This window comes from Salmo salar, chromosome 09 (genome assembly GCF_965601325.2).
Source record: "Salmo salar chromosome 09, fSalSal1, whole genome shotgun sequence".
Lineage (NCBI taxonomy): Eukaryota > Metazoa > Chordata > Actinopteri > Salmoniformes > Salmonidae > Salmo > Salmo salar.
In genome coordinates this window covers 131,803,848-131,875,609 of record NC_138299.1, presented here as the reverse complement: position 1 = coordinate 131,875,609, position 71,762 = coordinate 131,803,848, and the positions used below count along the sequence as shown (strand labels likewise).

At 44.0% G+C, this 71,762-nt stretch overlaps 3 protein-coding genes across 6 annotated transcripts in view; 2 read left to right on the top strand and 1 right to left on the bottom strand.

The window, feature by feature from the left end:
- The first annotated feature begins 30,157 nt into the window (after positions 1-30,157).
- rsf1a (remodeling and spacing factor 1a) lies at positions 30,158-48,249 on the top strand. 2 transcript variants are annotated; one of them, XM_014214485.3, is made up of 17 exons: positions 30,158-30,572; positions 31,711-31,802; positions 31,894-31,986; positions 36,580-36,785; positions 37,812-37,984; positions 38,139-39,666; positions 39,965-40,088; positions 42,386-42,598; positions 42,805-42,909; positions 42,984-43,063; positions 43,188-43,236; positions 43,335-43,438; positions 44,766-44,833; positions 45,383-45,557; positions 45,713-45,936; positions 46,080-46,253; positions 46,637-48,249. In XM_014214485.3, the coding sequence occupies exons 1-17, from the start codon at positions 30,419-30,421 to the stop codon at positions 47,143-47,145; spliced, it is 4,071 nt and encodes a 1,356-aa protein (XP_014069960.3). In that variant the 5' UTR covers positions 30,158-30,418; the 3' UTR covers positions 47,146-48,249. The 2 variants fall into 2 exon arrangements, with proteins under 2 accessions (XP_014069960.3, XP_014069959.3); XM_014214484.3 differs by having other exon boundaries at positions 30,159-30,572; positions 43,332-43,438.
- Positions 48,250-55,269: 7,020 nt separating this feature from the next.
- Positions 55,270-63,269, top strand: clns1a (chloride channel, nucleotide-sensitive, 1A). 3 transcript variants are annotated; one of them, XM_014214488.3, is made up of 7 exons: positions 55,270-55,938; positions 56,892-57,028; positions 57,134-57,244; positions 57,482-57,592; positions 57,821-57,994; positions 62,821-62,887; positions 63,051-63,269. In XM_014214488.3, coding segments are annotated over exons 1-7 (720 nt in total). In that variant the 5' UTR covers positions 55,270-55,819; the 3' UTR covers positions 63,052-63,269. The 3 variants fall into 3 exon arrangements, with proteins under 3 accessions (XP_014069963.2, XP_014069964.2, XP_014069965.2); XM_014214489.3 differs by lacking the exon at positions 63,051-63,269 and having other exon boundaries at positions 62,821-62,888; XM_014214490.3 differs by lacking the exons at positions 57,821-57,994; positions 63,051-63,269 and having other exon boundaries at positions 62,821-62,888.
- Positions 63,270-69,711: 6,442 nt separating this feature from the next.
- The window catches only part of LOC106612880 (aquaporin-11), a 2,908-nt gene continuing 857 nt past the window's right edge, over positions 69,712-71,762 (bottom strand). Inside the window, exons 2-4 of the mRNA XM_014214491.3 lie at positions 70,499-70,809; positions 70,290-70,406; positions 69,712-70,029 (exon numbers count right to left, since the gene is read on the bottom strand). Of these exons, the coding sequence (XP_014069966.1) occupies positions 69,941-70,029; positions 70,290-70,406; positions 70,499-70,809 (517 nt within the window). The 3' untranslated portion in view covers positions 69,712-69,940. The remainder of the gene's footprint in view (positions 70,030-70,289; positions 70,407-70,498; positions 70,810-71,762) is intronic.

Here is a 71,762-nt window from a genome sequence, read left to right as displayed (position 1 = left end):
ACATACACAATCCATGTCTGAATTGTCTCAAGGCTTAAAAATCCTACTTTAACCTGTCTCCTCCCCTTCATCTACACTGATTGAAGTGGATTTAACAAGTGACATCAATAAGGGATCATAGCTTTCAGCAGGATTTAGCTGGTCAATCAATTTCATTGTACATGTAAGGTGATATGCTTCCTGGTTGTGAAGTGTTTTAGGAGGGTTAGATTTGTCAGGTTTGAAGAGAGTCTGGGTTAGACTTCTCAGGTCTGAAGAGAGCCTGGGTTAGAATTGTCAGGTCTGAAGTGAGCCTGGGTTAGATTTGTCAGGTCTGAAGAGAGTCTGGGTTAGATTTGTCAGGTCTGAAGAGAGCCTGGGATAGATTTGTCAGGTCTGAAGAGAGCCTGGGTTAGATTTGTCAGCTCTGAAGATAGCCTGTGTTAGATTTGTTAGGACTGTTATGATTTCCAATCCATCTGTTTGCCTGATGATGTCTAAGATGTTCTGGACTCTCTGGCATGTTTCCCTGTACTCAACAGGAGCTTAAAAAGAACACACTACATTGGTTATGTGCTTAGGGTCGTTGTCCTGTTGGAAAGTGAACAGTCTGAGGTCCTGGGCACTCTGGAGCAGATTTTCATCAAGTATCTCTCTGTACTTTGCTCCGTTCCCTTTTCCCTCGATCCTGACTAGTCTCACAGTCCCTGCCACTGAAAAACATCCCAACAGCATGATGCTGCCACCACCATGCTTCACCGTAAGGAGGATTCCAGGTTTCCTCCAGACGTAACGCTTGGCATACAGGCCAAAGAGTTCAATCTTGGTTTCATCAGACCAGAGAATCTTGAGAGTCCTTTAGGTGCCTTTTGGCAAACTCCAAGTAGGCTGTCATGTGCCTTTTACTGAGGAGTGGCTTCCGTCTGGCCACTCTACCATAAAGGCCTGATTGGTAGTGCTGCAGAGATGGTTGTCCTTCTGGAAGGTTCTCCCATCTCCACAGAGGAACTCTGGAGCTCTGTCAGAGCGACCATCAGGTTCTTGGTCACCTCCCTGACCGATTGCTCAGTTTGTCTGGGCGGCCAGCTCTAGAAAGAGTCTCGCTGGTTACAAACTTCTTCCATTTAAGAATGTGTTCTTGGGGACCTTCAATGCTGCAGTAATGTTTTGGTACCCTTCCCCAGATCTGTGTGTCGACACAATCCTGTCTTTGAGCTCTACAGACAATTCCTTCGACCTCATGGCTTGGTTTTTGCTCTGAAGTGTTGTCAACTGTGGGACCTTATATAGACAGGTATGTGCCTTTCCAAATCAAAGGGTCTGAATACTTATGTAAATAAGGTATTTCTGTTCTTTTGCAAAAAAAGAATAAGGCTGTAACGTAACACAATGTGGAAAAAGGAAAGGGGTCTGAATACTTTCCTTATGCACTGTATAACTACCACTAAAATATGAGAATGAGATACCCAACCCTGTGTTCATGTTTCTAGCCTCCAGTCCAACCAATGTAACCTGATATTAGGATACCTTGGGGCCCTTGATAATGACACCTGCATGTTGGTGTGCTTTCAAACAATCTTTGTCTGCATCCTAAATGGTACCCTATTCCATATATAGTGAACTACTTTGAAACCGGACCCCTGTGGGTCAAAGGGGGCTGAATGTAGCGGACATGAGTCGGTCATGGTCATGTGATGAGGTTGCCCTGTCTGCATACTTCAAAACTAGTGTCTGCCCTCGGCCCATCTGCTCTTGGTCCAAAAGGGGATTTTCCTCATGGTCAAACATGTTTGTTGCTCCTGTGGGAGACCCGGGTACATATCCTGCGGGTTACACAACCACATGTGGCCCGTCTTCTCTGTTCTATTATAGTTCTGTGATGAATAGTCCAGCTACGACCATCACCCCGGGCAGGAACTAGAGCCGCCCTGTTTGATGAATAAGAACACTCACACAACATTGAGGTTGTCAATCCATGCTGCGACAGTGTTCTGTATCAACTTCCATCCTAAATGGCAACCCATTCCCTAAAGAGTGCAACACTTTTTACCAAGGCCCATATAGCTCTGGGCAAAAGTAGTGCTCTATGTAGGTAATAGGGTGCCATTTGGGGCAAAGTCTCAGTCACTAGCCTGCTTTATTGGGTGGAAATAGCTGCTACACAACATCACAGGAGGGATGTGATTAATAATGTAACAAAACAATCACCACTATTATCACAACACTGTTTAGATTTCCCAAGAGGAAACAGGGTTTATGATGTGGTTTTAGCCTCTGGTTAGGGTGGAGGAGGAGGAGGAGGAGCAGGAGGGGGAGGAAGAGGAGGAGGATGGGAAGGAGGAGGAGGAGGGCCAGATATCTGGCCACTGTGGCTTCCTACCATTTGTTTTGTGCATTTCCCACTCTGTCTGGCAGGAGCCCCATACACATGTGCTGCTCTCAGGCAGGTTCACACACACATACACACACACACACACACACACACACACACACACACACACACACACACACACACACACACACACACACACACACACACACACACACACACACACACACACACATACACACACACACACACACACACACACACACACACACACACACACACACACACACACACACATGCACAAACACACACGCACAGACACACACACACGCAGGCCAAATCTACACTGGAGTTGCTTACCAAGAAGACATTGAATGTTCCTGAGTGGCCAAGTTACAGTTTGACCTAAATCTGATTGAAAATCTATGGCAAGACATGGAAATTGCTGTCTAGCAATCACCCCAACACCTTGGCAGAGCTTGTAGAATTTTGAAAAGAATAATAGGCAAAAAAAAATCACAGAGGGCTGTTGACTCGCCTCCTCCGGAGCCCATGCAACTGGGCAGGGCTAGATTGTCTCCTGCTGAGCGCTTACGCGGACTAAACACCAAGAGCTGCCTGTATTGGGGAGCTACGGGACATTTCTTATCTAGCTGCCCATTAAAAGACCAGGTTCATCAGTAGGTACGAGTACACTGGTGAGCCGTACGGGGAGTTTCCAATCTCTCACTACTCGTAACCCCCTCTATGCTGCCCTGTTGTGGGGAGGCCAGTCCAAATCCACCCGGGTGCTCATTGAATCTGGGGCTGACGAGAGCTTTATGGACACTACCCTGGTGTCAGAGCTGGGTATCTCCACTCAACCCCTTTCCATTCCCGTGGAGTACCAGGACTTATGGGAGGTTTTCAACTCTGCCCGTGTCACATCTCTTCCTCCACATCGGCCCTAAGACTGTGCTATCAACCTTCTCCCGGGCACCGCATCGCCTTGGGGGCGACTTCATTCCCAGTCGGGTCAGGAGACCAATGCAATGGAAGGGTATATTGAGGACTCTCTCGCTGCTGGGATTATGTGTTCATCTTCCTCCCATGCCGGCGCAGGGTTCTTCTTTGTGGAGAAGAAGTGGGTCCGTGTATCGACTACCGGGGTCTTAATGACATTATGGTTAAAAAACGTTACCCGCTACCACTCATCTCCTCAGCTTTCGAGCTTCTCCAGGGGGCGGTTATCTTCTCCAAGTTTGACCTTCAGAACACCTACCATCTGGTTTGGATACGTGAAGGAGACGAGTGGAAGACAGCCTTTAACACGGCTAGCAGGCACTACGAGTACCTGGTGATGCCGTTCGGACTGACCAACGCTCCCGCAGTGTTCCAGGCCCTGGTCAATGATGTGCTCAGTGACATGTTGAACTGATTTGTGTTTGTCTACCTCGACAACATCCTCATTTATTCCCGGTCAGCTCAAGAGTACGTCCTTCATGTCCGACAGGTCCTCCAGCGTCTCCTGGAGAACCAGCATTTCGTGAAGGCGGAGAAATGTGTGTACCATCGCTCCACCATCTCCTTCCTAAGATACGTCATCGCTGCAGGGAGTTTTCAAATGGACCCTGACAAGGTGAGAACCCACATCCAGAGTGCAGCTGCAACGTTTCCTAGGGTTTGCTAATTTCTACCATTGTTTCATCCGGGGTTACAGCACCATTGCTTTCCCCCTCTCTGCACCCACATCTCCCATGGTTCCATTCATATGGTCTCCAGCAGCTGACCGGGCATTCTGAGACCTCGAGCAGCGATTCACTACAGCCCCCATCTTAATCCATCTGGACCCGTACCGTCAGTTCATGGTGGAGGTCAACGCCTCAGACGCCAGAGTGGGGGCTGTCCTGTCCCAGCATTCTGCCCAGGACCAGAAGCTGCATCCCCGCGCCATCCTTTCCCATCATCTTAAACCTGCTGAGAGGAACTATGACGTGGGAAATCAAGAATTACTCGCTGTTAAGATGGCGATGGAGGAGTGGAGGCACTGGTTAGAAGGGGCGGAACTTCCATTGTTGGTGTTGTCGGACCATAAGAACATGGAATATCTCCACTGCCAAGCATCTCAACTCCAGGCAGGCAAGATGGGCCCTGTTATTCACTTGTTTCCATTTCACTATCTCCTACCTCCTGGGGTCCAAGAATGTGAAGCCTGACGCACTCTCACGTCTGTACAGCCCCGCTACTACACCATCAGACCCCAAAACCATCCTCCCTACTTCCTGTCTAGTGGCTGCTATCATCTGGGGAATCGAGAGTCTGGTCTGCAAGGCTCAGTGTTCCTACCCCGGGGGAGGGGGGCCCGGCTAAGCGGATGTTTGTTCCGGACTCTGCCCGTGCTCTGATTCTGGAATGGGCACATTCCTCGAGACTCACCTGTCATCCTGGCTCCCGTCGGACCTTGGATTTAGTCCGACAATGTTTTTGGTGGCCCACCATGGTTCCTGACGTCTGCGTGTTTGTTGCCGCCTGCAATGTGTGTGCTCAGAACAAGACCTCCTTCAACCACTCGCTGTTCCTCACCGCCCTGGTCCCATATATCCTTAGACTTCATCACGGGTCTCCCTCCGTCAGATGGCACCACCATCCTTACGGTGGTGGATAGGTTTTCCAAAGCCGCCCATTTTTATCCCCCTTCCTAAGTTGCCCTCAGCTAAGGAGACGGCCCAGCTGGTGCAGCACGTCTTCCAGATCCATGGACTTCCAGTCGACATGGTCTCTGATCGCGGTCCTAAGTTCTCATCCCAGTTCTGGAAGGTGTTCTGCAACCTCATTGGGTCGTCAACCAGCCTGTCCTCTGGTTTTCATCCCCAGTCTAACAGCCAGTCAGAGTGAGCCAATCAGGACCTGGAGACGACAATTCGTTGCCTCGTCTCCACCAATCCCACCACCTGGTGCCAGCAACTCGTGTGGGTGGAATATGCCCGCAACACCCTTCCCTGGTCTGCTACGGGTCTCTCGCCTTTCAAGTGTTCCCTGGGTATCAGCCCCCACTCTTCCCGGAGCAAGAGGAAGAGGTCAGCATACCTTCATCTGTCGCTGTCGCCGTACCTGGAAGAGAGCCCAGGCCGCTCTTCTCAAGACCACCTCCAGGTATCGACGACAGGCAGACAGCCACCGGACCCTGCTCCCCGCTACAGTCTTGGGCAAAGAGTATGGCTTTCAACTCAGGATCTGCCCCTCTAGGTGGAGTCCCGCAAACTTTCCCCCCATTTTATCAGCCCTTTTCCCATCTCTATGGTCCTGAGTCCCTCTGCTGTTCGCCTTCTGTTGCCCCGCACTCTGCGGTATACATCTCACTTTCCATGTATCTAGAGTTAAACCCCTGTCTCACAGCCCTTTGTCTCCTGTTTTAGTTTTTCCTAGTCTTCCTAATTCTGACCTTTCTGCCTGTCCTGACCCTGATCCTGCCTGCCGTTCTGTACCTGCCTGACTCTGATTTGGATTACGACTTTTTGCCTGCCTTGACTTACCTTTTGCCTGCCCCTTGTACTGTAATAAACTCTGAGTCTCGTACTATCTGCCTCCTGTGTCTGCATCTGGGTCTTAGCCTGAGTCGTGATAAGTACAGTAGAGGCATGACTAATGTTAATTCCTCAGTGTCCAACTGCTTTTACCACAGACACAATTATCCTTATGAAGAGAGATTTAACAAACTCAGAGTTTGTTACTGCAGCGCTGGACCAATAACAGAGCATAACCTCTGATTTGACCACTGAAGTTTTTCCTATATAGGGCACTTCTTTTGACCAGGACCCTTGGACTCTGGTCAAACGTAGTGTAGTTTACAGGGAAAAGGGGGCCATGCCACCACGGGCTCTGGTCAAAAGTAGTGTACTTTAATAGGGAATAGGGTGCCATTTGGGACACAGATATTTTCTTCTCACTGATGATGATGTTGTACCTTATGCATTACATTCAAATCCATCAAGTGTTTTCTTTCTCCAGACAGTGAAGTTGTCTGACTCTGGCCATGACCTTTCTCCATTTCTCCATAAATGTATGTGTTTGATTTATGGGAAAAGTGTTGCAAAATTTCCAATAGTGTTGCAAAATTAATGACTGTTTTTTTATGGCCCACTGGTGCCCTCTGAAGGAGAAATACGTGTTTTTGAAGACTGGGGAGAAGAAGAGGAAGAATGGAGGACAGTGCCATATTCTTCACTCCAGATGTTCTTAACACAGAAATGTCAGAGAGATGGAGAGAGAAATGTCAGTTCACACAGAAACATCAGTTCAACATGTTGACATCCATCCCAAATGAAAAGGGTCAGGGCAGTGACAATAAAAAGGGAGGAACTTCACATGCACTGTTGGGTGTAACTGTGGTCAGTGGACTAACTTAAACTAGAATCCAATGATAGGGCTTATGCAGGAAAAACTCCCATAAGGACCAACTGATGGTTAACAGGTGTTGGAACACAACAAAACCCAGCAGATAAATATCTTCTCACGCTCAATCTCTTGCTCATCATGGTATAAATCCTGAGCTTTATTATAGACATCTCTCTCTGTTTTGAGTGTTAGACTATTTTGAAGTGTGTCCTGGGTATACTCTATCATTGGATTCCAGGCCCTATCGTTGAGCGCCCTGTTCCCCATTAGCTGTTCCCTAGTACATATTTACCACATACTTCTACCAAGCCTCAGTTGTTAATAAGAGAGCACCAGATCATGGGCTGCATCCCAAATGGCACCCTATTCCTTTACGTAGTGCAATACTTTCGACAGGGGCCTGGTTTCACCTCCGCTCTGCTGCTCTGTTCTGATCCTTTACACTGTGTCAGTTTCCTGGAGGCAGAATAGAAAACAACAGAACAGACTATTAATCATCTCTCACAGAGAGATAGCTTTACAAGACTGCTGCTGCTGCTGCTGCTCAGTTCTCACACACACACTTGCACGCACACACACACACACACACACACACACACACACACACACACACACACACACACACACACACACACACACACACACACACACACACACACACACACACACACACACACATACTGTACTCACACACATACAGGTAACTGCCAAAATAAAGGAAACACCAACATTGTGTCTTAATTGCGCGTTGGGCCACCATGAGCCAGAACAGCTTAAATTTCACCTTGGCATAGGTCTACTTGTTCTAAGAGTCTGGAACTCTATTGGAGGGAAGCAACACCATTCTTCCATGAGAAATTCCATTGTTGATGGTGGTGGAAAACACTATTTTTGGCGCCGATCCAGAATCTCCCATAAGTGTTCAATTGGGTTGAGATCTGGTGACTGAGACACACACAAACTCACACACACATACATACACACCCTATGCTCCTTTGAGACCCCTCTTTCCAAATCCCTGAGATCTCTTCTTCTAGCCATGGTAGCCGTTGTTCTGTCAGGAATTCATGGATTAATATGTGTAATGAACATATGGAAAAGTAGTACGGTCTAGATTAGTCTTCAAATGGCTTTGATTATGTCTTCCTCTCGAGACCTAAAGACATTAAAAGTAGTTAGAAATACAGGACTGAACACATAAATAGCCAAGCCTCTTGTTCCCTGGCTGATAGAATGCATAATATAATTATGACCACACATTTTTTACCTTTTTTTACCTTTATTTAACGAGGCAAGTCCCCGCCCAAACCCTCCACTAACCCGGATGACGCTGGGCCAATCGTGCGCAGCCCTATGGGACTCGCGATCACGGGCAGCCCGGGATCAAACTAAGGATCTGTAGTGACACCTCTAGCACTGCGAAGCAGTATTCAGACCCTATACTCAGTACTTTGTTGAAGCACCTTTGGCAGCGACTACAGCCTGGAGACTTCTTGGGTATGACGCTACAAGCTTGCCACACCTGTATTCTCTGTTGGAAGGTAAACCTACGCCCCAATCTGAGGTCCTGAGCACTCTGGAGCAGGTTTTCATCAAGGATCTCTCTGTCCTTTGCTCCATTCATCTTTTCCTCGATCCTGACTAGTCTCCCAGTCTCTGCCTCTGAAAAACATCCCCACAGCATGATGCTGCCACCAACATGCTTCACCGTAGCGATGCTGCCAGGTTTCCTCCAGAAGTGACGCTTGGCATACAGACCAAAGAGTTCAATCTTGGTTTCATCAGACCAGAGAATCTTGTTTCTCATGGTCTGAGAGTCTTTAGGTGCCTTTTGGCAAACTCCAAGCAGGCTGTCATGTGCCTTTTAATGAGGAGTGGATTCCGTCTGGCCACTCTACCATAAAGGCCTGATTGGTGGAGAGCTGCAGAGATGGTTGTAATTATGGGGTAATGTGTGTAGACTGCTGAGGATTTTAAGGCTGTAACGTATAAGGCTGTAACGTAACACAATTTTGAAAAAGTCAAGGGGTCTGAATACTTTCCGAAGGCACTGTAAATGTTAGAAGTGTGTTATTATAAACTGATTAACAACACATAGCATCAAGTATCTTGCCGGTCCCTGCTTAGGTCTACTTTGTGAACTCGCAACATGCTGTAAGTGTTAGAAGTAGATTGTTGTCTGTTGGTGAGAGCTATGTCATGGTTGAATGTGCCATGTCATGTCAGGACCACCTACTGCCCTTTGTTCAATAAATCAGGTGATAACTGAGGTGAAAAGGAGAATGGAATGCTACTTTAATGCTTTGAAAACATCACTTGACCCTTTTAGAATGACAGAGGTCAGAGGTCTATATACTACTTATACTACTACTACTACTAAGATAAGAGCTGAACCATCTCTGACATCTTTTGAACAGAGCAATTTCTCATAAAGTTTGATTGATGCTCAAGCCCATTACAGCCCAATGATATTGGTTTACAGTATCTTGCAGCCAGTATATTGAAACTGGGCTGCACATAGCTTCAATACTGCCATAACATCTGGGGGATGTTACAGGCAGCCAACCCTGCCACAGTTTAAAAGGTCAACCCCAATAAAGTTTATTTTGATGACTGTCATACTTAGACGTAAGTTGAAAAGCCATACGATCTGGACAATATTTGTATCACTTTGTACTGTAGCCTAAATGTGTGCATTTCAGATATATACTGAACAATATAAATGGAACATGTAAAGTGCTGGTCGCATGTTTCAAGAGCTGAAATAAAATATTCCAGAAATCTTCCATACGCACTAAAAGCTTATTTCTCTAACATTTTGTGCACAAATGTGTTTACATCCCTGTTAGTGAGCATTTCTCCTTTGCCAATATAATCCATCCTCCTGACAGGTGTGGCACATCAAGCAGCTGATTTAACAGCATGATCATTACACAGGTTCACCTTGTGCTTGGGACAGTGAAAGGCCACTCTAAAATGTGCAGTTTTGTCATGCAACACAATACCACAGATGTCTCAAATTTTGATGGCACATGCAATTGGCATGCTGACTGCCGGAATGTCCACCAGAGCAGTTGCCAGAGAATTTACTATTCATTTCTCTACCATAAGCCTCCTCCAATGTCGTTTTAGAGAATTTGGCAGTACGTTCAACCGGCCTCACAACCGCAGACCAAGTGTAACTCAGCCAGCCAAGAACCTCCACATCTGGCTTCTTCACCTATGGGATCGTCTGAGACCAGCCACATGAAACAGTGGGATTGCACAACCAAAGGATTTCTGCACAAACTGTCAGAAACCGTCTCAGCGAAGCTCATCTGTGTGCTCGTCGTCCTCACCAGGACTTGAGCTGACTGCAGTTTGGTGTCGTAACTGACTTCAGTGGGAAAATGCTCACCTTCGATGGCCACTGGCAAGCTGGAGAGTGTACGTTTCACTGATGAATCCCGGTTTCAACTGTTTCGGGCAGATGGCAGATGGCAGACAGCATGTATGACGTTGTGTGGGCGAGCGGTCTGCTGATGTCACCGTTGTGAACAGAGTGCCCCATGGTGATGGTGGGGTTATGGTATGGGCAGACATATGCTATGGACACAATTGCATTTTATTGATGGCAATTTCAATGTACAGAGATACCGTGACGAGATCCTGAGGCTCATTGTTGTACCATTCATCCGCCGCCATCACCTCATGTTTCAGCATGATAATGTATGGCCCCATTTCACAAGGATCTGTACCCAATTCCTGGAAGCTGAAAATGTCCCAGTTCTTCCTCGGCCTGCATACTCACCAGAAATGTCATCCATTGAGCATGTTTGGAGTGCTCACAATCGACATGTACGACCGCATTTTCCAGTTCCCACCAATATCCAGAAACTTCGCACAACAATTGAAGAGGAGTGGGACAACATCCCACAAGCCACAATCAACAGCTTGATCAACTCTCAACTCTAACACCCTGCATGAGGCAAATGGTGGTCACACCAGATACTGACTGGTTTCTGCTCCACGCCCCTACCTTTTATTTTTAAGGTATCTGTGAACAACAGATATCTGTATTCCCACTTATGTGAAATCCATAGATTAGGGCCTAATGAATTTATTTAAATTGACTAATTTCCTTATATGAACTGTAACTCAGTAAAATCTTTGAAACTGTTGCATGTTGCATTTATATTTTTGTTCAGTGTAAGTGTTTGAGAGTGTCTTCTTCAATAAAACAAACCCTTCAGTCATACACTACAGACAAGATCAATTTGAAAAGGTATAATCTTTTCACCAAGAGGCAACAGAGATTCCACAGTGAGGTGTGAGCCCTAGGTACCTGAGGACTCTCGCAGCTTCTGAAACGTTTTTTTCTCTACATAGGGAAAAGGCAGGGGAGAACGATTGCCCCCTCTCATTGAAGCCATGGAACAACTGCCTCCTCTTACTGAAGACACAGAACGACTGCCCCATCTCATTGGAGACACTTAAGTTCAAGCCCAACTGCCGTACTGTAGGCATTGTCTGAAGAAAACAGGATCCCAATTATAGTGAATGGAAAAATTGCAATCTTTGTGGTCTATCTTCGTGTAAATACTAAAAATATAATCCAAGACAATCATGGTACCAAAAATTGTTTCTAATACACCAATTGTACAGTACCAGTCAAAAGTTTGGACACACCTACTCATTCAAAGGTTTGTCTTTATTTTTACTATTTTCTACATTGTTGAATAATAATGAAGACATCAAAACTATGAAATAACACATATAGAATCATGTAATAACCAAAAAAGTGTTAAACAACTTGATGACAGCTTTGTATTCTCTCAACCAGCTTCATGAGGTAGTCACCTGGAACGCTTTTCCAACAGTCTTCAAATCAAATCTTAGTTTATTTGTCATGTGCGCTGAATACAACAGGTGTAGACCTTACAGTGAAATGCTTACTTACAGGCTCTAACCAATAGTGCAAAAAAGGTATTAGGTGAACAATAGGTAGGTAAAGAAATAAAACAACAGTAAAAATACAGGCTATATACAGTAGCGAGGCTATAAAAGTAGCGAGGCTACATACATACACCGGTTAGTCAGGCTGATTGAGGTAGTATGTACATGTAGATATGGTTAAAGTGACTATGCATATATATGATGAACAGAGAGTAGCAGTAGCGTAAAAGAGGGGTTGGCAGGTGGTGGGTGGGACACAATGCAGATAGCCCGGTTAGCCAATGTGCGGCAGCACTGGTTGGTCAGCCCAATTGAGGTAGTATGTACATGAATGTATAGTTAAAGTGACTATGCATATATGATAAACAGAGAGTAGCAGCAGAGTAAAAAGGGGGGGGGGCACACAATGCAAATAGTCCGGGTAGCCATTTGATTACCTGTTCAGGAGTCTTATGGCTTGGGGGTAAAAACTGTTGAGAAGCCTTTTTGTCCTAGACTTGGCACTCCGGTACCGCTTGCCATGCGGTAGTAGAGAGAACAGTCTATGACTGGGGTGGCTGGGGTCTTTGACCACTTTTATGGCTTTCCTCTGACACCGCCTGGTGTAGAGGTCCTGGATGGCAAGCAGCTTTGCCCCAGTGATGTACTGGGCCGTACGGACTACCCTCTGTAGTGCCTTGCGGTCAGAGGCCGAGCAATTGCCGTACCAGGCAGTGATGCAACCAGTCAGGATGCTCTCGATGTTGCAGCTGTAGAACCTTTTGAGGATCTCAGGACCCATGCCAAATCTTTTTAGTTTCCTGAGGGGGAATAGGCTTTGTCGTGCCCTCTTCACAACTGTCTTGGTGTGTTTGGACCATTCTAGTTTGTTGTTGATGTGGACACCAAGGAACTTGAAGCTCTCAACCTGCTCCACTGCAGCCCCGTCGATGAGAATGGGGGCATGCTCGGTCCTCCTTTTCCTGTAGTCCACAATAATCTCCTTAGTCTTAGTTACGTTGAGGGATAGGTTGTTATTCTGGCACCACCCAGCCAGGTCTCTGACTTCCTCCCTATAGGCTGTCTCGTTGTTGTCGGTGATCAGGCCTACCACTGTTGTGTCGTCTGCAAACTTAATGATGGTGTTGGAGTCATGCCTGGCCATGCAGTCGTGGGTGAACAGGGAGTACAGGAGGGGACTGAGCACGCAGTGTTGAGGATCAGCGTGGCAGATGTGTTGCTACCTACCCTCACCGCCAGGGGGCGGCCCGTCAGGAATCCAGGATCCAGTTGCAGAGGGAGGTGTTTAGTCCCAGGATCCTTAGCTTAGTGATGAGCTTTGAGGGTACTATGGTGTTGACCACTGAGCTGTAGTCAATGGATAGCATTCTCACATAAGTGTTCCTTTGTCCAGGTGGGAAAGGGCAGTGTGGATGTAACAGTATAGCTTCCGTCCCTCTCCTTGCCCCTACCTGTGCTCGAACCAGGGACCCTCTGCACACAGACAACAGTCACCCTCGAAGCATCGTTACCCATCGCACCAAAAACAACTACTTCAAGGTCTCAGTGCGAGTGACATCACCGATTGAAACGCTATTAGCGCGCACCACCGCTAACTAGCTAGCCATTTCACATCGGTTACATGGAATGCAATAGAGATTGCATCATCTGTGGATCTGTTTGGGCGGTATGCAAATTGGAGTGGGACTAGGGTTTCTGGGATAATGGTGTTGATGTGAGCCATTACCAACCTTTCAAAGCACGTCATGGCTACGGACGTGAGTGCTACGGGTCTGTAGTCATTTAGGCTGGTTGCCTTTGTGTTCTTGGGCACAGGGACTATGGTGGTCTGCTTGAAACATGTTGGTATTACAGACTTAAATCAGGGACATGTTGAAAATGTCAGTGAAGACACCTGCCAGTTCGTCAGCACATGCCCAGAGCACACGTCCTGGTAATCCATCTGGCCCCGCAGCCTTGTGTATGTTGACCTGTTTAAAGGTCTTACTCACGACGGCTACGGAGAGCGTGATCACACAGTCATGCAGAACAGCTGATGCTCTCATGCATGCCTCAGTGTTGCTTGCCTCGAAGCGAGCATAGAAGTGATTTAGCTCGTCTGGTAGGCTCGTGTCACTGTGCAGCTCGCGGCTGTGCTTCCCTTTGTAGTCTGTAATAGTTTGCAAGCCCTGCCACATAAGACGAGCGTCGGAGCCGGTGTAGTATGATTAAATCTTAGCCCTGTATTGACGCTTTGCCTGTTTGATGGTTCATCGCAGGGCATAGCAGGATTTCTTGTAAGCTTCCGGGTTAGAGTCCCGCACCTTGAAAGCAGCAGCTCTACCCTTTAGCTCAGTGCGAATGTTGCCTGTAATCCATGGCTTCTGGTTGGGATATGTACGTACAGTCACTGTGGGGACGACGTCCTCGATGTACTTATTGATAAAGCCAGTGACTGATGTGGTGTACTCCTCAATGCCATTGGAAGAATCCCGGAACATGTTCCAGTCTGTGATAGCAAAACAGTCCTGTAGTTTAGCATCTGCTTCATCTGACCACTTTTTTATAGCTCGAGTCACTGGTGCTTCCTGCTTTAATTTTTGCTTGTAAGCAGGAATCAGGAGGATACAGTTGTGGTCAGATTTACCAAATGGAGGGCGAGGGAGAGCTTTGTACGTGTCTCTGTGTGTGGAGTACAGGTGATCTAGAAATGTTTTGCCCCTCTGGTTGCACATTTAACATGTTGATGGAAATTTGGTAGAACTGATTTAAGTTTCCCTGCATTAAAGTCTCCGGCCACTAGGAGCGTCGCCTCTGGGTGAGTGGTTTCCTATTTGCTTATTTTCTTATACAGCTGACTGAGTGCGGTCTTAGAGCCAGCATCTGTCTGTGGTGGTAAATAAACAGTCACAAAAAGTATAGCTGTTAAACTCTCTAGGCAAGGAGTGTGGCCTGCAATTTATCACAATATACTCTACTTCAGGCGAGCAAAATCTAGAGACTTCCTTAGATTTCATGCACCAGCTGTTGTTTACAAATATGCACAGACCTCCCCCCTCGTCTTACCGGAGTGTGCTGTTCTATCTTGCCGGTGCAGCGTGTATCCCGCTAGCTGAATATCCATGTTGTCATTCAGCCACGATTCCGGGAAACATAGGATATTACAGTTTTTGATGTCCTGTTGGTAGGATATTCGTGATCGTACCTCGTGTAGTTTATTGTCCAATGATTGCACGTTGGCGAATAGTATTGACAGTAGTGGCAGCTTTCCCAGTCGCCTTCTCCGGGTCCTGACCAGGCATCCGGGTCTTTGTCCTCTGTACCTGCGTCGCTTCCTCTTGCAAATAACGGGGATGTCGGCCCTGCCGGGTGTTTTGAGAATGTCTTGTGCGTCTTGTTTGTTGAAGAAAAAATCTTTGTCTAATCCGAGGTGAGTGATTGCTGTCCTGATATCCAGAAACTATTTTTTGCCGTAAGATACGGTTGCAGAAACATTATGTACAAAATAAGTTACAAATAACACACAAAAAAACCACATAATAGCACAATTGGTTGGGCGCCCGTAAAACTGCTGCCATTTCTTCCGGCGCTATTTTGGAGGAGTTCCCACATATGCTGAGACTTGTTGGCTGCTTTTCCTTCACTCTGCAGTCCAACTCATCCCAAACCATCTCAATTGAGGTCGGATGATACTGGAGGCCAGGTCATAATGCAGCACTCCATCACTCTCCTTCTTGGTCAAATAGCCCTTACACAGTCTGAAGGTGTGTCATTGTCCTGTTGAAAAACTAATTATAGACCCACTAAGCGCAAACCAGATGTGATGGCGTATCACTGCAGAATGCTGTGGTAGCCATGCTGGTTAAGTGTGCCTTGAATTCTAAATAAATCACTGGCAGTGTCACTAGCAAAGCACTCCCACACCATCACACCTCCTCCTCAATGCTTCACAGTGGGAAATACACATGCGAAGATCATCCATTCACCTACTCTGCGTCTCACAAAGACACGTCGGTTGGAACAAAAAAAACTCACATTTTGACTTATCAGACCAAAGGACAGATTTTCACCGGTCTAATGTCCATTGCTCGTGTTTCTTGGCCCAAGCAAGTATTTTCTTCTTATTGTTGTCCTTTAGTAGTGGTTTCTTTGCAGTAGTTCGACCATGAAGGCCTGATTCACGCAGTCTCCTCTGAACTGTTGATGTTGAGATGTGTCTGTTACTTGAACCCTGTGAAGCATTTATTTGGTTCTGCAATTTATGAGGTTGGAAACTCTAAGGAACTTATCTTCTGCAGCAGAGGTAACTCTGGGTCTTCCTTTCCTGTGGCGGTCCTCATGAGAGCCAGTTTCATCATAGCGCTATATGGTTTTTGCGACTGAAATTTTCCGGATTGACTGACCTTCATGTCTTAAAGTAATGATGGACTGTCATTTCTCTTTGCTTATTTGAGCTGTTCTTGCCATAATATGGACTTGGTCTTTTACCAAATAGGGCTATCTCTGTATACCACCCCTACCTTGTCACAACACAACTGATTGGCTCAAACACATTAAGAAGGCAAGAAATTCCACAAATGAACTTTTAACAAGGCACACCTGTTAATTGAAATGCATTCCAAGTGACTACCTCATGAAGCTGTTTGAGAGAATGCCAAGAGTGTGTCACGCCCTGACCTGAGAGAGAGGGTTTGTTTCTCTATGTGGTTAGGTCAGGGTGTGGGGTGGGCATTCTATGTTTTGTATTTCTTTGTGTTGGGCCGAGTATGGTTCCTAACCAGAGGCAGCTGTCTATCGTTGTCTCTGATTAGGAACCATACTTAGGCAGTCTGTTTTTCCTTTGGGTTTTGTGGGTAGTTATTTTCTGTTTAGTTGTAAAGTACCTGACGGAACTGTCTGCTGTCATTTTTTGGTTTAATTTGTAAGTGTTCATTCTTCTTTCATTAAAACTACAAGATGAACATATTCCACACTGCACCTTGGTCTACTCATTATGACGCCTGTGACAAAGAGTGTGCAAAGCTGTCATCAAGGCAAAGGGTGGCTACTTTGAAGAATCTCAAATATAAAATACATTTTCATTTTGGTTACTACATGAGTCCATATTTCATAGTTTTGATGTCTTCACTATTATTTTACAATGTAGAAAATAGTCAAAATGAAGAAAAACCCTGAAATGAGTAGGTGTGTCCAAAATTTTGACTGGAACTGTATGTCCTTGGAACAAATTATTTTAAAAATATCACATTTTGCTGGTAATGGCAGCTTGCAGTACCCCGGTCGGGTACCATTCTGCCTGACCTCGAGCCTGCCTGCCGCTCTGTACCATTTGGACTCTGACATGGTGCTGAACTCTTGCCTGTCCTCGACCTGCCTCTTGCCTGCCCCTTGTTGCTCAATAAATATCAGAGACTGCCTCCTGTGTCTGCATGTGGGTCTCGCCCTGTGTCATTATAGTACGAACTGGCCATGACTGACCCAGCAGATGCAGACCGGCTCCATCACATTGTCTGCCTGCAGGGAGCCACCATTAAAAAAACATGAGGAGCTACTTCAGAACCTTATGGAAGGTTTCCGATCTCTGGCGGAACGCCATGACCAGGGGTTCAAGGCATTAATGGAGCAGTTCCTTGAATTGTCTCACAGGCAGCATGCCACTTCTGAGACCTCCCAGTCGCTCAGTAACCCCCCTACCAGTGGTGGGTTTGTTCAGCCTACCCCAGCTCCCCGAGAACCCCGCTTACCACCTCCAGAGCGATATGCTAGGGATCCTCGGTCACGCTCGTTCATCCACTGCTGCTTGCTCACCTCCGAAGGAATCTGGAAGTCCCTGAAGGCTGCATTTCCGAGAAGATCCGAAGCCACCCGAGCTCACTTGAACCATCGGCGACGGGTGAGTGAGACACACTGGAGCCTAAACAACTGGGCAGAGATAGATTATCACCTAGGGAACGTTCACGTAGGCTGAGCTCCAACTTGTCTGTATTGTGGTGCTGCGGGGTACTACATAGCCACCTTCCCAGTAAAGAGACCTGACTCATTAGTAGGTACGAGTACATTGGTGAGCCAGACCTGGAATTCTCTAATTCCCATTACCCATACTCCTTTTTTTGTGATTCTGCTGTGGGGAGACCAGTCTAAGTATCTCCGGGTGCTCATTGACTCTGGGGCAGATGAGAGTTTTATGGACGCTACCCTGTTATCGGAACTAGGTATCTCCACTCAACCCCTCTCTGTTCCCATGGATGCTAGGGCACTGGACGGCCACTCCATTGGAAGAGTCACGCACAGTTCCCATTAATCTGCGGGTTTCTGGCAATTACAGTGTGTCTATACACCTTCTCCTCATTGAATCCCCTCACGTCCCTGTTGTGTTGGGATTTTCTTGGCACCAAAAGCACAATCCCGTTATTGACTGGACCATGGGTTCAATCCTGGGTTGGAGCCCGTTCTGTCACTCCCACTGCCTTAACTTCTATGGCTAGCGTCCCATGTAGCACACAGCCAGTGAAATATCAGGGCGGCAAATTCAAAAACAACAAAATGTCATAATTCAACTTTCTCAAACATACAACTATTTTACACCATTTTAAAGATACACTTCTCCTTGATGTAACCACATTGTCCGATTTCAAAAAGGCTTTACAGCGAAAGCAAAACATTAGATTATGTTAGGAGAGTACATAGACAAAAATAATCACACAGCCATTTTCCAAGCAAGGACATGTGTCAATAAAACCCAAAACACAGCTAAATGAAGCACTAACCTTTGACAATCTTCATCAGATGACAGTCCTAGGACATTATGTTACACAATACATGTATGTTTTGTTCGATAAAGTTAATATTTATATCCAAAAACAGCATTTTACATTGGCGCGTGATGTTCTGAAAATGTATTCCCACCAAAACGTCCGGTGAATGTGCACATCAATTTACAAAAATACTCATCGTAAACATTGACAAAATACATAACAATTATTTAAAGAATTATAGATGGACTACTCCTGGATGCACCCGCTGTGTCAGATTTTAAAATAGCTTTATGGAGAAAGCACATTTTTCAATATTCTGAGTACATAGCTCAGCCATCACGGCGAGCTATTCAGACACCCGCCAAGTTCGGGGCAACCTAAACTCAGAATTAGTATTAGAAATATTCTCTTACCTTTGCGGATCTTCGTCAGAATGCACTCCCAGGACTGCTACTTCCACAAGAAATGTTGTTTTTGTTCGAAATAATCCATATTTATGTACAAATACCTCTGTTTTGTTTGTGCGTACAGATCACTTATCCAAAGGCATAACGCGTGAGCGCGGAACCAGAGACGAAAAGTCAAAATGTTCCATTACCGTACTTAGAAGCATGTCAAACGCTGTTTAAAATCAATCTTTATTGTATTTTTAACATAAAATTGCGATAATATTCCAACCGGACAATAGCATATTCATTCAAGAAGAAAAAGAATGAACGGCGCGCTCGCTTCACCGCGCATATCCAATGCCTTTGTTGCCAGGCAGACCACTCAGTAACTGAGCTCCTATTATCTGCCCAGCCGCACCCGAGACATCCTCCACTGGGTTTAAGTAAAGCCTCGGATTTCTCCACTGTACCCACAGAGTACCATGATCTCCTGGAGGTATTCAACAAGGCTTGTGCTACCTCTCCTCCTCCACATCGTCCCTACAATTGTGCCATTGACCTCCTCCCGGGCACCACACTGCCTCGAGGTTAGCTATATTCCCTATCCGAGACCAAGGCCATGGAAGAGTACATTGAGGACTCTCTGGCTGCTGGGAGCATTCGTCCGTCTGCATCCCCTGCCAGGGTTTTTCTTTGTGGAAAAGAAGGACAAGACCTTGTGTCCATGCATTGACTACCACGGCCTCAATTACATCATATTGGTGCTGATGACCTGGGTTCAAGACCTGCTGGGGAATCACCCTACTCTCAATGCCATTATTTGGCAACAGTTACAACACACCTATCAGATCTAATTAAAACAAGTTTTCAATAAACCTGAACTACGAACACATTTCCACTACCTCATAAATTATTAGTATTCATTCATTCTATATAGCTGAGCATCTCAAAGAGAACTCTATCATATTTTTGAAATATACACCACATATACCATTTTAATCATTTTAATTAGATCAGATAGGTGTGTTGTAACTGTTGCCAAGTAATGACATTAGCATACACTCACTGGTCATTTTTATTAGGTACACCACCCCGTTCACGAAAATGAATCGCTCCTACAGACAGTGAGTCACTTCTATCAGCTAAAAACAAGAAAAAAGCGGCTCCAGTGGGCAAGTGATCACTAACGCTGAGGAGTGGAAAAGATTTGCCTGGTCCGACGAATCCCAGTTTCTGTTGCATCATGCTGATGGTAGAGACAGAATTTGGCGTCAGAAGCATGTGTCCATGGCCACATCTTGTCTGGTGTCGGTGGTGTACTGACGTCCAATCTGCAGAAACTGTGTGATACCATCGCATCAACATGGACCAACATCCCTGTGGAATGTTTCTGACATGTAGAATCCATGCCCTCAAAAAATTCAGGTTGTTCTGGGGGCAAAAGGGGGGTTCGACCAGGTACTAGATGTGTGTACCTAATAAACTGGCAGGTGAGTGGATATTGCTAAGAATGTGAGAGTAGGGTGACTCCCCTAGCGGGTCTCGAACCCTGGCCACCAGCGACGAACGCCCTAACCACTGTCCCAATAAGGGATATCTCTAGGATGTGTGCTTATTGGGCCAGTATACTGTAGAAAGGCCCTGTCCAGAAGAAACCCTAAACCCTCCTACCTAGGCACATATGTAGATGAAACAACTTGATAGGTGTAAGCAATAGGGTGAATAAACGTTGAAGTAAAAATGAAAACACTGTATATTAAAAGTGTGTGAGTATCCCTAACCTTGCCAACAGACAAAGAGCTATGAATGGATCAATGGTCACCCACAGAAAACCAGCAAATGAATGTTCTTGCAATGTTCCCATGACATTTTAGTCATTTAGCAGACGCTCTTATCCAGAGCGACTTACAGTAGTGACTGCATACATTTCATAATTTTTTTCCCCGTACTGGTCCCCCGTGGGAATTGAACCCACAACCCTGGCGTTGCAAACACCATGCTCTACCAACTGATCCACACGGGACAATGTGTCTACAACATTAATATCTTTATGTTCTGAGAACATGACAACCATGTTCTGTTTATGTTTGGGGGGACGTTGATGGAATATTCTCCTAACCCTCAGAAAACTGGACGCAAATGTTTTTGCACATTCCCATGAAATGTGTCTAGAACATATTTAAAATTCTGAGAACATGGTAACCACATTCTGAGTAAGTACTATTGGGCATTAAGGAAATCGTCTGCATTCCTCCATTCTCCACATTCCTATGAAAACGTTAGTAAATTACCTAAGGGAATGTTCTCTAAAGTTGTGGGAACATTTGATGCTAGCTGGGTAGCCATAACCCCCAAAACCTTGAATAATTTGTTTAAATACACTACATGACCAAACGTATGTGGACACCTGCTTGTCGAAAATCTAATTCCAAAATCATGGGCATTAATACGGAGTTGCTCCCCCCTCTGCTGCAATAACAGCCTCTAATTTTCTGGGAATGCTTTCCACTAGATGTTGGAATATTGCTGCGGGGACTTGCTTCCATTCAGCCACAAGAGCATTAGTGAGGTTGGGCACTGATGTTGGGTGATTAGGCCTGGCTCGCAGTCGGTGTTCCAATTCATCCCAGGTGTACAATGGGGTTGAGATCAGGGCTCTGTGCAGGCCATTCAAGTTCTTCTACACCTATCTCGACAAACCATTTTTGTATGGACCTCGCTTTGTGCACGGGGGCATTGTCATGCTGAAACAGGAAAGGGCCTGCCCCAAACGGTTTCCGAAAGATGGAAGCACAGAATTGTCTAGAATGTCATTGTATGCTGTAGCGTTAAGATTTCACTTCTCTGGAACTAAGGGGCCTAGCCTGTACCATGAAGAACAGCCCCAGACCATTATTCCTCTTCCACCAAACTTTACAGTTGGCACTATGCATTAGGGCAGGAAGCGTTCTCCTGACATCCGCCAAACCCAGATTCGACCGTCGGACTGCCAGATAGTAAAGCGTGATTCATCACTCCAGAGAACGCGTTTCCACTGCTCCAGAGTCCAATGACGGTGAGCTTTACACTACTCCAGCCGATGCTTGGCATTGCGCATGGTGATCTTAGGCTGCTTGGTCACGGAAACCCATTTCATGAAGCTTCAGACGAACAGTTCTTGCGCTGACCTTGCTTCTAGAGGCAGTTTGGACCTCGGCAGTGAGCATTGCAACTGAGGACAGATGATTTTTACGCACTGCGCGCTTCATCACTCGGCAGTTTTGTTCTGTGAGCTTGTGTGCCCTACCACTTCGCGGCTGAGCTATTGTTGCTCCTAGACGTTTCCACTTCACAATAACAGCATTTCCAGATGACCGGGGCAGCTCTAGCAGGGCAGAAATGTTAGGATGCTACCTTTCCAACAAGTCAGTTCCTATGACAGTGCCACGTCGAAAGTCACTGAGCTCTTCAGTAAGGCCATTCTTCTGCCAATTTTCTATATGGAGATTGCATGACTGTGTGCTCGATTTTATACACCTGCCAGTAACCGGTGTGGCTGAAATAGCCGAATCCATTAATATGAAGGGGTGTCCACATACTTTCGCGTGTATATAAATATTGTACAATCCAGGTGTGTAAAGCTCTTAGAGACTATTGCTGCCAAAGGTGTTTCTAACATGTATTGACTCGGGGGTGCATACTTATCTAATCAAGGAATATTAGTGTTTCATTTTTAATTTTTCTTTAGGAAATGTTCAATTTTTTCCCCCACTTTGACATTACAGAGTAATTGTAATCCTACTTTGTAACAAAATAAAATGTGAATTAAAATCCAAGGGGGGTGAATACTTATGATACCCACTGTATAACCAATGATGTGTGCTATACTGGGTCTATAGCCAATGGTGTGTCTGATTACTGATTCTATAACCAATGGTGTGTAAGATGACTGGTTTTCTCATTGGTCCTTGCCATGATAATGTGTCTGTGAATGATGTTTGCAGTTGGTCTGATGGTGGTGAAACTAATGTCAAACATATGTCCCTCCTAGGTTCACACGATAGATTTAAAATGATACAGACACTAAAGATGAGAACTCTCTCTCTTGCTTTTCTTCCTCTCTCAAGACAGAATGTAAGGGGAAAAATGTGCTATGTTGATTTTGTACATTGAAATCATGTTAACTGACTGTCCTTTCCTGTGGAAAGCTCCCTACGTACTTTCATTCACATCTCCCTATGCTAGACTCAGTAGTAACAGAACACAACTTTTGAACATAACCTTTTCTTATCCCTTTAGAAAATTCAGAGGAACCGATAGGCCTGTAGACATATAACGTAATGCCACATAACAGACCCTTTTATCCAAGACAATTTACATTACAATGAGAGCATACATTTTTTAGTATGTGTGTGATCCCGTTGTGTGTTTTCCCTGTGTTGCTGCTAAGCCCTCGGTGTCAATGCATTTTAACAACAGCTTTCCTCTTCTCTCCTCCGTGGAGACATCAGCTGAACCTCCAGGTTTGTGTCCAAAATGGCACCCTATTCCCTCCCTATATAATGTACTACTTTCAACCAGGGACCTGGTCAAAAGTAATGCACTAAATAGGAAAAAGGGTGTCATTTGGGACAAATTCAATATGACCTGCAGAACAGAGGGACACAGCGCCCTCTACTGGACATGACTGGAGGAAGTGTTCTGACAATTTTATCCCAACCTTAAACTTCAAAGTCATTTGCAGCCTGTTCCTGTTGCTAATATCATCATCAGCTGCTGCTGCTAATATAATCATCAGCTAAATAGAGCTCCTGAGATTTGCTTTTGTTTTGTGAACATATGGAAGGAGAGATCTGTTATGCAAATTCTGTCCTTCAACATTCTTCAGAACTGGGCTGGGTTTCGCAAAAGCATCGTAGCACTAAGAAGATCTTTCGTCCATTTTGTTTCAATGGAAATAAGATGATCTTAGTGCTACGATTCTTTTGGGAAACCCAGCCCTGGACTATTGGTTGCGGTCTGCAGTGCAAATACATGAATCTACATTTGGCTGAGGTACAGTTGAAGTCGGAAGTTTAAATACACTTGGGTTGGAGTCATTAAAACTCATTTTTCAACCACTCCACAAATTTCTTGTCAACAAACTATAGTTTTGGCAATTCGGTTAGGACATCTACTTTGTGCATGACACAAGTAATTTTACCAACAATTGTTTACAGACAGATTATTTCACTCATAATTCACTCTATCACAATTCCAGTGGGTCAGAAGTTTACATACACTAAGTTGACTGTGCCTTTAAAAAGCTTGGAAAATTCCAGAAAATTATGTCATGGCTTTAGAAGCTTCTGATAGGCTAATTGACATCATTTGAGTCAATTGGAGGTGTACCTGTGGATGTATTTCAAGGCCTACCTTCAAACTCAGTGACTCTTTGCTTGACATCATGGGAAAATCAAAAGAAATCAGCCAAGACCTCAGAAAGAAAATTGTAGACCTCCACAAGTCTGGTTCATCCTTGGGAGCAATTTCCAAATGCCTGAAGATACCACGTTCATCTGTCCAAATAATAGTACGCAAGTATAAACACCATGGGATCACGCAGCCGTCATACCGCTCAGGAAGGAGACGCTTTCTGTCTCCTAGAGATTAACGTACTTTGGTGCGAAAAGTGCAAATCAATCCCAGAACAACAGCAAAGGACTACGGTTTGCAACTGCACATGGGGACAAAGATCGTACTTTTTGGAGAAATGTCCTCTGGTCTGATGAAACAAAAATAGAACTGTTTGGCCATAATGACCATTGTTATGTTTAGAGGAAAAAGGGGGATGCTTGCTAATGACCATTGTTATGTTTGGAGGAAAAAGGGGGATGCTTGCAAGCCGAAGAACACCATCCCAACCATGAAGCACGGGGGTGGCAGCATCATGTTGTAGTGGTGCTTTGCTGCAGGAGGGACTGTGCACTTCACAAAATAGATTACATCATGAGGGAGGAAAATTATGTGGATATATTGAAGCAACATCTCATAGACATCAGTCAAGAAGTTAAAGCTTGGTCGCAAATGGGTCTTCCAAATGGACAATAACCCCAAGCATACTTCCAAAGTTGTGACAAAATGGCTTCAGGACAACAAAGTCAAGGTATTGGAGTGGCCATCACAAAGCCCTGACCTCAATCCCATAGAATATTTGTGGGCAGAACTGAAAAAGTGTGTGCGAGCAAGGAGGCCTACAAACCTGACTCAGTTACACCAGCTCTGTCAGGAGGAATGGGCCAATATTCACCCAACTTATTGTGGGAAGCTTGTGGAAGGCTACCCGAAACATTTGACCCAAGTTAAACAATTTGAAGGCAATGCTACCAAATACTAATTGAGTGTATGTAAACTTCTGACCCACTGGGAATGTGATGAATGAAATAAAAGCTGAAATAAATCATTCTCTCTACTATTATTCTGACATTTCACATTCTTAAAATAAAGTGGTGATCCTAACTGACCTAAGACAGGGAATATTTACTAGGATTAAATGTCAGGAATTGTGAAAAACTGAGTTTAAATGTATTTGGCTAAGGTGTATGTAAACTTCCGACTTCAACTGTGTGTACAACCCATAACACTGACTATCAAAATGCCATAACGTGATTTAAGGTTTGAGATGAGATGTGAGGAAAGAGCTTGGCTTAAAAGTCTGATTGTAATCTGATTGTCAGGTTTACAGGGTATGTCTGCTCTCTGAGTAGGATTATAATAGAGATGAATGGCCATAGGTCAGTCTGATCTGATAAACGTACAGTCTGCTGGTTTACTGCAAACAGATGTGTCATACACATATAGCAAGTAGCCTCCTGCTGCCAGCTAACAATGTAGGCTAATCAGGTTAGCTGTGCCCATAGAGTAGACTGTGGTTGAGATGGTTCTATAATGTATGTGTTCCAAATGGGTCCCTATGTACTGTAGTGTATTACTTTTGATATGGGCCCATAGGGCTCTAGTCAAAGGTAGTGCAGAGAGGTAGAGGTAGAGGATGCTTGTGGTTGACATGGTCTAAAACATTGTAACAGGCATTTGGCTGTGGTTGATGAATTGATCAGGCTGGAAGAGGCTGACGACAGTCTGGTCAGAAATGGACGCCCTTCAACAAGACTTGGAAAGATTACGCAGTCAGACTAGAGTAGAAAAAGCCCTCTGACAACAGCATTGATTTATGGACAACAGCCATGTGAATCCCATCCCAAACACAGTGCTAACCAGGTCAGATCTCTGGGGATGATGTTGGGTAGTTGTAGTGGAGATTTGTTTTCCATCTAGCCTGATCTAATAGTCTACACATCAGTAAAATGGTTCCACCTGCTGGACTTTTAGACATCACTACAACCCCAACTAGCCACTGCAGAGTTTAGGACCACTGCTCCTCTCCATTAGCCTGGTCAATCAGACTGATCGCTGCACTCACATTTCGTTTCGAGTGAAACAGAATGTGAGCTATTGCGAGATCAAGTTGGTTTCCTTAAGGCTACCTTTCCTGGCTCAGTTTAAGGAAAGAAGGAGAGCAGGGCCTGCGAACTGAGCATATATGAGTAGGGTAGACTAGGCCTACATAGAAAGCTGATCTCAATTTGCTCCCTAACCTTCCCCTTGGCCCCCCTAACCCTTTGATGTTTGTAGTTTTGAAGGGTCTGAAATCCAGATAGCTATAAGCAGAGGGTTAGTGTTTAGTTGCCCGTGTATGTTCTAGCTTACATGTTGACATCAGTATCACCATATATACTGAACAAAAATATAAATGCAACATGCAACAATTTCAAAGATTTTGCTGAGTTGCAGTTCATATAAGGAAATCATTCAATTAAAATAAATAAATTAGGCCCTAATCTATGGATTTCATATGACTGGGCAGGGACACAGCCATGTGTGGGCCTGGGAGGGCATAGGCCCACCCACTTGGGAGCCAGGCCGACCCACTGGGGAGAAAGGCCCAGCCAATCAGAATGAGTTTTTCACAAAATTTCACTAAATGCACAACATTTTTGAGAAATACGTTTTTTGTGCATATGGAACATTTCTGGGATATTTTATTTCAGCTCTTGAAACATGGGACCAGCACTTTACATGCGCTTATATTTTTGTTCTGTGTAAATTTATCCACAACACAAAGAAACACAACACAAATAATGTATTTTGAAAAATTATCTAGAAGAAAAGTGCTAATTATTTGTTTTAGAAGCTGCTACTACTAGGCTACTCTAAACTATTTGAAATACTGTATGAAGGCTTCGTTTAGGCTTTTAAAATGTTATTTTATTTATTTAACTAGGCAAGTCAGTTAAGAACAAATTCTTATTTACAATGACGGCCTAGGAACAGTGAGTTAACTGCCTTGTTCAGGGCAGAATGACAGATTTGTACCTTGTCAGCTTGGGATTCGATCTAGCAACCTTTCAGTTACTGGCCCAACACTCTAACCACTAGGATACCTGCCACCCCAAGTAAAACCAAGCCTTCCAGTCTCCTCAAAAAGATTTTCAATGTGTGTTATAAATGTTTATACTGTAGATGTTTTCTGTCTAGCCTATGATATATTCATTGATTTGAGTCAGAATCTCTTCATTTTTAAATGTTTTATTAAATGTTTTTAATGTAGGTGTGTCTGGTAGGAAACATTGTAGCTTACAGTGCCTTCAGAAAGTATTCACACCCTTTGACTTTTTCCACATTTTGTTGTGTTACAGCCTGAATTTAAAATGTATCAAATTTAGATATTTTTGTAACTGGCCTAAACACAATATCCCATCATCTCAAAATGGAATTATGTTTTTAGAAATGTTTACAAATTAATTCAAAATGAAAAGCTGAAATGTCTTGAGTCAATAAGTATTCAACCCCTTTGTTATGCCTTGCCTAAGTAAGTTCAGGAGTAACAATTTGCTTAACAAGTCACATACTTAGTTGCATGGACTAATAGTGTTTAACATGACTTTGTAATGACTACCTCATCTCTGTACCCCACACATGCAATTATGTGTAAGGTCCCTCAATCAAGGAGTGAATTTCACACACTGATTCAACCACAAAGACCAGGGAGGTTTTCCAATGCCTCGCAAAGAAGAGCACCTATTGGTAGATGGGTAAAAAAAAAAAAGCAGACATTGAATATCACTTTGAGCATGGTGAAGTTATGAATTACACTTTGGATGGTATAAATACACCTAGTCACTACAAAGATACAAGCGTCCTTCCTAACTCAGTTGCCGGAGAGGAAGGAAACCACTCAGGGATTTCACCATGAGGCCAATAGTGACTTTAAAACAGTTACAGAGTTTAATGGCTGTGAAATTGACAGGGTGAAATGAAGGAAGCCTGTACAGAATAAAAAATATTCCAAAACATGCATCCTGTTTGCAACAAGGCACTAAAGTAATACTGCAAAAATGTGGCAAAGCAATTAACTTTTTTGTCCTGAATACAAAGTGTTATGTTTGGGGCAAATCCAATACAACACATTACTGAGTACCACGCTCCATATGTTCAAGCATAGTGGTGGTTGCATCATGTTATGGGTATGCTTGTCATCGTTAAGGATTGGGGTGTTTTTCGTGATTAAAAATAAACGGAATGGAGCTAAGCACAGACAAAATCCTAGAGGAAAACCTGGTTCTATCTGCTTTCCACCAGACACTGGGAGATGAGTTCACCTTTCAGCAGGACAATAACTTAAAACAAGGCCAAATGTACACTGGAGTTGCTAACCAAAAAGACAGTGAATATTCCTGAGTGGCCTAGTTACAGTTTAACCTTAAATTTACTTGAAAATCTATGGGAAGACCTGAAAATGGTTGTCTAGCAATGATTAACAATCAATTTGACAGAGCTTGAATAATTTTGAAAAGAATAATAGCAAATGTTTCACAATCTAGGTGTGGAAAGCTCTTAGAGACGTAATCGCTGCCAAAGGTGCTTCTACAAAGTATTGACTCAGGGTTGTGAATACTTATGTCAATTAGATATTTCTCTATTTCATTTTCAATACATTTGCAAGAATATCTAAAAACATGTTTTCATTCTGTCATTATTGTGTGTAGATGGTCGAGATTTTGTATTTATTTAATAATTTTTTAATTCAGGCTAATGTAAGAGTATAGCTTCTGTCCCTCTCATCGCCCCTACCTGGGCTCGAACCAGGGACCCTCTGCACACATAGACAACAGCCACCCTCGAAGCATCGTTACCCATCGCTCCACAAAAGCTACGGCCCTTGCAGAGGGGAACAACTTTTGTTTTTTTATTATTATTATTCAAAATACAAATCAACAATTTACATTGTTATATCATACAAAACAGAACACAGGTATTAACGTGAAAATAATAAAACATACAAAAAATATCAAGTAATAAAAAAATAAACAATTCTAGTGCAATTGTAATCACTCTGAATAAATCTTATTATAATGATTCAGGAAAATGTTATTATTGTTGTTATTCACTAGGGTTAATGTTTTAATAAAATAGTTAAATTCAATCAAAAAAAATGTAATTTTGGTATAGAATTTTGGAATTTTTGTTTGTCTATAAAGTATTTGGCCACAAGAATAAAAAAAAATCACAATCATTTCAATGGTTTTATTATCATTGCAATAGTAACATATTATATCCTTCATGTCAAAAACATGGGTAGTGTTCATAATGGTAAATAAGCATCTTGCAAGGTTTTCCCCAAATTCTGACACAAATTTACATTCAAAGAACAAGTGAGACAGATTCTCACATTCTCACAGATTCTCACTCTAATTTGTGGAACGTTCCAACAGGAATCTGTTCCAAAAACTGCGTAAAGTACAAGGTTGCCAACAAACAGTATGATCAATTCAACTAGTTGACGAATAGGCATCAACTCACCACGTAGCTTATTCTTAATGTTAGTCCATAGGCTACCAGAGTGAGGACAGATATTATCCGGAATAAACGTGGTGAGTGAAAAACGTAATTAAATAGCCCACTCCCTACATGGTATCTTATTCTGCCGCTATACAACTTTGTGTGCATTGTTTGTTGACATCCTTGTTATTTACGAAGTTTTGGAACAGATTCCTGTTGGAACGTTCCACACATTTTACCCACCCGTATTGACTTTATGAAGGCACTGTATGTAGAGTTGCCTACCCTCCCTCTAGCGTCTGTACACGCCCCCCTCCGTCAAATATTCTATCCAATCACACGCCGCATTTACACCGGTGGGGTGCGCAAGATCCGCATCCAACCAGTGCTGGTCCTCCTGTCTTTTTCCACAAATCACATTTGTATTTTACATAAACGGGTGACGTTACAGTGGACATTGCTGTGAATTTTGTATCCACTGACGTAATTCGCCAACTACCGTAGCTATGTGAAATAAAAAGACTAGCTATATTATGCAAGATGGTCGCAACGTTTTCACATATAGACTGTTGAGCACCTAAAATATGCCTGCTAGCTACATGACTCATTTTCCTACTAGGTCATGAAATGTTTCGTAATCATATGGGCCTAGATAATAAACAACAACAAGAACATTCTTGATGTTTGAAACTTGCGTCCCTGGGTGGGGGGGACTACCTGGTCACAGAGCCACCCACGATGCGATGTTGGCGCGCTGAATTCTGGGCTCTTTTCTGTCCTCCCAACTCCGTTCATTCTCATCCTACTCCCCGGCTGGAAAAATGGCTGCTTTAGCGGCAGCGCAGGGCTCAAACCCCGGTCTCTGCCCCAGTTTCGCAGTGGTCTGCTCGTTCCTGGAGCGCTACGGACAAGCCCTGGACCTCCCCGAACTCACGTTTCCGCAGATGGAGCGGTATCTCCGGGACACATCGACAGGTGGGAAGGGAGAGGAAGAGGGTCTCAGCATCCTCATCACTGACTTGCTAGCTAGCTGGGTGGTCAGGGGGAGCCAGTACAGCTAGCTGGCTGGGGGGGTTCCACACACACACACTGTGACATGTGCCTGGGTATAACTGGCTAACGTTACTGATTGATGTAGCTAGCTAGATGTACCGTTACTTAGCTATTTGATAAGTAGCTAACTAGCCATTCCTGCTTGAATTACCAAACCAGCTAGTTAGCTAGCTTCATTTTGTTAGCTAGCTAACGATCAGGTGTACTTTTCCATGCTTGCATGCCCATACTAGTGCAAGAAAAGTATCAAACTCAGCCCCAGTGTGTATGAGTAAATACTGTTTGAATAGAATCGATCTCGTATTGTGGCAAATCGTGTCGTAAACAGTTGTCAAAATAGTCCGATAATAACACGAACGTTACTTGGCAAGTACAGGGTGGCAGACTGTCAATGTCGCGCAGGCGCAATGCGTGATGTAGCCGAGCTAGCCAACTTCATGCTAAACCAAGCTAACGTTAGTTTTGCTGGTGGCTATCAATTCATTCAAATAAAATACCGCTGATTTCAAATTCCTCAGACTGTACATTTACCACAGTTTCTAGCTATTTAAATCCTCTTTAGAGACAATGGTAGCCACTGAGGCTTTCTTGTCACGATTTAGCCAGCTAGCTATCTGGCTAGCAGTGTGTGGCGTACCTAGCTAGCTACTAACGTTACAGTATCTGTAGGAAATATGTTGTTACTAGCTAGCTAGTTAGTTAACTGTATGTAGACTGCCGTGATAACGTTGTAAGGTTTTTACACATTTCCTCCCTTGTTCACCAAACACAACGTCGTGTTTTTTATATAAATGCAAAAAAATGACAATGAATCACAGTTGTTGTTGATCTTACCTCCACCCGTGCCACTGTTAGATAGATCTTTGAGAATAATTCTAAGAAAGTGTGAATCAATGTCAATTACACAGACGGTCAGAATAAATGAAGGAGAATGTTGATTTTTTTTGTATTCCCACAGCTCATTGGGTGTTGTAATAGGTGTTTAGTGTTATACAAGCTGGTGTTATAACAAAATAATGCATTAACTAATGTATTATCTCTCTGTGTGTATCTCTCTCAGTTCCCAAACCACTGGTGGAGCTGCATGTCAAGCTCCTGAGGAAGCTTGGCAAGTCTGTGTCAGCAGACAAGTGGGAGAGGTACCTGGCTAAGGTGAGCTGTGTGTGTGTGTGTGTGTGTGTGTGTGTGTGTGTGTGTGTGTGTGTGTGTGTACACCTGTAATGACTGTATATTTATCACACAGGTATGCCAGGACATCAACAGTAGCTGGGCTTGGGAGCTGGAACACAAGGGCTACCAGGATTTGAGCATGGAGTGCAAAACCAGCATCCTCAAAGTAAGACACACACACACACACACACCTTGTGCAGACTATCACACTAGTCTACCTCTTTACATCTGCTGTGACATCTATTCTATGTATGAACAGTATATTGATAATATACAGTGCCTTCAGAAAGTATTCACACCCCTTGACTTTTTCCACATTTTGTTGTGTTACAGCCTGAATTTAAAATGTATTAAATGTAGACGTTGTGTCACTGATCTACGCACAATACCCCATAATGTCAAAGTGGAATAATGTTTTTAGAAATATTTACATATTTAATACAAAATTAAAAGCTGAAATATCTTGAGTCAATAAGTATTCAACCCCTTTGTATGGCAAGCCTAAATAACTTCAGTAGTACAAATGTGCTTAACAAGTCAGATAATAAGTTGCATGGACTAACTCTGTGTGCAATAATAGGGTTTAACATGATTTTTGAATGACTCATCTCTGTACCCCGCACATACAATTACCCGTAAGATCCCTCAGCCGAGCAGTGAATTTCAAGCACAGATACAACAACGAAACCGCGAAGAAGCGCACCTATTGGTAGATGGGTTAAAAAAACAAAAAACAGACATTAAATATCCCTTTGTGCATGGTGAAGCGATTAATTACACTTTGGATGGTGTATAAATACACCCAGTCACTACAAAGCTACATGCATCCTTCCTAACTCAGTTGACGGAGAGTATGGATACTGCTCAGGGATTTCACCATGAGGCCAATGGTGATTTTAAACCAGTTACAGAGTTAAATGGCTGTGATAGGAGAGAACTGAGGATGGATCAACAACATTGTAAACTCAGCAAAAAAAGACACTGCCCTTTTTCAGGACCCTGTCTTTCAAAGATAATTCGTAAAAATCCAAATAACTTCACAGATCTTCATTGTAAAGGGTTTAAACACTGTTTCCCATGCTTGTTCAATGAACCATAAGCAATTAATGAACATGCACCTGTGGAACGGCGTTAAGACACTAACAGCTTACAGACAATAGGCAATTAAGGTCACAATTATGAAAATTTAGGACACTAAAGAGGCCTTTCTACGGACTCTGAAAAACACCAAAAGAAAGATGCCCGGGGTCCCTGCTCATCTGCCTGAACGTGTCTTAGGCATGCTGCAAGGAGGCATGAGGCATGCATATGTGGCCAGGGCAATAAATTGCAATGTCCGTACTGTGAGACACCTAAGACAGCACTACAGGGATAAAGGATGGACAGCTGATGGTCCTCGCAGTGGCAGACCACGTGTAACAACACCTGCACATAATCGGTACATCCGAAAATCACACCTGCGGGACAGGCACAGGATGGCAACAACAACTGTCCTCAATAGGCTGAGAGAGGCTGGACTGAGGGCATGTAGGCCTGTTGTAAGGCAGGTCCTCACCAGACATCACCGGCAACAACGTCACCTATGGACACAAACCCACCGTCGCTGGACCAGACAGGACAGGCAAAAAATGCTCTTCGCGGACAAGTCGCGGTTTTGTCTCACCAGGGGTGATGGTCGGATTCGCGTTTATCGTCAAAGGAATGAGCGATACACCGAGGCCTGTACTCTGGAGCGGGATCGATTTGGAGGTGGAGGGTCCGTCATGATCTAGGGCGGTGTGTCACAGCATCATCAGACTAAGCTTGTTGTTATTACAGGCAATCTCAACGCTGTGCGTTACAGGGAAGACTTCCTCCTCCCTCATGTGGTACCCTTCCTGCAGGCTCATCCTGACATGACCCTCCAGCATGACAATGCCACCAGCCATACTGCTCGTTCTGTGCGTGATTTCCTGCAAGACAGGAATGTCACTGTTCTGCCATGGCCAGCGAAGATCCCGGATCTCAATCCCATTGAGCACGTCTGGGACCTGTTGGATCGGAGGGTGAGGGCTAGGGCCATTCCCCCCAGAAATGTTTGGTGCCTTGGTGGAAGAGTGGGCTAACATCTCACAGCAAGAACTGGCAAATCTGGTGCAGTCCATGAGGAGGAGATGCACTGCAGTACTTAATAGAGGTCGACCGAATTATGATTTTTCAACGCCGATACCGATTTATTGGAGAACCAAAAAAAGCGGATACCGATTAATCGGCAGATTTTTTTATATTTATATATATATATTTGTAATAATGACAATTACAACAATACTGAATACTTATTTTAACTTAATATAATACATCAATAAAATCAATTTAGTCTCAAATAAATAATGAAACATGTTCAATTTGGTTTAAATAATGCAAAAACAAAGTGTTGGAGAAGAAAGTAAAAGTGCAATATGTGCCATGTAATAAAGCTAACGTTTAAGTTCCTTGCTCAGACCATATGAAAGCTGGTGGTTCCTTTTAACATGAGTCTTCAATATTCCCAGGTAAGAAGTTTTAGGTTGTAGTTATTATAGGACTATTTCTCTCTATACCATTTGTATTTCATATACCTTTGACTATTGGATGTTCTAATAGGTACTTTAGTATTGCCAGCCTAATCTCGGGAGTTGATAGGCTTGAAGTCATAAACAGCGCAATGCTTGAAGCAGAGCGAAGAGCTGCTGGCAAATGCAGGAAAGTGCTGTTTGAATGAATGCTTACGAGCCTGCTGCTGCCAACCACCGCTCAGTCAGACTGCTCTATCAAATCCTAGACTTAATTATAGTATAATAACACACAGAAATACGAACCTTAGTTTCCAGATTTTACCATATTAATGACCTATCATTTTGAAAACAAAACATTTATTCTTTCAGTGAAATATGGAACCGTTCCGTATTTTATCTAACGGGTGGCATCCCTAAGTCTAACTATTGCTGTTATATTGCACAACCATCAATATTATGTCATAATTATGTACAATTCTGGCAAATTAATTACGGTCTTTGTTAGGAAGAAATGGTCCTCACACAGTTGGCAACGAGTCAGGCGACCCAAACTGCTGCATATACCCTGACTCTGCTTGCACAGAATACAAGAGAAGTGACACAATTCCCCTAGTTAAAAGATATTCATGTTAGCAGGCAATATTAACTAAATATGTCGGATTAAAAAATATATACATGTGTATTGATTTTAAGAAAGGCATTGATGTTTATGGTTAGGTACACATTGGTGCAACGACAGTGCTTTTTTCGCGAATGCGCTTGTTAAATCACCCGTTTGGCGAAGTAGGCTGTGATTCAATGATAAATTAACAGGCACCGCATCGATTATATGCAACACAGGACAAGCTAGATAAACTAGTATATCATCAACCATTTGTAGTTAACTAGTGATTATGTTAAGATTGATTGTTTTTTATAAGTTTAATGCTAGCTAGCACCTTACCTTAGCTCCTTGCTGCACTCGCATAACAGGTAGTCAGCCTGCCACGCAGTCTCCTCGTGGAGTGCAATGTAATCAGCCAAAATCGGTGTCCAAAAATGCTGATTACCGATTGTTATGAAAACTTGAAATCGGCCCTAATTAATCGGCCATTCCGATTAATCGGTCGACCTCTAGTACTTAATGCAGCTGGTGGCCACACCAGATACTGACTGTTACTTTTGATTTTGACCCCCCCCCCCTTTGTTCAGGGACACATTATTCCATTTCTGTTAGTCACATGTCTGTGGAACTTGTTCAGTTTATGTCTCAGTTGTTGAATCTTGTTAGGTTCATACAAATATTTACACATGGTAAGTTTGCTGAAAATAAACGCAGATGACAGTGAGAGGACGTTTCTTTTTTTTGCTGAGTTTAGTTACTCCACAATACTAACCTAAATGACAGATTGAAAAGAAGGAAGCCTGTACAGAATAAAAAATATTACAAAACATGCATCCTGTTTGCAATAAGGCACTAAAATAATTCTGAAAAAAATGAGGCAAAGAAATTATATTTTTGTCCAGAATACAAAGCATTATGTTTGGCGCAAATCTAACACATCACTGTGTACACATCTTCATATTTTCAAGCATGGTGGTGGCTGCATCATGTTATGGGTATTCTTGTCATCGGCAAGGACGAGGGAGTTTTTTTAAAAATAAAAATAAACAGAATAGGGCTAAGCACAGGCAAAATCCTAGAGGGAAATCTGGTTGTCTGCTTTCGAACAGACACTGGGAGAGAAATCCACCTTTCAGCAGGACATTAACCTAAAACGCAAGGCCAATTATACACTGGAGTTACTTACCAAGATGACATTGAATATTCCTGAGTGGCCTAGTTACAGTTTTTACTTAAATCCGGCTTAAAATCTATGGCAAGACTTGAAAATGGCTGTCTAGCAATGATCAACAACCAACTTGACAGAGCTTGAAGAATTTAAAAAAGAAAAAATGGGCAAATATTATACATTCCAGGTTTACAAAGCTCTTCGAGACTAACCCAGAAAGACCCACAACTGTAATTGCTGCTGAAGGTGATTCTTAACATATATTTGTTTTCCATTAATCATTTTCTCTTATTTCTTTCACTTTGAAATTAGAGTATTTTGTGTGGATTTTTGACAAATAATGACAATGAAATGTGGAAAAAGTACATTTAAAGGGGTGTGATTCTTTCTGAAGGCACTGTACTGTTTTCTTCTCTCTTTCTGACCCTAACCCTCTCGTTTCTCTGACGCCAGTACCTGTGTGAGATCCAGTTTGATGACAACCTAAAGTTCAAGACGTTGGTGAACGAGGAGGAGGCGGAGGCAATGAGGCTGCAGCCCTTGGGCAGAGACAGACAGGGCCTCATGTACTGGCTGCAGACTGACACCCAACACAACATTCGCCTGTACACAGAGGAACAGGACGACTGGGACGGATCCACCTGGAGATGTATCGTCAGGTAATGATGGATGGATGCATATATTTTTTGCAACCCTAGTTGGAGCATCTGAGAAGAGAGAAAGGGTATATGTACAGTGCTGTGAAAAAGTATTTGCTCCCTTACTAATTTTCTCTACTTTTGCATATTTTTGATACTGAATGTTATCATATCTTCAACGTAAACCTTATATTAGATAAAGGGAACCTGAGTGAACAAATAACACAACAATTACATATTTCATTAAAAAAGTAATTGCCACTGGTTGTGGCACCTTTAACTGCAATGACTCCAACCAAACGCTTCCTGTAGTTGTTGATCAGTCTCTCACGTTGCTGTAGAGGAATTTTGGACCATTCTTCCATGCTTTAACTCTGCAACATTTGTGGATTTTCAAGCATGAACTGCTCATTTCAAGTCCTTCCACAACATCTCAGTTGGGATTAGGTCTGGACTTTGACTAGGCCATTCCAAAACGTCTGTGAGCTAAAGAGCAGCAGTGTCATGCAGCAAGACAATGGTCCAAAACACACAATCAGTCTACATGAAAATGGTTAAAAAGCAACCCATTTTAAGTTTTGGTATGGCCTAGTCAAAGTCCAGACCTAATCCCAATTCAGATGTTGTGGAAGGACTTGAAACGAGCAGTTCATGCTTGAAAATCCACAAATGTTGCAGAGTTAAAGCAAGAGTGGACCAAAATTCCTCCACAACGATGTGAGAGACTGATCAACAACTACAGGAAGCATTTGGTTGCAGTCATTGCAGCTGAAGGTGGAACAACCAGTTATTGAGTGTAAGGGGGCAATTACTTTTTCAGACAGTGCAATTGGGTGTTGCATAACTTTGTCACTTACATAAATAAAATAAGTATACATTTTTTTGGTGGTTATTTGTAAACTCAGGTTCCCTTTATCTAATATTAGGTTTTGATTAAAGATCTGATAACGCTCATTATCAAAGAATATGCAAAAATAGAGAAAATCAGAAAGGGGGCAAATACTTTTCTACTGCACTGTATGTTCAGAATGTTCTGTTTGTCCTCAGAACCCGGAACGACTTGGCCGATGCTCTGGACCTCCTGAAGACTCAGCTGGACCCAGAACACAAGGAGAAAGAGGAGGGAGAGACGGAGAGAGAGAAAGAGATGGACAGAGAGAAGGAGGGAGGATCCAACTTTGCCAAACCTGTGGGGAGGGGGAGAAGACACACAGAGGAGGGTAAGGGTTCTGTTGTTACTAGTAATATGATGGTGTAGTTACTAGTATTATGATTGTGTTGTTAAAACTGACATATTATAATTGTGCTATTATAAATGAATGTTGGAACCAGAGCTGCAATATAACATGTCAACATCTGGGATGATTTTTCAAGGCGAAGCTAGAGGAGAGGTAAAGGAGGAGGAAGAGGAGAAGGCAAGACAGAAGAGGAAGGCTGAGGAAGACAAGAACAAGAGTAAAGAGAGGGAGAAGAAGGAGGAAGAGGAGGATAAGCGAGAAAAGAGTAGATCATCTACCTACCCAGAATCCACTAGTACGGATGACAACATGGCATCGTTAGCAGAGAAGGAAAACCCAACCAAGCCTGAACCGTTATTCTCAGTGAAAGAGGAAAACATTGCAGTTGAGATGAAGGAAGAAAAGGAAATGAAAAAATGTGATGAGAAAGAAGAGGGAGAGACACAGAGTGTGAGGAAGGAGGAGAAGTCAGAAGTGATTGACAACAGAGTGAGCACCATCACTGCGCTCGTCAAAGAGGAGACCCAAACGCTTAACAACTCCCCTAGCAATGCTGTCTCCGTCGTCATGGCGCCCGTCTCGGCAACGACAAAACAGGAAGTTCCTCCTGTGAAGGAGGAAGCGGAGCGGGCCCTGAGGACCGACCAGCAGGCTAAGATACCACTGAAGAAGAGAGAGCTCTTTGGCGCTAACCGTCACCATAGCAACACACATCACAACAATGACATGCACAGCAACCAACACAACAACAACAGCCATAGCAGCAGTACTAGCAGTAGCATCATCGTCCGTAACCCTTCAGTAACACATACCAAGGAGGAGCAGCTGGGGAGGCAGTCAGCGCCACCAGGGGGCCTAGCTGTCCCACTGCCAGAGGAGCTGACCAATGGGGGGGCTCCCCTAAACGGGGTTGGAGGGCTCACAGGGGGTATAGGTCATGTGGGGGTCATCTGCAGGTCGGCCTCGCAGCAACAAGATGGCGGATCATTCTGTACGGACAGAACCAGACCAGGGGCAGAGGAGGGGGCGGATAGGGCCAGAGCTCCAGACAAGGAGAGGAGCAGGCAGTCAGTCCTGGTGAGGAAGAGTCCTGGCTGGGGAGAGACTGGAGCCCCAACACCCCTGCAGCCTAGAGGACAGGAGAGACAGGCAGGAGGAGAGGAGAGGGAAAGGAAGGAGAAAGGACAGAGATTGAGGGAGAGGTTAGGAGAGGATGGAAGAGAGAAAGCGAGGGAGAGGTTAGATGGAGACCTGTCTGGAGAGAGGGATGACAACCCAAAAGAAAAAGAAGAGAAAGACAAAAATACCACCCTCCATATGGAGAAAAGCGAGGGATGCCATGGAACAGAGGAAGAGGAGAAGAACAGTACCTCAGAAGAGAAGGAGCAGGAGCCAGAGAGCAGCCAGACTGTAGAAGGACAGAGGGACCAGGGAGAGGCCCTCAGCACAGACACACCAGCCCATGCTGGGGTGAGGGGAGCTGGGCATGGAGCAGCAGACCGGCCGGGTCCCCTTGAGGCCTCCTCTGAGCTGCAGAAAGAAGGGATCAGGCTGAAGATAAAGATCCCTCCCAACCAGAGGATAGAGAACGTGAGAGAAGAGGAGGAGAAGGGGGAGGAGCAGGGAGATGGGAGGTCTCTGCGGAGATCGGCACGGATCTGCAGGTAAGGTCCATGATAGAATCTCTTCCCATCACAATGTCTCAATGATTATTACCATAACATAACTTCTTTCATCACAACAACTGAGGTGACAATTTATCATGTAGAGCTGAACAACAGATAGAATATTCTGCTGTAATATCACGCACTCACTCTTCGCCGTCGTGCCTGCTAGCTTATAGGGCAGCAACAAAGGCTCTCCACGTCTTTGGCCATCTTCTCCAACTGTGCCCCAGCTCTGCTGGTGGTGTTTGGAGTGGTCTCTATTGTTAGATATTTTACTGATCAACCCTACCTACAGACCCAGCCCAAACAAGGTGAAGAGCCAAGACGCACCCCCAGGAGTGAGGATGGAAGAAGAGGAGAAGACTGCTCAATGGCAAAAGAAGAAAGCAAACCCTGAGGGACAAAGCAGGACTGTAAAGGTAACTACTCTGTTTTAAAAGTAAATTTACAAATTTATAAGTCAAATCAAATTTATTTATAAAGCACTTCTTACATCAGCTATCTCAAAGTGCTGTACAGAAACCCAGCCTAAAACCCCAAACAGCAAGCAATGCAGGTGTAGAAGCACGGTGGGTAGGAAAAACTCCCTAGAAAGGCCAGAACCTAGGAAGAAACCTAGAGAGGAACCAGGCTATGAGGGGTGGCCAGTCCTCTTCTGGCTGTGCCGGGTGGAGATTATAACAGAACATGGCCAAGATGTTCAAATGTTCATAGATGACCAGCAGGGTCAAATAATAATCACAGTGGTTGTCAAGGGTGCAACAGGTCAGCACCTCAGGAGGAAATGTCAGTTGGCTTTTCATAGCCGATCATTCAGAGTATCTCTACCGCTCCTGCTGTCTCTAGAGAGTTTAAAACAGCAGGTCTGGGACAGGTAGCACGTCCGGTGAACAGGTCAGGGTTCCATAGCCACAGGCAGAACAGTTGAAACTGGAGCAGCAGCACGGCCAGGTGGACTGGGGACAGCAAGGAGTCATCAGGCCAGGTAGTCCTGAGGCATGGTCCTAGGGCTCAGGTCCTCCGAGAGAAGGAAAGAGAGAGATAATTAGAGAGAGCATACTTAAATTCACACAGGACACCGGATAAGACAGAAGAAATACTCTAGATATTACAGACTGACCCTAGCCCCCCAACACATAAACTACTGCAGCATAAATACTGGAGGCTGAGACAGGAGGGGTCGGGAGACGATACCCCCGGACAGGGCCAAACAGACAGGATGTAACCCCACCCACTTTGCCAAAGCACAGTCCCCACACCACTAGAGGGATATCTTCAACCACCAATTTACCATCCTGAGACAAGGTTGAGTATAGCCCACAAAGATCTCTGCCACGGCACAACCCAAGGGGGGGCGCCAACCCAGACAGGAAGATCTCATCAGTGACTAAAATCCACTCAAGTGACGCACCCCTCCTAGGGACGGCATGGAAGAGCACCAGTAAGCCAGTGACTCAGCCCCTGTAATAGGGTTAGAGGCAGAGAATCCCAGTGGAGAGGGGAACCGGCCAGGCAGAGACAGCAAGGGCGGTTCGTTGCTCCAGTGCCTTTCTGTTCACCTTCACACTCCTGGGCCAGACTACACTCAATCATAGGACCTACTGAAGAGATGAGTCTTCAATAAAGACTTAAAGGTTGAGACCGAGTCTGCGTCTCTCAAATGGGTAGGCAGACCATTCCATAAAAATGGAGCTCTATAAGAGAAAGCCCTGCCTCCAGCGCTTTGCTTTGAAATTCTAGGGACAGTTAGGAGGCCTGCGTCTTGTGACCGTAGCGTACGTGTAGGTATGTACGGCAGGACCAAATCGGAAAGATAGGTAGGAGCAAGCCCATGTAATGCTTTGTAGGTTAGCAGTAAAACCTTGAAATCAGCCCTTGCCTTAACAGGAAGCCAGTGTAGGGAGGCTAGCACTGGAGTAATATGATCATTTTTTTTTGTTCAAATCAAGATTCTAGCAGCCGTGTTTAGCACTAACTGAAGGTTATTTAGTGCTTTATCCAGGTAGCCGGAAAGTAGAGCATTGAGGTAGTCTAACCTAGAAGTGACAAAAGCATGGATACATTTTTCTGCATCATTTTTGGACAGAAAGTTTCTGATTTTTGCAATGTTACGTAGATGGAAAAAAGCTGTCCTTGAAACAGTCTTGATATGTTCGTCAAAAGAGAGATCAGGGTCCAGAGTAACGCCGAGGTCCTTTACAGTTTTATTTGAGACGACTGTACAACCATCAAGATTAATTGTCAGATTCAACAGAAGATCTCTTTGTTTCTTGGGACCAAGAACAAGCATCTCTGTTTTGTTCGAGTTTAAAAGTAGAACATTTTCAGCCATCCACTTCCTTATATCTGAAACACAGGCTTCCTGCGAGGGCAATTTTGGGGCTTCACCATGTTTCATCGAAATGTACAGCTGTGTGTCATCCTTATAGCAGTGAAAGTTAACATTATGTTTCCGAATGATATCACCAAGAGGTAAAATATATAGTGAAAACAATAGTGGTCCTAAAACGGAACCTTGAGGAACACCGAAATTTACAGTTGATTTGTCAGAGGACAAACCATCCACAGAGACAAGTTGATATCTTTCCGACAGATAAGATGTAAGTGATGTGTAAGGCTTTGTATGAATATCAAAATGATCATAGTCAAGAAAATGTTGTTTATCAATGTGATTGATTGTAGCCGTTTGTGCGTTTGTTTGTGCCTGTGTCTACAGAGCAGACGAAGACAACGAGGCGCCCGCTGGTCAAACACTCGATCGAAGAGATGCAAACCAAACGAGGGAGGAGAGGAGGGGGAGGAGAGAGGGAGGAAGGAGGAGAGAGGGAGGGAGGGAAGTATTTGTGACTCAGATGACTCTAACCAATCAGAGGAGATGCCTAATGAAGATCCCTGCAGCCACTGTGGACTCCCCAACCACCCTGAACTGGTGAGATGTGTGTGTGGAGGAGATTGTTTTTTCTTTGTCTCTGCATCTGAATGACTTATGGTATATTGTGTGTGCTTTACTGTGAAGCCAACTGTTTCCCTTCTGCAGATCACTATCTATTCTTGATTTCATGAGTTTATTTACACCCAGCACCTGAATGTACGTACACTCTGTTTGAAACCAACTTGTGTGTTTCTCTGCTGCAGATCCTGCTGTGTGATTCATGTGATAGTGGTTACCACACCGCCTGTCTCAGACCCCCTCTCATGGTCATACCTGAGGGAGAATGGTTCTGCCCGCCCTGCCAACACGTAAGTGAGAGAGTGTGTGTGTGTGTGTGTTTGTCTGTGCGTGCGTGTTTTAACACTGTCCCTGGTCTATGTAGAAACTGCTGTGTGACAGACTAGAGGAGCAGCTGCAAAATCTGGATTGCGCTCTGAAGAAAAGAGACCGAGCTGAGAGGAGGTAACACACAGACCACACACAGTCTCACACGTTACACGCAGTCTCACTCACACACTGTCACACACACACACACACCTAACACACTGAAATGGTTGTGGAATTCCTGTGTGTTTTGTCTCTGTAGGAGGGAGCGTCTGGTGTATGTGGGAATCAGTGTGGAGAACATCATTCCTGTAAGCCTAATTGTGTGTGTGTACTATCAGGCAAAATTAGTCTAGAAGGCCAAATAAATTATCATAATCTGAAATTGTGTGTTATGTGTTTCTAGCAGGAAGGGGAGGAAGAAGAGGAGAAACTGGTGAAAAAGAAAGATGCAAAAAATACCAAAAACCTGGGAAGGAGGTCTACCAGAACCCGGAAGTGTATCAGCTACAGGTGTGTGTGTGTGAGAAAGAGAAGTGACAGCACAGCTCAAATAAAATGGATGAGTCACATGTTGTCATGGTGACACTCCCGTCTCATAGTGTGCTTGTGTGCCAGGGTTTCTGGAATTGCCGGCTTTTGGCAGAGGAAAAATAAATAAAATAAAGCCGCTAAATAAAATTGTTACCTGCCAATTGAACGGGAGAAAAAACAATCCCATTGAAATTTAGTTTAATTCATTGATGGAAATATCAGTTGCTGTAAATGCATTTGACCGTCATGCTTATCGGTCTATAGGTTTATTTGCTAAATTTAGTGAAATTAAATTGGGTCGTGTGTATTTTCGTTAGTCGTCATGTGTTTATTTATCACACAGCATACAGAGCCTATTATGAGCGGCATGTCACTTGTCAAACTTGTTGCTGCTAGAGTGAAACATGTCAGTGCGCAACAATTCTAAATGCAGTTGTGTGTTAAAAACAGTTTTGTTGGCCACGATTTATAAAGAGCTACTATTTGTTTTTTTTTCTCAACTGGTAATTGAAGCGCTGCCTCCCATTCGCCATTCAAGTGCATGGGCATGGTAGGCAGGCTAAGAGCATGTCACCCACTACTTTGCAATGTGAGCTGGAGGCAGTATGCATTTTGAAAACATATACTTCATTGTTTGAAACCTGAATGTTTTACTGTATATTATGAGGCATGTCTTACCTTGCTTCAAAGTAGCCTAGGCAAAATCACACTATAGAAACGTGGAGGCAATTATTTTATAAAGACTTCCTCATATGCCATTGAATGCCACAATCCTAGTCATTTTAGTGTCCCATCCTAGTTGCCTCTTCAGATTCCCCTTCATTCGAAGTTTCTAACAGAGATGTTCATCTCTGTCACATATGAAACTGCTCACACCAGGTGCGGTTAATAATGTAGCTTAAAACATTTATTTTCTGCTGCTCTCCTCACTCAGACCGGGTCTGGATCCAACCAGGTCTTTACGGAATGGGTCTAGTTGTCCTTGGGTCTGTACAGAATGGGTCTTTATATTAAAACATTTATTTATGCGTATCAGGTACAGGCTATGGCTCTGAGGCAACTCAGGGCTGGGGAGGGGGATGACTTCAACTGCTGAGGGCTTACTATAAGTACACAATGTACTGTGTAGGCTGGATAATATTAACAGTATTAACTGTCTGTTTGTAAATCAACTGCCCCCTCTCTCTTCAATGAGAGGGGGCAGTCGTTCTCCACTGTGTGTCCGGCTCCACGTTTTCCTAGGACTGACTAGGAAAACGTAAACCCTGGTGTGTGTGTGTGTGTGTGGTGTCTGCGTGTGTTCCAGGTTTGATGACTTTGATGACGCCATTGATGAAGCGATAGAGGAAGACGTCAGGGATGAGGATGGAGGAGGTGAGAAATAGAGTGTGTGTAGACTGAGAACTGAATGGCTGTCTCAAATGGCACCGTATTCTCTATATCAGGGATCATCAACTAGATTCAGCTGTGGGCTGATTTTTTTTCTTAAGCGGATGGTCGGGGGGCCGGAACATAATTACTAATAATTTGTTGATTACAAATTAAGCGCAAGAAGCCCAAACGGATATAATATTTGACTAAAACGTAATCATTTCAAACCTTTCTTACATTTGTATACGATCACTTGTCTCTCTATTATGCGTGAGAATAATTGGGAACAGATTTTTTTGGGGGGGGGGGGCAAATCAAATTTGGCCCGCAGGATGCCAGTTTGGGAACCCTATCCTATATAGCGCACTACTTTTGACCAGAGCCCTAAGGGTCCTGGTCAAGAGTAGTGCACTATTTAAAGTGAATATGGTGTCATTTTGGATGCATTCAATATGAGGAACAAGATGCAAACAAGAGGGTTTAGATGACAGAATAGTGGCCTGCCTGTGTTCCTGTTGTTGTGAGTGTGTAACCCTGTGGTCCTGTGTGTAGAGGTGGGGCGGGGTAAGGACATGGCCACCATCCTATCGGAGGAGGGGAAGGAGAAACGAGGACCAACCACAGCTCAGGCCCCTCCCACCAGGAGCAGGAAGAGGCGGAGACTCAACGACCTGGAGAGCGACAGCACGGCTGCAGAGAGCGAGGAGGAGTTTCAGCTCAGCGCCAGGTGTGTTTGTGCCTGACTGGCCTTAAGTCAGTCCTAGTAATTCTGTGGATATGTGTATGGGTGGGTGCTACTCATTGGAGCTACACCCCATATTGTAAAGTAATATTTAGTTTGAGCACTATAAATGCAAACTTTTAACGTGTGTGTGTGTGTAGTACGGAGGAGGAGGAGTTTGTAGCGTCAGGTGATGAGGAAGCAGCCAGTGATGTGGACAGCTTTGCCAGCGACCCGGGCTTCGTAAACCAGTCCACACGTGCACAGAGACGGGCACCTAAACAGAGAACCTCCAGGACCGCAGCAAAGTGCAAGAAACGCCCATGCAGACGGAGGAGAGGATGGGGGGAGGAGGAGAGTGAAGAGGAGGAAGAAGAGGAGATGGGTGAGTAAGGCTTGGAATATGAGTTGGGAAAAGATGACACAGAAATCCAGAGGTTTGGTGCTGGATGTTAAAGAACATGTTCAGTTGAAAGTAAAACAACTCTCCCCCTCTCTCTCTGCTTCTCTCTCTCGCTCTCTTTGTAGAGACCAGTGATTTGAGTGACAGCGATGGGGACAGGAAGAGGTGTGGTTTAAGGAGGGGCCGGAAGCGGGAGGTGAACTACCGCGAGACGTCAGAATCCGAGTGTTCCCAGGCAACCACCAATAAGGACAAGGCCAAACCCCGCCGCCGTCGTCTCTCCAGCTCAAACAGCGATGGTCAGTTACTATGGTTACCATCCCTGCCCCCAATTAGGGAAGTCCATGTGGAACTTGACAGACTGTCATTTAGTCAATGTAAACAACTCATAACCAACCCGCATTCAGACACTAGCGGAAAAAAACGCTTCTACAAGTGAAAGCGTGCCGATAACTTTCCACCCCTCCCCCTCCTAAATTTAAACCAATCTAAACCGACCACTGTCCCTAAACCAACATTTTCTGGTTGGCTGGATGAAGCGGGAAACACGTCACCAGACGCAGAGAAAATAGAGCCATCGATTCCATTGCACCGGGCAAAGGAACGTTTTTGCCGCTAGTGTCTGAATGCGGGGTTAACTCCTGCTGCTGTATGAATCCGCCGCTCGCTCCCTCTATTTCAGAATCCTCCCATTCGAGAGAGTCTGAGGAGGAAGAGAAGAGAATGAGGGGAAAGAGGCAGAAAGAAGAGGTGGAGGAGAGTAGAACAAGGGGAAAGAAGAGGAGAGGAGAGAAGATGGGCAGAGGGAAGCGGAGGGAGGTGTTGATAGAACAGCGGAGGAAACGTCTAGCTCTGCTGAAGAAAAGACCCTCCACTAAAGATGATGAGGATGATAACGATGAAGGGGAATCGGAGTCGTCATCCGAGGAAGATCGTCCTATCCGCAAACGACTTAACCGCATCGACTCTGATGAAGAGGAGGAGAAAGAGGGGGAAAATGAGGACGAGGAAGAAGAGGAGAAGAAGCTGAGAAAGCCATCGTCAAAAGACAAGGAATCAAACAGCCCTAATGGACAGCAGGCCTCTAGAGGCTCAACACAGCCTGGGTCTGAGAGTGCAGCCTTACCCAGAGCCAGAGCTGGGCAGAACAGGTCTAACAGCCCCCAACCTCCTGACCAGTCAGACGCATGATGACATACAGACTGTTACTTTTAGTTATATTTTGTTTTACTTTCTTGCCTTTCACCAACAACCTTTCAACTGGATCTCTCATTACCTCATCCCTCCTTCCCTTTCTCCTTTCCCTCCTCCTCCCTTCCTCTAAACAGGATGAATAACTACTGGACCAAACGCACTAGCGCCATCCAACACACAACACAATACACAGCCAGAGGGTGAAGGACTGTCCTGAGCACCAGACAGACACCCTCCTTAGCTGTTTTCCAGCTGTTCTGGACTGTACATAGATACTCTCTCTGCTCGGCTGCTGATCCTGTAAAATACTAGATGTTCCCTTCTCTGTCTCCCTCTAAAATAGTGTTCTATATACCATGAAGGAGAGAGCGAATGGACTGGAGCGTTTAATTATCCCATAAAATAGTGTGAGTTGGATGTTTTAAACCAATGGAAGAGCTGCTCCTGTTGCTCTGCTGTGAACCAGGAAGATAACTACCAGAAAGAGATTCATACAGGCTGATTCATCTCAAATGACACTTTGCAGATTTGACCACAGTTACAACTACAGTGGGGGCTGGCAGATGAACACTGGCAAACTATCTAACTAGCTATGTTCAGTAAATCAATTCACTGTTGGCTTTTATGTGTTAGTTGAAGTGTTCCTTCTCTCACTCAGTGAGGACTGAATAATTTATCTACAGTAGTCTACTACTCTCCAGTCCAGTCTATACATTCTACAACCTAGTACTATTTGAGAAGATGGGGTCATATAAGTCAGAAAAAGGACTGAAACAGGGAGGGACTACCTGAACTTGCAAAATGTTTTGCTGCTGTGTGCCCTAATGAATATGGCCCCAGATGTGAATGCTGTATCTGGTCCTCAGTCCACTGTCTGTTCTGTTTTCATCCTCAGAGTTCCATCTGAACCTCTTGTAGATTCTATCATTCCAGCTCACTGTTCTTATGTTTTCTCCCCCCCAAAATATCAAATATTTTGAAATGTTCAGTCTGAAAAAAAGAAATCACCCTGTTATTCATCCACAGTGTATGTACAGTATGTTTATAGTTGATGCTGTAACATAGGTGTTTTATAAGTTATTAAAAACCAATATTCAAGCATCTCACAAATGCACCTTGTCATCTGCTTTTGAAATCTTTTACTATACAAATGGTGGTTTTATTTGGCCCCCCAATCAGTTCGAAGTGACTTTAATTTTGGAAATCTGTTCCCATGTATCGTATACAAATGTAAGCAAGGTTTGAAATAGTTTTGTCATTGTTTGAGTCAAATATTATATCTGTTTGGGCTTCTTGCGGTCTACAAATTATTTGTGATTATGTTCTACTTGATTTTTACATTTGAAGTCATTTAGCAGATGCTCTTATCCAGAGCAACTTAACCCCACTTGCTCCTGTTAAGTGCCTTGCTCAAGGGAACATCAACAAATATTTCACCTAGTCGGCTTGGGGATTCTAATCAGCGACCTTTCGGTTTTTAAAACATTTTACTGATAATGCCGTATCAGATAAAGACTACAGTGTAAACAGTGCATTTGGAAAGTATTCAGACCCCTTGACCTTTTCCACATTTTGTTACGTTACAGCCTTATTCTAAAATGTATTGTTTTTCTTCCTCATCAATCTACATGCAATAATACTCAATGACAAAGCAAAAACAGGTTTAGAATATTTTGCAAATGTATAAAAAATTAAACAGTACTTTGTTGAAGCACCTTTGGCACTCGAGTTGTCTTGGGTATGACTTTACATTTACATTTACGTAATTTAACAGACGCTCTTATCCAGAGCAACTTACAAATTGGTGCATTCACCTTATGATATCCAGTGGAACAACCACTTTACAATAGTACATCTATATATTTTTGGGGGTGGGGGGGGGGTTAGAAGGATTACTTAATCCTATCCCAGGAATTCCTTTAAAGAGGTGGGGTTTCAGGTGTCTCCGGAAGGTGGTGATTGACTCCGCTGTCCTGGCGTCGTGAGGGAGCTTGTTCCACCGTTGGGGTGCCAGAGCAGCGAACAGTTTTGACTGGGCTGAGCGGGAACTGTGCTTCTGCAGAGGTAGGGAGGCGAGCAGGCCAGAGGTGGATGAACGCAGTGCCCTTCTTTGGGTGTAGGGACTGATCAGAGCCTGAAGGTACGGAGGTGCCGTTCCCCTCACAGCTCCGTAGGCAAGCACCATGGTCTCGTAGTAGATGCGAGCTTCAACTGGAAGCCAGTGGAGTGTGCGGAGGAGCAGGGTGACGTGAGAGAACTTGGGAAGGTTGAACACCAGATGGGCTGCGGCGTTCTGGATGAGTTGTAGGGGTTTAATGGCACAGGCAGGGAGCCCCGCCAACAACGAGTTGCAGTAATCCAGACGAGAGATGACAAGTGCCTGGATTAGGACCTGCGCCGCTTCCTGTGTGAGGCAGGGTCGTACTCTGCGAATGTTGTAGAGCATGAACCTACAGGATCGGGTCACCGCCTTGATGTTAGCGGAGAACGACAGGGTGTTGTCCAGGGTCACGCGAGGCTCTTAGCACTCTGGGAGGAGGACACAATGGAGTTGTCAACCGTGATGGCGAGATCATGGAACGGGCAGTCCTTCCCCGGGAGGAAGAGCAGCTCCGTCTTGCCGAGGTTCAGCTTGAGGTGGTGATCCGTCATCCACACTGATATGTCTGCCAGACATGCAGAGATGCAATTCGCCACCTGGTTATCAGAAGGGGGAAAGGAGAAGATTAATTGTGTGTCGTCTGCGTAGCAATGATAGGAGAGACCATGTGAGGATATGACAGAGCCAAGTGACTTGGTGTATAGCGAGAATAGGAGAGGGCCTAGAACTGAGCCCTGGGGGACACCAGTGGTGAGAGCACGTGGTGCGGAGATGGATTCTCGCCATGCCACCTGGTAGGAGCGACCTGTCAGGTAGGACGCAATCCAAGAGTGAGCCGCGCCAGAGATGCCCAACTCGGAGAGGGTGGAGAGGAGGATCCGATGGTTCACAGTATCAAAGGCAGCAGATAGGTCTAGAAGGATGAGAGCAGAGGAGAGAGAGTTAGCTTTAGCAGTGCGGCGAGCCTCCGTGACACAGAGTTACAAGCTTAGCACACCTGTATTTGGGGAGTTTCTCCCATTTTTTGCAGATCCTCTCAAGCTCTGTCAGGTTGGATGGGGAGTGTTGCTGCACAGCTATTTTCAGGTCTCTCCAGAGATGTTAGATCGGGTTCAAGTCCGGGCTCTGGCTGGGCCACTCAAGGACATTGAGACTTGCCCGAAGCCACTCCTGTGTTGTCTTGGCTATGTGCTTAGTGTCGTTGTCCTGTTGGAAGGTGAACCTTCGCCCCCAGTCTAAGGTCCTGAGCGGTCTGGAGCAGGTTTTCATCAAGAATGTCTGTACTTTGCTCCCTTCATCTTTCACTCCATCCTGACTAGTCTCCCAGTCCCTGCTGCTGAAAAACATCTCCACAGCCTGTTGCTGCCACCACCATGCTTCACTGTAGGGATGGTGCCAGGTTTCCTCCAGACGTGACTCTTGGTGTTAAGGCCAAAGAGTTCAAGCTTGGTTTCATCAGACCAGAGAATCTTCTTTCTCATGGTCTGAGAGTTCTTTAGGTGCCTTTTGGCAAACTCTACTATAAAGGCCTGATTGGTGGAGAGCTGCAGAGATGGTTGTCCTTCTGGAAGGTTCACCCATCTCCACAGAGGAACTCTGGTGCATATTTAAGTTAATATGCACCAGAGCAAAGTATAGAACCCAGTAAACTCAGACAGTACCACTACCTATGGCCATGGTAACCGCAACACAGTCCTGCCAGACCACTGAGACAACCACTCCTCAACTGTAGATCTGGACACAAAAGAAAGCTGAAGAGATCTTCAACCAGGAAGATGAAGGCACTTATATTCACTATGTAGTGCGTTACTTTTGACCAGAGCCCTACTATAGGGAATAGAATGCCATTTTGGGGCACATACAAAGACTTAGGTTGAGCCGAGGAGATGGCAGCGGGCCTGCTGGACTCCTGATAGCCTATATACAGTGCATTCGGAAAGTATTTACTTTTTCCACATTGTTACGTTACAGCCTTATTCTAAAATGGATTACATACATTTTTTCCCTCAATCTACACACAATACCCAATAACGACAAAGCAAAACCAGGTTTTTAAAAATGTTTGCATAAGTATTCAGACCCTTTGCTATGAGACTCAATTGAGCTCAGGTCCTGTTTCCATTGAAATACCCTTGAGATGTTTCTACAACTTGATTGGAGTCCACCTGTGGTAAATTCAATTGATTGGACATGATTTGGAAAGGCACACACCTGTCTATATAAGGTCCCACAGTTGACAGTGCACGTCAGAGGAAGGAATTGTGGAGAGGAAGATGGCTGAAGTGGATGCTGAGTTGGAATTAAGCAGCGCATCGAGTACATTTGGTGAAGATGAATGTTCTGAATGGACAACAGTAACATCAAAAACCCGGAACAAAAAGGAAATTGTCTATAATTGGAGTGGAGGATACGTGTGTAAATGATAATGCATCGCTTCTTGTTGGGATGTGTTTGTTGAGTAAGGATGCATATGTGGGGAAACCTGTTTGAGGTGTCAAATCTTGAAGTATGCACTTGAAAAAGTGGAGTATGTCAGAGTGACCAGGAGTGGTCTTATTTTGATTAAATGTATTTCTAAAGAGCAGAGGAAGATTGCAGTGGGCCTCAAAAGAATCCGGACAACATAAGTTTTGAACTTCGGAGTAGAGCACCCGTCAAAGGAGTTGACGACAGATGTTCAGGTTGAATACGTGGTGTGAATTCCTGGTGTGGTTGGGTGCCCGGCGTCTGACCCGCTGGGTGAATGGAGAAAAATAAAGTCCGTCGGTCCTGTTGTTTTTTGATAAAGAGCAAATGGTTATGTAAGATATGCTGTAAGAGCTTGGCCATGTTTCAAGTGTGTGCAGATAAACAGGTGTGTAGAAGGATGACGGTGTTTCAATTGTGGTGGGGATCATGATCCTGAGTTCCTGGAGAGCCCTGTAAGGATGAAGGAAATTGAGGTGGTAAAATTTACAGCGGTCAATCGAATCTCCATGCGGAGGAGAGTCAAAGAATTGAGAAAACAAGTGACGCTAGTGAAGAGATGGTAGTGGATACACCACAGCCTGTAGTAAATGTTTGCTTCCAGACAAAAGATGCCCTGTTAAGGTGGATTTCGTTGGGTTCATTGCCACAGTTATAAACTGTACAGCACAAGTCTCAAAGAAATCGAAGAAACTAGACATTATTGTGGCTGCAGCTGAAAAGTTTTTGGGACTCAAGGATTTTACATCGAAAGACTTGCAAGGGGTACTGGCACTGGAAGACCCGCCCTCCCAGGTTCCTGTGATCAGATCTGTTTTATTTTTTTAAAGTTTTATTTATTTTAATTTCTGAATTACTTTTTTGGTAGTTCGGTTTTGGGGGGGAATCCTGTTTCCATCCTGTATAATAGGTGGCAGTATGCACATTCAATTGTGTGATCGCAAATATACCATAGAAGACGTGCATGTCAGAGCAAAAACCAAGACCTGAGGTCGAAGAAATTGTCCATAGAGCTCCGAGTCAGGATTGTGTCGAGGCACAGATCTGGGGAAGGGTACCAAAAAATGTCTGCAGCATTGAAGGTCCCCAACAACACAGTGGCCTCGATCATTCTTAAATGGAAGAAGTTTGGAACCACCAAAACTCTTCCTAGAGCTGGCCAGGCAGCCAAACTGCGCCATCGGGGGAGAAGGGCCTTGGTCAGGGAGGTGACCAAGAACCAGATGGTCACTCTGGCAGAGCTCCTCTGTAGAGATGGGAGAGCCTTCCAGAAGGACAAAAGTCTCTGCAGCACTCCACCAATCAGGCCTTTATAGTAGTGGTCAGAGGGAAGTCACTCCTCAGTAAAAGGCACATGACAGCCCACTTGGAGTATACCAAGAGGCACCTAAAGGACTGACCATGAGAAACAAGATTCTCTGGTCTGATGAATGCCAAGCGTCACATCTGGAGGAAACCTGGCACCATCCCTACAGTAAAGCATGGTGGTGGCAGCATCATGCTGTGGGGATGTTTTTCAGCGGTAGGGACTGGGAGATTAGTCAGGAGATGGGGAAAAATGAACTGAGTAAAGTACAGAGAAATCATTGGCGAAAACCTGCTCAGGACGTCAGACTGGGGCGAAGGTTTACCTTCCAACAGGACAACGACCCTAAGCACACAGCCAAGACAACGTAGGAGTGGCTTCGTGACAAGTCTCTGAATGTCCTTGAGTGGCCCAGCCAGAGACTAGAGTTGAAACCGATCGAACATCTCTGGAGAGACCTTAAAATAGCTGTGCAGTGACGCTCCCCATCCAATCTAACAGAGCTTGAGAGGATCTGCAGAGAGGAATAGGAGAAACTCCCCAAATACAGGTGTGCCAAGCTTGTAACGTCATACCCAAGACGACTCAAGGCTGTAATCGCTGCCAAAGGTGCTTCAACAAAGTACTGAGTAAAGGGTCTGAGTACTTATGTAAATGTGATATTTCTGTTTGTTTTTAATACATTTGCAAAAATGTCTAACCTGTTTTTGCTTTGTCATCATGGGGTATTGTGTAGATTGAGGGGGAAATAAACAATTTAATCCATTTTAGAATAAGGCTGTAACATAACAAAATGTGGAAAAAGTCAAGGGGTCTAAATACTTTCCAAATGCACTGTATGTGGACACCGCTTCAAACTAGTGGATTCCTTTATTTCATAACAAGCAGCCACACTGAAGCTTAAGATCACCATGCCCAATGCCAAGCGTCGGTTGGAGTGGTGTAAAGCTTGCAGCCATTGTACTCTGGAGCTGTGGAAACCCGTTCACTGGAGTGATGAATCACGCTTCACCATCTGCCAGTCCGACAGATGAATCGGGGTTTGGTGGATGCCAGAAGAACGCTACCTTCCCTATTACATAGTGCCAAATGTAAAGTTTGGTGGAGGAGGAATAATGATCTGGGGCTGTTTTTCATGGTTCGGGCCAGGCCCCTTAGTGAAGTGAAATCTTAACACGACAATATACAATGACATTCTAGACAGTGGTGTAAAAATACTTTAAAGTATCTACTTAAGTAGTTTTTTGGGGTATCTGTACTTTACTATTTATATTTTTGACAACTTTTACTTTACTACATTTCTTAACAAAATAATGTACTTTTTACTCCATACATTTTCCCTGACACCTAAAGTACTTGTTATATTTTGAATGCTTAGCAATACAGGAAAATGGTCCAAATCACACAATTATCAAGAGAACATCCCTGGTCATCTCTATTGCCTCTGATCCTCTGGACTCAAACACACATGCTTAATTTGTAAATTATGTATGTTGAAGTGTGCCCCTGGCTTTCTGTAAATTAAAACATATAAGATGGTTTGCTTAATATAAGGAATATGAGATTACTTATACTTTTAATTTTGATACTTAAGTATATTTTAGCAAATGCCAAATACGGACTTTTACTCAAGTAGTATTTTACTGGGTCTGTCACTTTTACTTGTCATTTTCTATTAATGAATCTTTACTTTACTCAAGTATGATAATTGGGTACTTTTTCCACCACTGATTCTAGACGATTCTGTGCTTCCAGCTTTGTTACAACAGTTTGGGGAAGGACCTTTCTTGTTTCAGCATGACAAAGCGAGGTCCATACAGAAATGGTTTATAGAGATCGGTGTGGAAGAACTTGACTGGCTGCACAGAGCCCTGACCTCAACCCCATTGAACACCTTTGGGATGAATTGGAACGCAGACTGCAAGCCAGACCTAATTGCCCATCATCAGCGCCCAACCTCACTAATGTTCTTGTGGCTGAATGGAAACAAGTCCCTGCAGCAATGTTCCAACATCTAGTAGAAAGCCTCCCCAGAACAGTGGAGGCTGTTATAGAAGCAAAGGGGAATCAACTCCATAGTAATGCCCATGATTTTGAAATTAGATTTTCGACTAGCAGGTGTCCACATACCTTTGGGCATGTAGTTTTTAACATTTCGCGCGGCAAGTAGGAAGAGGAAAATCATCACTTCCTCGTACACCCCCCGACCTGTAGTAGGCGGTAATGTTTTCTTCCGTTGCCGTTCCTTCTCTTGGTCGTCACTAGTTTCCACAGCATCATAACCATCGCCTATTTCAACAATTTATCTATTTGAAACACTATCTCTGAGCTATAATAAAGAACCCTAACCTAAAAAAATAAGACCAATAAGCGCTTTAAAAAAAATAATTACGAGCCATATTTACTTTGTCGCAACTTATTTTCTTGGCGGGGATGCGTAGTTGTTAGCACTGAGGTATAATAAGAACGGTGACGTTAGCTACCTAGCAGTGAAAGCAGCGTGGGAGCTGGGTCGAGTAAATGCTACCGAGCAAGCTAATGGCACTAACGTTTCAGGGGAATGTCTACTAAATAAATATTCTGACTCATTAACTCTTCAGGCTATCGATAGCTATATCGTCTTTTTGTTTGTCTTGCCTGCACAGACATCTAACTATCCGTTTCTGTTCAGACAGAGTTAAATAGGCAGTTTTGGGAAACGAAGTTAGCTAGCCAGGTCACATAAGTGCAGTGTTGTTGACCGCCCCTGACCGACCCAAAAGAGAGTTCTCTCTGCCGTCCTCCATCAGTTTCCGAGGATGGTTCTGCTAAGGAGTGTCCCCCCACCCAGCGAGGGAGTCCGGCATGAACAAGGCGAGACCACGGCGGTGTTGGACGGGAAGGGTCTCGGCGCAGGGACTCTCTACGTTGCTGAAACGTATGTGACGCTTTGGTGTGGTGGCTAGCTAGTTGGTTAGCTAGCATTGTTAACCAGTTGACATTCGTTAGTTAGAATGCTAGCTAATTTCTAAAGTCCTAAAATCAGGACGTTTCAAGACTTACATGTTTCCTTAGTGTTTTTGCTTTGAAAATATAAACTTAACATTTATTTTTATAAACTTCAACTTGAGCATCATGAACTTGAATTTTGCATCATGTTAGCTAACTAGTCAATGACTTGACGTGGATCTCAATTGTATTTAATTGAGTAATCACATCTCCTTGCCTCACATCCTTCCTCCTTGTCTCCTTCTCAAAGCACATTGGCTGGGAAGATCTGAGGTTCCATTGTTAAAGTGACTAGTGTTCCATTGAAGTGGCCAGTGATTTCAAGTCTGTATATAGGCAGCAGCCTCTAATGTGCTAGTGATGGCTATTTAACAATCTGATGGCCTTGAGATAGACGCTGTTTTTCAGTCTCTCGGTCCCAGCTTTGATGCTTTGATGCACCTGTACTGACCTCCTCGCCTTCTGGAAGGTAATGGGGTGAACAGGCAGTGGCTCAGGTGATTGTTGTCCTTGATAATCTTTTTTTGGCCTTCCTGTGACATCGGGTGCTGTAGGTGTCCTGGAGGGCAGGTAGTTTGCCCCCGGTGATGCGTTGGGCAGTCCTCACCACCCTCTGGGCAGGTAGTTTGAGAGTTTTAGGTGCCAAGCCAAATTTCTTCAGCCTCCTGAGGTTGAAGAGGCGCTGTTGCACTTTCTTCACCACACTGTCTGTGTGGGTGGACCATTTCAGTTTGTCAGTGATGTGTATGCCGAGGAGCTTGAAGCTTTCCACCTCCCCTGCGGTCCCGTCAATGTGGATAGGGGGGTGCTGTTTCCTGAAGTCCACAATCATCTCCTTTTTGTTGACGTTGAGTGAGAATGTTGCTTTCCTGTGTTTTCCAGGCGGTTGTCGTGGTTTGACGGGTCAGGGATGGGCTTCTCTCTGGAGTACCCCACTATCAGCCTTCACGCCATCTCACGAGACCTCAGCGCCTACCCACAGGAACATCTATACGTCATGGTCAACGCAAAACTCAACGGTGAGACACACACCTGTCCATCAGTGTCAATATCAAACTCGCAGTGAAACGCAAACTTGTGATCGAGTAAGAAGATCTTAAAGTGTGTGTCTGTGTGTTCCCCAGATGAGATGCAGGAGAATCCCCATGATGAGGAAGATGAGGATAAGAGCAGTGAGGAAGATGAGTGTGAGGGGATCACAGAGATCCGCTTCGTCCCTAGCGACAAGGCAGCATGTGAGTGTGAGGGGAGAGGGATGTCTAGTTGGGCAGGGCTAAATTTAAGTCAATGCATCTTTATTAAGCAGGTCACAGGTAACATCTTCCACATATAATGTAACAAGTTCAAACATCTCTATACACATGCATTAGGGATGTCTAAAGCTTTTGGCTCTCCAGTTCTTTGACATGCAGCTCTAGTTTGGAATCACTATGCCAGCTAGGATTACCCTAACTGTGTGTGTGTGTGTCCAGTGGAGTCTATGTTTTCAGCGATGTGTGAGTGTCAGGCCTTGCACCCAGACCCAGATGACGAAGACTCCGACGGGGATTTTGACGGAGATGAGTACGATGTGGAGGAGGCAGGTGTGTAACTCACTCATTTATACAAGCATACAGACACACTTTAACATAGAGTTCACGAACTCACATAGATGGAGTAATCAAGAAGATAATACTAACATTGTATCTCCACCTTCTTTCTCCCTTCAATGGAAAAGAGGCAGGTAAGAAGCCTAACAACTACGCACTCACCCTATCAGCTGCTACAACTACACACTCACTCACTGGTGGTATTCTCTCTCTGTCCTCCAGAGCATGGTCAGGGTGATATCCCGTCATTCTGTACATATGAGGAGGGTGTGTCGGGGCTGAGGGCTGAAGGCCAGGCCACTCTACAGAGACTGGAGGGCATGTTAGCTCAGTCTGTCGCAAACACCTTTCACATGGCTGGGGTCCGCACTGATGAGACCAATGGAGAGTTTGACGGTGGGTCAACAATCACGTACAAGGATAGGTCACACACATAGTCGAACACAGGATACAAGGGTAGGTCACACACACACTGAAATAGTAGAACCCCACAGGCAAAATTTCATGAATGGGATGTAAATAATACACAGCGGAGGTTCTTGACACTGACTTTCTCGGCAATGCTTGTTATTGTAATAACCACAAGATTTATTTAACTAGGCAAGTCAGTTAAGAACAAATTCTTATTTACAATGACGGCCTACACCGGCCAAACCCGGTGAGCGCCGCCCTATGGAACTCCCAATCACGGCCGGTTGTGATACAGCCTGGTTGGCGCCTGAGGACAGAGTGACAATGATCCCGCTCTACATAGTCACTACATAACATCAAGTACATAACAAAGAGAACATAACATAATACAATAACAGATGCATGCAAAAACATTGATATAGGTTACAAAAATATTACCAGGCTAGCTCCTTGGTCTTAGAATATCCGGACTGGCTTGAATGGAACAAGCATCTCTGTCAGATGAGGGAGCTTAGCCATGGAGTCCTCTAGAAGTTAAAATAAGAGCATTGAAGTCAGCCTGATACTGACAACTAATAAGCCAGTACAGTTAGTCCTTCTCTTGAGCACCCGATGGTTCTCCAACTTCTCCGCCTGCCGCTGACTTATCGCTACAAAAGAGTGAAAACACTCAATTTCTGTGGCTAAGTGTTTCTCTGAGAAGGATACATCTGCTAGAATCTCTTCCCTCTTCTTACGCTTCTATTATCTTTTCTCTCTTGTACCATCATCTCTCCCTCCACCTCTTCCCTATTTGGTACCTACTTTTTGATCTTCTGTGGTAGCTCTTTCTCCTTGTTGTTGACATGGTACCTGTTCCCACATTTCTCTAAGAGCCATCTGAGCTCTGACCCGGCCGACTGAATGTATTCTTCTATAGTGGTCCCCCTACCGGCTAGCCAGTCTCCTCTGGAGAACAGAACCATGGTGCGACTCCACTCCTCCGAGCAATCTAGGTGCTTCTCCACAGCCACTTTGTCTCTCCTGATGAAGGGCAACCCCAGAGGGAAGGCAAGGGGTCCACCCCCCTCATCCAGGGTCACACTCCCCTTCAGTTGACCTTTAACCTTGTCTGAGGTGTCCTTGGCAGGGACACACATCCAGTTCTGCGTGCCGATCACATTCACCAGAGTACCGTATTAGTTTGTTTCATGGTACATGAACCCCCCCAGTAGCGCTGTCTAGTCCCAGGAGGCTATTGCCACTGGAACACTTCTCCCCCGATTGCTCAGTTTAACCAGGCGGCCAGCTCTAGGAAATGTCTTGGCGGTTCCAAACTTTTTCAATGCTGCAGAAATGTTTTGGTACCCTTTCCCAGATCTGTGCCTCGGCACAATCCTGTCTCGGAGCTCTACAAATGATTGCTTCAACCTCATGGCTTAGTTTTTGCTCTGACATGCACTGTCAACTGTGGGACCTTTATGTAGACAGGTGTGTGCCTTTCCAAATCATGTCCAATCAGTTGAATTTACCACAGGTGGACTCCCAAGTTGTAGAAACATCTCCATGATGATCAATGGAAACAGGATGCTATTTCAAGTCTCATAGCAAAGGGTCTGAATTCTTATGTAAATAAGTAATTTTTTTAATACATTTGCTAAAATGTCTTAACCTGTTTTTGTTTTGTGTATTGTGTGTAGATTGACATAATCAATTTTAGAAAAAAAATTGTGCCGAATACAACAGGAGTAGACCTTAACGTGAAATGCTTACTTACAAGCCTTTAACCAACAATGCAGTTTTAAGAAAAAGAAGAGTTAAAAAAGAAATAGCAGCCAGTCTATGACTAGGGTGGCTGGAGTCTTTGGCAATTTTTATGGCCTTCCTCTGATACAGCCTGGTATAAAGGTCCTGGATGGCATGAAGCTTGTCCCCAGTGATGTTCTGGTCCGTATGCACTACCCTCTGTAGCACCTTGCGGTCGGAGGCCGAGCAGTTGCAATACCAGGCGGTGATGCAACCAGTCAGGATGCTCTCTGTGGTGCAGCTGTAGGACTTTTTGAGGATCTGAGGACCCATGCCCAAACTTTTCAGTCTCCTGAGGGGGAATAGGCATTTTCGTGCCCTCTTCACGACTGTCTTGGTGTGTTTGGACCATGTTAGTTTGTTGGTGATGTGGACACCAAGGAACTTGAAGCTCTCAACCTGCTCCACTACAGCCCTGTCGATGAGAATGGAGGCATGCTCAGCCCTCCTTTAACTGTAGTCCACAATCATCTCCTTTGTCTTGATCAAGTTAAGGGAGAGATTGTCCTGGCACCAGAGTTCCAGGTCTCTGACCTCCTTCCTATAGGCTGTCTCGTCGGTGATCAGGCCTATCACGTTGTTTTCGGCAAACTTAATAATGGTGTTGGAATCGTGCTTGGCCATGCAGTCATGGAGGGGACAAAGCACGCACCCCTGAGGGGCCCCTGTGTTGAGGATCACCGTGGCAGATATATTGTTGCCTACCCTTACCACTGGGAGCAGCCCGTCATGAAGTCCAGGATCCAGTTGCGGAGGGAGGTGTTTAGTCCCAGGGTCCTTAGCTTAATGATGACCTTTGAGGGCATTATGGTGTTGAATGCTGAGCTGTAGTCAATGAATAGCATTCTCACATAGGTGTACCTTTTGTCCAGATGGGAAAGGGCAGTGTTGAGTGCAATAGAGATTGCATCATCTGTTGGGGCTGTATGCAAATTGGAGTGGATTTAGGGTTTCTGGGATAATGGTGTTGTGAGCCATGACCAGCCTTTCAAAGTACTTCATGGCTACTGATGTGAGTGCTACGGGTCTGTAGTCATTTAGGCAGGTTACCTTAGTGTTCTTGGGCACAGGGACTATGGTGGTCTGCTTAAAACATGTTGGTATTACAGACTTGGCCAGGGACAGGTTGAAAATGTCAGTGAAGACACTTGCCAGCTGGTCAGCTCATGCTCAGAGTACACGTTCTGGTAATCCGTCTGGCCCTGCGGCCTTGTGAATGTTGACCTGTTTAAATGTCTTACTCACATCGGCTACGGCGAGCATGATCACACAGTAGTCCGGACCAGCTGGTGCTGTCATGCATGCTTCAGTGTTGATTGCCTCAAAGTCCTTTAGCTCGTCTGGTAGGCTTGTATCACTGTGCAGCTCGCGGTTGGGCTTCCCTTTGTAGTCCGTAATAGTTTGCAAGCCCTGCCACATCCGAACAGTGTCGGAGCCGGTCTTGTAGGATTCAATCTTAGTCCTGTATTTACGCTTTGCTTGTTTGATGGTTCGTCTGAGGGCATGGCGGGATTTCTTATAAGCGTCTGGGTTAGAGTCGCTTTCCTTGAAAGCGGCAGCTCTACCGTTTAGCTCAGTGCAGATGTTGCCTGTTATCCATGGCTTCTGGTTGGGGTATGTAGGTACGGTCACTGTGGGTTTTGCTTATGAGTGGGAATCAGAAGAATATAATTATGGTCAGATTTGCCAAATGGAGGGCGAGGGAGAGCTTTGTATGCGTCTCTGTGTGGAGTAAAGGTGGTCTAGAGGTTTTTGAATTATTTATTTTTTTTCTCTCTACTTGTTGCACACGTAACTTGCTGGTAGAAATTAGGTAAAACAGATTTAACTTTGCCAGCATTAAAGTCCCCGACCACTAGGAGCGCCGCCTCTGGATGAGCATTTTCTTGTTTGCTTATGGCAATATAGTTCGTTGAGTGCGGTCTTAGTGCCAGCATCAGTTTGGTGGTAAATCGACAGCTACGAAAAATATAGATAAACTCTCTTGGTAAATAGTGTGGTTTACAGCTTATCATGATACAAAACCTCAAGACTTCCTTAATATTTGATTTTGCACACCAGCTGTTATTGACATAGATACAGACCCCACCCCTTGTCTTACTGGACCCAGCTGTTCGGTCTTGCCGATGCACAGAAAAACCAGCCAACTGTATATTATCCATGTTGTCGTTCAGCCACGACTCTGAAACATAAGATATTACAGTTTTTAATAATGTCCCGTTGGTAGGGTAGTCTTGAATGGAGCTCATCCAGTTTATTCTCCAATGATTGCACATTGGCCAATAGGATGGTAGAGGCGGGTTACCCACTCGTCGACGAATTATCCCAAGGGACACGGACCCGTGTACCCTGTACTGGCATCTTCTCTTCTTTGAGCCTGGTCGGGTATCTGGAGTAAATTCTTCGCGTCCGACTCATTAAAGAAAAAATCTTTGTCCAGTTCAAGGTGCGTAATCGTTGTTCTGATATCCAGGAGCTATTTTCAGTCATAAGAGAAGGTGGCAGAAACATTATGTACGAAATAAGTTACAAACAATGCAAAAAAAAACACTCAAAATAGCACAATTGGTTAGGAGCCCGTAAAACAGCAGCCATCTCCTCTGACGCTAAAGCTGTTACGTAACAATGTGGAAAAAGTCAAGGGGTCTGAATACTTTCTGAAAGCGCTGTAACTTAACATAGTAAGTAAATATAACTCAACATAGTAAGTAAATATAACTCAGTATAGTAAATCAATCTGGCCAGGTTTGTTTGACACACACTGCTGGAATTTGCAGTATGAATGTTTTTTTCCTGTGTGACTTGGTCACATGTACTTTGTCATTCAAGGCATTCAGAGCCCCTTTCTCTATGTTGAAAAGAAACAACACTTTCACTTTCTTTTTCTCACTTTGACCAGCGGGTATGTAGTACAGAGCATAGCCCACACCCGTTATGAACACATGAGCATGAAGAAAGCCGCATGTGTTTCATGATAATCAGTATATTGGCTGTTGTAGTCATTTTATTTCTATGTCTGTCTGCAGATGGGATGGAGGTGGATGCTGGGTCGACGGTGGCCGGACAGTTTGAAGATGCAGACGTAGACCACTAGTAATAACATATCATAATACTACGTTATAATTATCAGTATGTTAGTGTGATGTTTTGTGTGATCACATTTAAATCCACATCCTGCTGTGAACCTTATGGACCTGCTTTACCATACTGTAGTTAAGTCTCTCACTGTCTTTTTCGCTCCCTCTTCTTCTCTCAGATGGAACTCAACTCTGCCATTCAAAGCACTTGTGGTACATTGTGGGATAGGATAATACAACCTCTCCACTTCCTGTCCCCAAGGCATCATTTTCTGTTCATCTCCACACACATTGTGTTTTGTACCTGAAGACCAGTTGTACTGAGTTTTCCCCAACAGGGAGCAGTGTTGTCTTTGTATGAAATCTCTTCAATAAATAAATAGTTTTTGTATGAATAAGAGTGTGTTTGTGTTATGTGCACATTCCAGAGGAGTAAACATAGGAGCTACACTGATGTGTCAGGAATTTTTTTAATATTGAAGTCTGTTTTATTATACTGAACAAAAATATGAACGCAACATGCAAAATGTTGGTCCATGTTTCAGAAGCTGAAATAAAAGATCCCAGAAAAGTTCCATACGCACAATTTTGTGCACAAATTTGTTAACATCCCTGTGATGATCATTTGTCAAGATAACCCATCTATCTGACAGGTGTGGCATAGCAAGAAGCTGATTAAAACCTCTCTGGGATCGTTCGAGACGCTAGCGTCCCACCTCGCCAACAGCCAGTGAAATTGCAGGGCGCCAAATTCAAACAACAGAAATCTCATAATTAGATTGCTCAAACATACAAGTAGTATACACCATTTTAAAGATAAACTTCTTGTTAATCCAGCCACAGTGTCCGATTTCAAAAAGGCTTTACGGCGAAAGCACACCATGCGATTATGTTAGGTCGGCGCCTAGCCACAGAAAACCATACAGCCATTTTCCAAAGAAGGAAAGGTGTCACAAAAGTCAGAAATAGCGTTAAAATTAATCACTAACCTTTGATGATCTTCACCGGATGGCACTCCCAGGACTCCATGTTAGACAATAAATGTGTGTTTTGTTCGATAAAGTTCATCTTTATGTCCAAAAACCTCATTTGAAATTTGGCGCGTTATGTTCAGAAATGCATTGTCTCAAACAAACATCTGGTAAAATTGCAGAGAGCCACATCAAATTACAGAAATACTCATAAACATTGAAAGATACAAGTGTTATACATAGGATTAAACAAACTTCTTGTTAATCCAGCCGCTGTGTCCGATTTCAAAAAGGCTTTACGGCGAAAGCACACCATGCGATTATGTTAGGTCAGCGCCTAGCCACAGAAAACCATACAGCCATTTTCCAACCAAGGAGAGGTGTCACAAAAGTCAGAAATAGCGTTAAAATTAATAACTTACCTTTGACGATCTTCATCTGATGGCACTCCCAGGTCTCCATGTTAGACAAATGTTTGTTTTGTTCGATAAAGTTCATCTTTATGTCCAAATACCACCTCTTTGTTTGTGCGTTTAGTCCAGTAATCCAAATGCACAAAGCGCGGGCACAAAGTCCAGACGAAAAGTCAAAAAAGTTCCATTAAAGTTCGTGGAAACATGTCAAACGATGTATTATAATCAATCTTTAGGATGTTTTTATCATAAATCTTCAATAATATTCCAACCGGACAATTCCATTGTCATTAGAAAGGAAAAAGAACGAGCGTCGCGCTCATGGCCACGCGCAAGACTAAACTAATGTCTTTCAGCTTGAACACTTGTTGAAACAGTTCTTATTCGATCCCCTTTCACAATACAAGCCTGAAACAACAGGCTAAAGACTGTTGACATCTACTGGAAGCCTTAGGAAGTGCAATCTGACCCCACAGACACAGGATATTGGATAGGCAATCACTTATAAAAACTTCAAACCTCAGATTTCCCACTTCCTGGTTGGATTTGTCTCAGGTTTTTGCCTGCCGTATGAGTTCTGTTATACTCACAGACATTATTTTAACAGTTTTGGAAACTTTAGAGTGTTTTCTATCCAAATCGACCAATTATATGTGTAGCGTGGTTCGTTCTGCGTTGTGTACTTTTACTTAGGACACTGCCACAACTGGAATTCTGATGGTTGGATCATTTTTATTCGACCTGCACACGAAGAGACAACACACAATATGTTAGCCCTCGGTGCAGTCACAGCTCTCGGGTACCTTGCTAGTTGAAGGTCAGGCAAAAGAGAACAATAAGAGGGTACGTAAGTACAGAGAACCCGCGATGGACCAAACCAAAATATACAAAACCTTTACAATTAGGTGTATTTACAATATAGATATCAAAAAAATGTTTGTACACCGAAAAATAACAACTATGCAGCTGTAATTAAATAAAGAAAACACATTGAATTATTATTATTGTTATTAACTTATTAACATCCCCTCTTGACCTGGCCTACTTGAACTGTCCTTTTGTGCAACTTGGTGCATAATCTAGGGGAACAACATCACTCTACTACATATGCATATCCTAGCTTCTGGGCCTGAGTAACGGCAATTTACTCTGGGAATGCTTTTCATCCAAACTTCCCAATGCTGCCCCCTATCCCAATGAAGTTAAACAGCATGATCATTACACAGATGCACCTTGTGATTGGGACAATGAAGGCCACTCTAAAATGTGACGTTTTGTCACACAACACCATGCCACAGATGTTTAAAGCTGAGGGAGTGTGCAGTTTGCGTGCTGACTGCAGGAATGTGCACCAGAGATTTTGTGTTCATTTCTCTACCAATTTGGCAGTATGTCCAATTGGCCTCACAACCGCAGACCTTCACCAGCTGTCTTGCCATGCTGTCCATTGGCTGCGCCACTGCCCAGTTGTGAAATTCATAGATTAGGGCCTAATAAATGCATTTAAATTGACTGATTTCCTTATATGAACTGTAACTCAGCAAAAAAAATTTAATTGTTGCATGTTGCGTTTGTTTTTGTTCATTATAGATAGGAGAGTGCTGAAATTGCTTTGGGCCGGATTTGAAACGGTAAGCGGTAAATGAGTACCAGAGGCAGCAGCCTAGACCGCTAGGCCAGTGGTTCTCAAACTTGGGCGATTGGTCTCAATCTGGCTTTATATTTACTCTTGAAATGTATAGTAATAGAATGCACAAGGAGCAATTTCAAAAATGGTTAGTGTATCTGTTCAGGGGCGCCACATGTGTGGGAAAAGTCAGGACGATTCTAAGGGCCTGTGACTGACAGGGGCCCTAAAAAAATTATAACATTAGGTATATTTTTTTCAATATAAAATTATTAACCTATCATCATTAATATAACATTTTATTTACAACGTACTAATAAAACTAACGGTTTCTTTTTATTTTCTTGTTTTTGGCAAAAAGTAAACATCCAGAGAGCCTCTGTATTGCCCTCCCCCTCCCTCTATTTACATGAAATGGTTCGGTCCTGCCCCCAAACCAGGCGCGAACGCTACTTGCTAGCAGTGAATTGCGAGTGAGGATTGCGGTTGGAGTATAATGTTTCAGCTTGCTAAAGAAAAATCTGGCATCCAAAAACAAAAAAGACAGGAGAGAGAAAAGAAAGGGCGACAAAATGTCACCCAATTTTTCACAAAGGAAGGTGGTTGTAGTCCGTGATTGGTGGAAATTAACCTGTTAGCTTAGTCCGTAGTGAAATAGGCGACGTTTGCTCCCCTAACATTAGTTACTTAATATCTTAACAGAAAAGTGTTTACATTTCGCTCCTCTTTTAGCCGACATTTAATCAATGCAGGCAAATTTTTAGCAAGCTATTCATACTAAATAAGTTGTCCCCGCCCCTGCCTGGTGCCAGGCCCAACAGATGCAGCTTCAGGCTCAGCAGCCCTGTCACCCCATCCCCATACCCCTGAACCAGCCCTACTCCCAACTAAAGGAGGTCAGCATTGTGTTGAATGACATGTCAGTTGGCATAATTGCAGGTACTGCAATGCATTGAGGACAAGAATGTGATTCTCCAGTCAGGAAAAATCTCACTTGACACAGAGGCAGCCAATATCAGAGCCTTAAAGGAAGAGATGCAGGATCTTAGAGATGGATGGGAGTCTCTCCTGTCTGAGGCAACACTGATTGCTACGCAAATGGATGTTGCACCTCAATTTAGCAAGGAACACAGCCGCTTGAGGAAAAGGAAGAGATTCCATGATGAGACCTCTCAAGAGGAGACAGCTCAGGACAGTGCAGCAGTTTTGGAACACACTGTTTTTTACTGCTATGGACAACATAGGTGACTTGGACACTAGGTTCCACAACACTGCAAAAATTGTAGAATCATTTTCTGCTGTTCTGACAGTTGGGCATATTAGTGAGGATAAAGTCCCTTCTGTGTGCCAACCACTGATCATGAAGTATTCCAGAGATCTTACACCTGAGTTTCAAAATGAAATAAGACACCTGAACACTGTATATGCTGCCCCTTTCCCCCCAACTTGTTCCCTCTTGATCTCCTGAATCCAATTTGTAAGATGCAGCTACAAAGCATTTTTGGAGAAGTGTGCATTGCTTTACTATATTTTGCACACTGCATGTTGCTGGTGGCGAGAGAGCTTTAAGTAAGCTAAAAACTATTTGAGGTCCACTATGTCCCAGGACAGGCTTTGCAGTCTTGCCATGCTGTCCATTGAAAGTCAGTTAGCTAGAAAGCTGGATTTCAAAGACTTGATCAGTGACTTTGCTAGCAAAAAGGCTCTGCGCTGGGCTCTTGGTGAGTAAAGCTGAGCAAAGGGCCAGTGATAACTGTTAAATGGCATGGCTATGGATATTGGATCACTACACACATGATGCCCACAGGCTGAGAACAAGACTGAGAACAAGATGTATCTCAAAGTAATGGATAGATTGCCATAACATTTGTTGTGCACGATCATCACCCAAAGTGGAAGAAACCTATTGATTTGGTGACCATTTGACCTTTCCTCTAGCACTACCATCAGGCCTTTTCATTTCCATTTCGTTTTTCCATTTCCACTTTTACAGCTGCTTATTTTCTAGTTGGTATGTATACTTAGTTCAACAATCTGCTGCTGATTTGATTATTTTGTTTGTTATATCATTCTATAGATTATGTTAATTTATTTGAATTGAAGAGGTTAATGTATATTTAAGTTATATTTATTTTAAGTTATTCATTCATGTTAAAATAATTTTTCATCCAAAAATTGTACTATTAAAATTACATTTAGACTGTAAAATATGGCCTTTAGCAAATTTTTTATAGAGGGTATCAGTCTTGCATGAAATAGTGAATTCCACTGTATGCAGAATGTTGTGTGCATGTCTGCACAGTGTTATATTTTTACAGCTCACTGTCAGTAAATATTGGACTACAAGAGAGTTGCAAGTCTGCAAAGGTAGAGTTATTTAAAGCTTTGAATGTGTTGATTGGGTTCTGAAGGTGTGTGGTTACAGCAATTGCGCAGGGTTGGTATGGCCTGTGGTGGTGTGGCCCAATGTGGTATCTTTTCATTGGGCCCAAAATCCCTGGTGGCGCCTCTGCATCAGTACATTGTTTTATTTTTATTTTTTAGCCCATAGATATGGTTGTGAAAAAGTTTGGGACCACTGCACTAGACAACCCGTGGCCACAGAAATCAAGGTTTCTTATTTGCTACGCTTAGCTTTTAGGCAGCGCGAGCAGAGAGAGAGCCAATTAAAACTATTGGCCCTGGGAGCAAGCTGTGTCAATCATGAAAATTGAGCCAGAGCGTAATTGTACAATGGGCAGCCCAAGCTGCCAACAGAGCGTATACGTACATGTTTCATTTAAATAAATAGGAGCAACTCTTGATCTGCAAAAGTTATGCGTCTGGTGTAGCAGGCCACCGGAGCTACACTCACTCACAGCTTAATGATTGGAAAAGAAAATCAACTCTGATCATTTCAACTGTTTATTTCAACAACTTAATGCATCAAAACTATTGTCAGAGCACCTTTTTTTATCATTCACCTAGGTCTGACCCAGTTTGCGTACATTTAGATTACATTTTTGCCATTTAGCAGACGCTCTTATCCAGAGGGACTTATAGTGCATTCATTTTAAGATGGCTAGGTGAGACAACCACATGTCACAGTAATAGCAAGTATGTTTTTCCTCAAAGTAGCTTTCAGCAGTCAGAGCTAGTAAGGGGAAAAGTAAAGTGCGAGTGTTAGTTCACAAAAGGCTTTTTTGGGGGGGGGGGGGGGGGGGATACTGTGGGATTATTTAAGATACTCTTTGAAGAGGTAGGTTTTCGGAAGATGGGCAGGGACTCTGCTGTCCTAGCTGGTTCCACCATTGGGGACAGATGAGAGCTTGGACTGGGCTGAGCGAGAACTTCCCTCCCATAGGGGTGGGGGAAGGTCAAGAGACCAGAGGTGGCAGAACAGAGTGCTCAGGTTGGGGTGTAGGGTTTGAGCATAGCCTGAAGGTAGATTGGAGTGGCAGTTCCTTTTGCTATTCCGCACGCAAGTACCATGGTCTTGTAGTGGATGTGAGCTTTGACTGGAAGCCAGTGGAGTGTGCGGACTGCGGAGGAGCGGGGTAACTTGGGAAGGTTGACAATACTCCTCAAGTTGGCCATAGTCATATCTATTGAAGAACTGTACATAAATTACTATCTCAAAGTGTTTCAAATATGCTACTAACACTACTAACTACAGAAATCAATTTTTTTACATCAATGCTACACAAATCCAGAGGAAGACAGCTCATAAAAATGTCTGGAATAGAGTGGATGAAATTGTATCATTACGTTCCAGACCAATTTTGAAGTGCCACCAGCCACCACTACACAAATCATACTAGATTAAAAAACATCTCAATATATATATATATATATATTTTTTAATGTGCTTAGTTTTAAAGAGGTCACTATGCATCAGGGTCTTCGGTTCGTAGGGATTGATGGTGGGTCCAGGGCCGTAGACACCAAACAGAAGAAAACTAACCGAAAAGGGGAGGAACTACCTCTACTTGTCTAATAAAAAACGTGTTTTTGTAGTTAAATGTTTTCTGTTGCAAAACGGTTTTGCTACGGTGTGCACTAATGAAAATGACCCAGGGTCATTTCCTCTTGTTAGCCAGAAGGGGGCGGTAGGGAGAAGCTCTACCAGACAACATCTGATCAAACAACAGGACCGAACACATCATACCTGCAGGAGAGAGAGGATGGGAAGAGGAGAGTGAGATGAGGCAGAAAAAGAGAAAGAATTGGAGGAGTGACAAGGAAAGAGAATAGGCAGAAAAAGAGGAGGAATAAGGAGAAAGAGGATGGGAGGTGGGAAGAGGTAGAAAAGAGGAGGGAAGAAGAGAGTGGGAGTAATGTCAGAAAAACAGAAAAGAAAGTGGACCCCATAGTTCACGTGTGTGTGTGTGTGTGTGTGTGTGTGTGTGTGTGTGTGTGTCTTAGTACCTAGTAGAGGAGCCAGCCAGTAGACCAGGCAGTAATCCAGAAAGGAGTGCCCACTGCAGGAGAACTGGGTGGAGAGGGCCAACGCAGGGTTAAACACAGCCCCCGTCATCTTGCCACCTGCAACACAAACACACAAAGGGTTAAACACTGCTCCTATCACTGACACCTGCAACAATAACACACACACAGGGTTAAACTCGGTAACCCACCTGCATAGGTCAGGGTAGCGGTGAGTGCTGCTATGGCATGTACCCGGTACCTCTGGTCCATAGTGTGTGTGTGTGTGAAGGCGGTCTGCATGGCAAAGGCCCCTGCCAGCTCCACAGCTGCGGCGGTGACCAGAGGGCCAGGGAGCACCAGGCTGGTGTGTGTGTCTGTGTGGATGGGGCTAATGCATTGGAAGCCCTGGAGTGTGTGTCTCAGGTGCAGGTCAGAGAGACCGAGGGCCCACAGCCCCTGTAGCATGGTACGAGCCACGCTTGCTGCCATGAACTGGCACACCATCCTCAGCACACCGCTCCTAAATACAATAGAGTAGAATAGAATATGTATCCATATAATACATATCCGTTATAGAAAGACGGCAATAGAATGTCATTATGCATAGAATAGAATATGTACCCATAGAATATAACAGAATATACACTACCGTTCAGCTAACACAACGTGCCATTGGAACACAGGAGTGTTGGTTGCTGATAATGGGCCTCTGTTTCCTATGTGGATATTCCATAAAAATCTGCTGTTTCCGGCTACAATAGTAATTTACAACATAAACAATGTCTACACTGTATTTCTGATCAATTTGATGTTATGTCACTGGATAAAAAATGTGCTTTTCTTTCAAAAACAAGGACATTTCTAAGTGACCCCAAACTTTTGAACGGTAGTGTACATTTTACTTAGAATATAATAGATTATTCATCCAATACTATCCATTATAAAGAATAGACTAAAATAGGTATCCATTACATATAATTAACAATAGAAAAGATAATGTATCCATTAGATAGAGACACCAATAGAATAGATAATGTATCCATTACATAGAGACAACAATAGAATAGATCATGTATCCATTAGATAGAGACAACAATAGAATAGATAATGTATCCATTACATAGAGACAACAATAGAATAGATAATGTATCCATTAGATAGAGACAACAATAGAATAGATAATGTATCCATTAGATAGAGACAACAATAGAATAGATCATGTATCCATTACATAGAGACAACAATAGAATAGATAATGTATCCATTACATAGAGACAACAATAGAATAGATCATGTATCCATTACATAGAGACAACAATAGAATAGATAATGTATCCATTAGATAGAGACAACAATAGAATAGATCATGTATCCATTAGATAGAGACAACAATAGAATAGATCATGTATCCATTACATAGAGACAACAATATAATAGATAATGTATCCATTACATAGAGACAACAATAGAATA

Excerpts from the sequence above, each read along its gene's own strand:
- rsf1a (XM_014214484.3), top strand. The coding sequence starts at position 30,419 with ATGGCTGCTTTAGCGGCAGCGCAGGGCTCAAACCCCGGTCTCTGCCCC. Across the intron at positions 40,089-42,385 it reads GACAAAGCAGGACTGTAAAG|AGCAGACGAAGACAACGAGG; the intron begins GTAACTACTCTG and ends CTGTGTCTACAG. Across the intron at positions 44,834-45,382 it reads CAGGGATGAGGATGGAGGAG|AGGTGGGGCGGGGTAAGGAC; the intron begins GTGAGAAATAGA and ends TCCTGTGTGTAG.
- clns1a (XM_014214488.3), top strand. The coding sequence starts at position 55,820 with ATGGTTCTGCTAAGGAGTGTCCCCCCACCCAGCGAGGGAGTCCGGCAT. Across the intron at positions 57,245-57,481 it reads CCCTAGCGACAAGGCAGCAT|TGGAGTCTATGTTTTCAGCG; the intron begins GTGAGTGTGAGG and ends GTGTGTGTCCAG. Across the intron at positions 57,995-62,820 it reads GACCAATGGAGAGTTTGACG|ATGGGATGGAGGTGGATGCT; the intron begins GTGGGTCAACAA and ends GTCTGTCTGCAG.